The sequence below is a fragment of the Urocitellus parryii genome, chromosome 1, assembly GCF_045843805.1.
Source record: "Urocitellus parryii isolate mUroPar1 chromosome 1, mUroPar1.hap1, whole genome shotgun sequence".
NCBI lineage: Eukaryota > Metazoa > Chordata > Mammalia > Rodentia > Sciuridae > Urocitellus > Urocitellus parryii.
Genome location: NC_135531.1, coordinates 205,570,805 through 205,642,893, shown reverse-complemented (window position 1 = coordinate 205,642,893; position 72,089 = coordinate 205,570,805). Strand labels below are relative to the sequence as shown.

Below are 72,089 nucleotides of genomic sequence, written 5' to 3'. Positions count from 1 at the left end.
TTTTCAAAGGAATTGGCCTATTATTTTCCATTTCCTTATGTCTCTTTTTCATTTTCCATCTTTTCTAGTGACTCTTTTATTCCTGGCATCCTAGTGTTTGGCATTCAAATGTCCTTATTTGAATGTTTTAAATCCATTTTTCTAAAACCCCAGGAGCCTATTTATATAAAAATCTGTTCATTTCCACTCTGGAAAACATTCTCATATCATTTGTTTAACAATTTTCCACTTCTGTTTTGTTCTCCCTTTTAAGAACTAACATTATTTAGAAATTGGACCTTAGTGTGTATCATTCTTAGCTTTTATCTCTTATTTTCTTTCTTTATCTTGTCCTACTTTCTAAGACTTGTCCTCAAGTTTGTTTTTCAAGTTTCCCATGAACTTTTTAAGTCAACATATTTTTAATTACAAAGATCTTTTTCTTTTTTTTTCACATGATTCTCTGTTTCATGGATGTAATGACTTATTTTATATGCCTGAGAGTATTAATTCATTTTTAAAGATTTTCCTAACTCTCTACCAGATTTCTTTCTTTGTTGTTTTGGTCATTGCCTTTGATCCAAGTTTTTCTGAAGATATTTATTGAATCATGATTGTCAATTGATGTGTTAGTTGTAAAGATTTTAAGAGTAAGTTGACAATTATAAACTTTGGTTTTGACCCAGGTAAAGCTTATAGGCTAATGGGCTTTACCAAGTGCAAACAGGTGGGGATGAGACCCTTAAAGGGAGATTCTCAATTGCCAACATCACTAACCATTCTGCATGCCTTAGGATTGTATTTGCAGACTTTAGTCCTCCAATCTTACATTAGAGATTAGGAACCTGGTTGCTAGTATCCTGCTAATTAAATGGGACAAGAGAGCTTCAGTTTCTCCATTTAGAAAGTTAGTTTTTCTCTATTTCCCTGAATCTAATATGACTAACTCTCAGGTTCCCTGATGTACCACAGTTTAACTTGTGTATTTAAATTCTCCTCTCTTCTTTGGGTTATGGAAGAAGTGATCACCTGGTCAGATGTGGTAGCATTCATTTTCTCTAATAGACTTTCAAACTTTCTTCCCACTTTCAGTCCCATCTGTCCTTCTGCTTTCACAGATAGTGGAATTCTCAAATTCATTAAATCTTTGCAGGACTTTTTGCACTGGGAAATCTCTTTTTTTGATGATGGGGCACATCTTCCCCCTCTGAGGTTTCCTTTGTTTTCTTCAGTCCTCTTAAGTATCTGTTTCCTCAACTCTAATTCATATTGTAACTCCTGTCTGCTATTCTTGCCTTCCTGATGTCCCTGCTGGAAGACCTCATGGACTTTTTATTCAGTGACATGATGGTAATTGGCTCTCTGAGGAAAAAAGAAGAAAGGAAAAAATTCTGATCTATAGTTTTTGTCAATGTCAATGGTGTAAACAATCCCATTATGACTATGTTCAAGTTACCAATAGTTCAACAATGGCTTGCAAGAGTCTGGAATATTTAACAACTGTCTTCATAGCAGACAGTGTCGTTGAGTAAGACCTGCTGTCGACCTGAATCAGCTACAGGGTTCTCAGGCACCTGTTCTTGCAATACCACAGGAGGAATCCTAGTTGAGTTGCATATAGTAGTAGGCAGGAGTTTATTAGAAAGACAGTGAATACAGATGTTCAAGACAGACCAAATGAGTCCGTCACCCCAGGGAGGCTGACATTGGCCTTATAGAGTTGAGTTTGTTTTTAAAGACTGAACTTGGAAGCCCCCACTCTCTGAAATTGAAAGATGCAGATGCTGGATTCTAGAAGTCTCACTCCCTTGACATACAACTCCAGGGATGCAGAAGAAGTTAAAAACCCATAAAATTTCATCATTTGTCCCAATGTATCCCTTTACCCTTTAAAAATTTCCCTTTCTCCAAAAGCCTTTGAAAATAGAGCTTTTAAAACAGTGAAGTTTTATTCCAACTTCCCCCCAAGTTAGCTTTGAAAAACCCACTTTCCTACCAACTTGACTTTGGATATCTCTGCAGCAGGGATCTTTATGGCTTAGCTTTCTTGCTTCTTGACTGGTAGTAGAGCTTCCTGGTACCAGTTCATTCTTCCTGCTTCAATAAAGTTCTCTATTACCTCAGGCCTGTGACCTATGGACTCTCTTTGATGCACCTGTCTGATTTCCTTCCAGTAAGTTATCGCCCTTTACTGTCCTTCCCAGCCCAACTCTTGACGGCTGACTAACCTACATTACAATCAGAGCTGGCTCTGGCCAACACCACTGATGCCTTCTCAATGTTATCATCTCTGGCAGTCAGAGTCCATCCCACCATACATAACTGGGAGTCTTAATTTCTTACTTAGCTAGTTTGTATAACATAAACCACATGACTAGAAAAAATAATTGCTTGAGTGGAATAAATTTTTTAAAAATGGAAGTAATCCATTTTTAAAAAATACATATAGGGTTTTGACTCAAATTATGATGAATTTGTTTTTCTTTCTTCAATTTCACTTGATCTTTCTTTAACAGAGCTTCTACGCTTTCATTCTCTCTCTTCCTCGCATACCTAAGCATATTCCATTTAAATGATGATGACATTTAAAAGAAATAAAATAAAGTTCACCTCCTTTAAAAATAAGGCTTAAACTAAGAAGGTATGTTAAGGAGGATGTGTTTTAATGAGGGGATATTTCGGGCTATAATGTCCTAACCCCCACCAATAAGGCTTTGCCCAGTAATCTGTATCTTGGAGGTGTGGTGTAAATAAAGTGAGCTATTAAAATAATATTTGCTTTCAAATTAGGCACTGCTCAGTTATTCAGAGGTGTAAATGACAGAGGACATATATCTTGTAAAAATTATCTTACTCTTTCTAATTGAACTGTGAACTATTTACCATCAGTTTCAGTTCTAAGAAATCATAAGTCTAACTTGAAGGACAGTAAATGCTGCCAAAGTTTCGTGGGTCTGTGGCTGCTTATCAATGGCACTACTTTATGTAACAATTGGAAACACTACTTTATGTAGCAATGCCCTGCATGGCATCACCAAACACACCATTTCCAGGGGGGAATTGGTAAGAACCATGGTACTGAGGTCAATGCATATAGGTAAGCAACATAGTGTGCAAAACAAACTTGCACTTCTTTTAGGGAGAAGGTTGTCACATATACATAAAATTCAAAAGGAAGTCTTGAAAGAATCATATACTCCCCAATTTTAGAGCAAAACAATCTTAGATGTTGCCTTTTGCATAGTACTTAATTTTAGATAAGGAAATTGAACCCCAAAGCAGTGAAGCTAGTGATAAATTGGGGGCTACAAAGGACTCAGTATTCCCACCTCACATCTAGAAATTTCATGTCTAAAGATTCCTGTTACCCTCAAAGTCTTCCCCAGGATCAGGAGAAAATGAAAGTAGAATATTTACATTTCACATACTTCTCATATGGAAAGAATGCTTTTGGTTACAAGTGCTGTTGTACACTAGAGATATGAGCATACACTTTTGCAATGTTTTACTTGTATAAAATAATTACAATCCATGGTTTTGAGGATCATAGACTTATTTTTTGTTTATAGTGTGACTTCTGTTATTGTTCATCACAAGACCTTGTGTGAGTAATGTGAGTGAGGAATGTTGCTGTTAGCTGTCTTATATCCTGCACAGGAAATACAGAAAGTCTGACCAAAAAAAAAAAAAAAAAAAAAAGTGCTAAAAACCCAGCAGGGCCAAATGGGAAACAAAACACTGTGATTTGGTGATGATTACCTGTTTCATGTGAAAATCTCTAGCTTAAAAAAAAAAGATCATTTTAATGTCTTTTCTCCTCTGACTAAATGTTTGAAGCAGAACTATGTTGGACACCAGCCATATCTTGGCATGTGTTGCCATGTGTAGTATGCTCACAAAATCTGCTTTGGTTTATTTTGTGTGATGTCATACTACATAAAAGAGTCTTAAAATGTAGCTTTTCCTGAGGGGTTTTATGAGAGAAGTGACAAAAAGTACACATAGCTAGAGTTAACTTTTGGAACTTAAAAAAAATGTATTTATACATATACATATATATGTGTGTGTGTGTGTGTGTGTGTGTGTGTGTGTATGATAAAGCATTTGCATTAAACTAAAAAATAGCCCAGAGGTATACATAGTCTTGGTGAGTTTTAATGAATAATAATTCAATTTTCTAATTTTTCAGGCAGGTCTGACTTCCTAAACCATCACTGGCAATAAAAGATGTTAATTCCTGGACTGGGGCTGTAGCTCAGTGGTGAAGTGCTTGCCTCGAGTGTGTGAGACACTGGTTCGAACCTCAGCACCACATAAAAATAAATAAAGATATTGTGCCCATCTACAAAAAAATTTTTTTTTTAAAAAACAGATGCTAATTTTCCTTCCTGGGAATGGTCCTTTGAGTGAATGAATGTAGGTTTGACTAGCCAATTAGACTGGACTCCATCCTGGGTATTTTGCCCTAATGGTCATTGTCTATCTGCTTTGAATAGTATTTCTAAGCTACTTTGGATTGTTTCTCTTCTAGGAGTTGAGGGCTCCCATCAACCTGTATACTCACAACTTGACAAGGTAGATGGCCTTATGAAGGTTTACTATCCTCTTAAAATCATGCTAGAGTTTCTTCCAGGTCTTATGTACTTGATGTGTCAACATTTTCTTGGTGTCTTGAGGTTGTCAAGGAAGAGAGGGAGAAGTTTGATGGAGAAGAAAGGCATTTTCATAGGTTCAGAATAAGGAGACATGATTGACAACTGGTCTGGTTAAATATTGGTAAATCGTGATTTACCAGGGGAAAGATTAAAAACCTTTCTTTGCAATATAAGGGTGTCTATATAATAAACAAATGGAGAAATATTTCAGGTTCTAGTCTATTAAAAATAGCACCAGGAGTAAGGGGAGGGAGGCTCAAGGCAAGGTTTATCCATGGGTACTAAATTAAAGTTAGATCAGAGTAAGAAGTTCTGGGGTGCTACAGCATAGTAGGGTGACTACAGATATCAGTAATGTACCAAATATTTCAGAAAGCCAGAAGAAACAATGTTCAAGATACTACAATAAAGCAATGATAAAATTTTGAGCAAGTAGATGTGTTTAATCTTATTTTAAATTTTGTACAATAAATATATCTATCAAAATGCCACATGGTGCCCTATTAACATGTACAATTTTATATTTTTTATTGAAATAAAATGTTTAATTTAAAAATAGTATCAATGTAACTCAAAGGAAATAAAATTAAAGATATGTCCAGAATCTTTTAACTGTTTTTTTTTTTTTTTTTGGTAAAAGGGACTGGACCCAAGGGTGCTCAACCACTGAACCACATCCCCAGCTTTTTAATTTTTTTTTTTAAACAGGGTCTCACTAGGTTGTTAACAGCCTCACTAAGTTGCTGAGGCTGGCTTTGAACCTGCAATACTTCTGCATCAGCCTCCTGAGCCAGTGGTATATAGGTGTGTGCCACCACACCCAGGAGAATCCTTTAACCTTTGATTATTGTCTTTCCAAACAAATCTTCAGGGCAAGTGGAAAAGTCAAGAGAGGAAGGAGGACACGTGCACTCCTGTGCATCAGCACACCACCAATAATATGGAAATTTCTATGCAAATAGCAATTAGACTTTTAGACAAATATTGTCAATGGTGTGCTAGAGGACTGTTTACTTCTTATAATTATTATTGTGTAAACTCATACATTGTTTTATAGCTATGTCTTTTTTAAGACCACTATATCTAGGAATTTACTTGCATCCATGCTGGTCCCACTTTGCTAGGGAGCACTTTGAACATTCTCTTCTGGATGACATTTAACTCCAGTCTGGCAGGGGGGCTTCTCTCTCTCTCTCTCTCTCTGTCTCTCTCTCTGTCTCTCTCTCTCTTTGGGGGGAGGGGTTACTCCTCTGTCATGTTTATCTCTTGGCCTATTTTTCCAGGTCATAACTCACAGATGTTTAAATCTGAATTGGCCTTTATGACTTGGTATTCCAAAAAAAAAAAAAAATCACATGAAAGGTTGAAAGTTCCTGAAAGCCTGTATTTGTAACTTCTTTCCTACTTAATCACAACTAGTTCCCTTTTCCTTTTTTATTTCTCCAAAGAGGCAGAGGAAATGATAAAAAAAAGATTCCTGCAGCTTCCATACTGTGGTTTTGGCCAGCAGATTGTATTAAGGTGGACAACTTCTGGTTTTCTTAATGTCCCATGACTGTCATTGGATATGTTGAGTTCAGCTGTCATTGTAAGGCTCTAATGGATGAAGTTCTACCAACCTAACACTAAAGTGATCATTTAGCTGGGGATACACAGTACCATTGTGCCCTACTGGCTGCTGGTCAGGAAGGCTTATACAATATGGGAAGATTTTGTTTCTGTTTTTGTTTTTATGTGAACTGTAAAGTAAAATAATCCTTCAGTGTAAATAGACAACTGGTGTCTATCCTAGGGAAAACAACACATTTGATAGCATCCGGTATAGCAGAGAGGTCACAATGCCAGAAGCCAATGACATGGCTAGGAACGTCCACAGATGAGCAGATTTCCTCTGTGCTCTCACAGGTCCAAGAGTGTTATACTGGATGGAAGGACAAAAAAAAATTTTTTTTTTAAATCACTGTGATTTGCTCTTGAGCTCCAATAGCACCATGTAGATTAATAAACAGAATAGAAAAGAAAAGGCAGTCAACATCACTCTCTGTACCATTTCCTTTTGAGGAGGGTCAGCATAACTGAGTATCTAGAGACCAGTTGGTCAAATAGCACCAAATCTTTGATGCATTGTTCCATTTTCAACCATTTTATTTACAGTATGTTGAAACAAGGCTGTTGTGGAGGGTGGCGGCAGAAGCTCAGGTCCAGGAATTCCCTGGCCATACACATGCCCACATGCCTCCCCTGGAGAGAAGCTTGGCCCAACTGCCACTCTGCAATTGATATGGTTGCTGTGAAGTTCTGAGATTTTCCTCTGAGGTTCTTCTGCTAGAATTCACACAAGCTTTAGAGACTTGGAGAGCATTGTCTCTTCCCCTGGAGTGGAAGATGTGATTAACATAGATCAAGATTTGTAGGTGGGAAGCAAAGTTGTGGTTTCCTGTTGCTGGTATCTAAAAAACTTGTGCCACTGGCCCGTTTACAGGAATAAAGCAATAATTGTGCCCCTCTGTATTCTCTGGTCAGAACAGAATGAGACAGATGTTTCATAAATTCCAAAACAATGTCATAAGATCAGAAACTTCATAGCGTTCATGGGAAAGAATTATATTCATGGCATGAGCAACATTGATTAATGTCTGGTGTTATCCAAAAAAAGGAAAAAAAAAAGAAGTTATCACTCGAGAAGTTTGTATTATACTTTATTAACCAAAGAAAAATATTCATGCCGGTGGAGAATCTGCACAGAGAAGTTTCTACTGGAGTGTGGCAAGTAATTCATCCTATCCTCACCATTACCAGCCACTCTGAAGATCATGGGCTGCAGATAAGCTGTGGCTCTCAGAGAAGCCACATGCAGGGAGAGGCAGCTGGCTCTGGGGACCAGAGGCAATGACTTGTCTAATTCTGTGTTCCATTCTGCCCCAGGTGCACATGCCCACATGCCTCCCCTGGAGAGAAGTGAGGCCCAACTAAAACCAAAAACGTAATTCCTTGAGGTTTAGGGACAACTCTGAGTACAGTGCTGAAGTGTAAGGCTTTTGGAGGTTATAAGAGACTTAAGCCAGGAGGCTTTATGTATGGAACCATCTTCTGATTACCTGGTCCCTCCTGCTGGCTGTACTCGGGTTACCACTTCAGCTAGAGGACCACCCACCACTATGCTGCTTCCCTACTTTTGGTCTGTTTTCTAAATCATCTCAAGTCACACCCTGGAGCTTCACAGTGTCTTCCTCCTGCCTAGGAGAAGATGCAGAAAAGAAGGATGATACATTTCCATTCCAGGGAAACTCACAGAGCACTGTATCATCACTCTCACCTGAGGCACTTTTGCAGGTATAAAGGAGACTCACTGCTCTTTTAGAAAACTTGGAAATCTCCCACACAGGCTATGTGTGAATGAGAGAAGTGCAAAGATTAGAGAAAACCACAAAAATGCCACTGTCCCTGCACGGGAGGGAGAATGGGCCAAGTCTCTTCCTTTGTACTCTTCTGAAGGCTCAGGTGAGCACACTTCGCTCTCCAGAAGGCTAGTACACGTACTAACCAAGCAAAACTTGGATAACATTGTACAAGCAAATGAAATTAATACAATTATATCATAAAAAGTGATAGAAGAATGTATTATTGAAATGTAAATGCCCTTCCAAAAACATGTTGGTAAAGATATTATACACACAAACACATACACGCCATATGTGCACTCTCTGTATACTCCTCCAGCTACTGGAAAAAAGGTTTTCCAAAATATATATTGGAGATTCCATATTATTCAGGGTAATATGTGTAAAACTGTGCAATGGATGACTTTGGGGATCATTCTGCAAATTTCATGCACAACTACATTTTTAACATGAATCAGTCATCCAGGACTTGCCTGTATATTTCTAGAATAGTCCTAGATATTTATGAATTGGAAAACAATTCAAATTCTAGCAGGGTCAAAATATAAAGCTTTTCTAATACTAACCATTTTTGTGTCTTTTTCAGATTTGTTTCATACTCCAAATCAAGAGGCTTTTTTTCCCATAACTTCTTAAAAAGTCCATATATTTGGAGTTAAAGTAATCCATACGTTCCTGATTTATTCTCACTTTCTTTATCAGAACACTACTTTGTACAAGGCCTTTGATCACCAATAAGCTATATGAGATTTTTAAAGGCCTTTTATTTTCCTAGAAAAAGGAAACCACATTTGATCAATAACATGGTTATTTATAAAATCAAAGTACACAAGGACTTATGAAGATATATTGTCTTACTATTCAACTTTAATAACATAGGCTCAAGATATTCAGAAACTCACCAATCATTGTCAGAAAAGTACATTTTTTTGTTATTGTTTTCTTCACAGGCTAAAATGTCTATTTTTCATTTATAAGATGTGCTTTGGGCTGGGGATGTGGCTCAAGCGGTACCGTGCTCGCCTGGCATGCGTGCGGCCCAGGTTCGATCCTCAGCACCACATACCAACAAAGATGTTGTGTCCGCCGAGAACTAAAAAATAAATATTAAAAAAATTCTCTCTTTAAAAAAAAAAAAAAAAAAAAAAAAAAAAAAAAAAAGATGTGCTTTATCTTCTCATTACAGTAATTTTGAAAAGATTTAGTTCCTAGATATTTAATTAGAATAACTTGCATAGAACTGTGTCATGTAATTATCTTATATTTCAATACATCTGCACATAAAGGCCCTTTGTGGAGAACTACTAAATTGGAACTCAGCATTATATCACATGGTTGTAGAGTAGGAGCCCCAGAAAGACAAGGGTTATGCCTTTCTCATCTTGGCATCGGCATGCAGCAAGCCCTTGAGGCCATACAAAGACATATTCAAAAATAATAGCAATGATATAGCTACAGCAGGGAACCTGCTGTTTTAGACCACAGAGGAAGAACAGTTGAGCAAGGAAGAGTGTGTCAATAAGAGACAGTCATACACCAACCCACGCTGTAATCCAACTTCCCAATGGGATAAAGGCAGAGGACTGAGGGCTGAGGCAGCTGGGGACAAATGCACTCATACCACTGTTCAGGCTGTGCCCTTCCGTAGCACAAGTTTCATTGGAAAGAGGAGTTGGAGGATGCAGCTCATTGCAGGGCTTCAAATAATTCATATTCATACTTCTAATGTAACATAATCATTGTGATTCAGATATAATTATATTCTAATTTATCTACATGACACACATTCATATACAGACATACATCATATTATATAACATGTAAATAAACACAATATTTAGAATATACACACTATACAAATATATAATATGTGTTATATTATTGCTCAGGTATACATATACATATTTAATTCTAAATACAAATTTTTGTATATATAACATAACTACATAAATATACTATGTAATATTTTACACATTTCACACCATTTATAAAAGAGAATAATGTAGGATAATACTATTACAGTTCATATATTCCTTTATGTCACATATTATTAACCCCCAAAAATGTTCCTTTCTTATTTCTTCAGGGAAGCTGGCAATGTGCTCTGATGTCTGAGGCTGGTTCACACTCATAACTTTATGGGAATTACCAAAGAGTAAAACATGAAACTCCCTGGAGACAGTTAGGAAACATAAACCTTACCTAATTGATATAATCAAATTTCTAGAATCACAAAAGAATAAAGAAAACTTGTTTGAAGCCTACATTCCCCACCAAAGATTTTCATCGGATTATTTTTTTAAGCTGCAAAGACTGAAATGGAAACCAAAAGGGGATCCGAGCAGAAAAGTTTTCCCACATACTATGCATTCCTGACTTCTAAACACAGTCACCCATCAGAATGTCCAGCTCACAGAATCCCGTTGCCACAGAACCCACACTCACCTTTATGCAAAAGTGTTGATTCATCACTAAATGTTGTGAAGGGCACTTAGATGTGTCAGATCTTTTTTTCATCTAAACACAGGATGTGGAGTATAAATGTGGGGAAAGGAAGCAATGGAAAGCAGGAATTGGTATAATTTGCCATGGGGCAAAACTTCAAAATGCAAATAACAGAGGAATTAAAAATTCTCTTAGTCATTCACACCATAGTGAATATTATTTTAATCTGGACTGCTGTTATTCTCATTAAAATATGCTTCCTCTTTCAGCCTTGGTCTTCGCCCACCCTGCAGAGATTCTACAGGGAAGGTACAAAACAGCAAAGTCACTGTGGGGTGGAGGGGAGAGGGAGGGAGTGGGTAAGAACAGCACAGCATGACATGGGAGACAATTGCAAATAAATAAGTAAAATCATGGAATAATATCCCAAGTAACCTTTTTCTATTTAGAATCTTGACAAAGCCACAGCAGTGCTATCTTCTTGTCTTCTTCTTCCCTCCAGCATTTTTTCCATGCCACCTGCTCCTAGAAGGTATTCACACAGTCCCTTCACCATACTCATTGGACCCCACCCAACACAGCGCCTTGATGACTCCACCTCACAGATGGTTGATGGGTTTCTGTTTCATACCAAAGCAGAAGTAATTTCTGAAATAGGACCAATTTACAAGTTACACACTTTATATTGTAAACCCACAAAGGTTTCCAAATGATAATAAGAGTTGTGCTTTTTTTTTTTTTTAACTGAGCCAGGCAAAGGAGAGAACATTCTCTTTATTTGTCAGTTATTGGCCATAAATAATATGGTATGCACAGAGTGAGGTATGGGGCTTGACACAATGCTGAAACAGTTGCTGTCTTCTCCTCAGGGGAATCACAATCTTGTAGAGAGAAGGAATGAGCAAATAAATGAAGACAATTGAGTGCTAAAGGGATTCTGACATTGCTGCAGTTTGGTGTGGGTGGTGCAGATAAGCAGGGCTGATTTAAAATCCATTTGGATGGTGAAAACTGTTGTTAGTAGTCAGTGTTCACAGGCAGAGTGGATTCCTGGAATCTAACAGGGTTGAAATGAGTGGACAGTGACAGTGGAAGATAATATGCATGAATCAATAGCAAGATTTGCCTGCGGTCATCTCCTGGCTACATAGGGGGGTCCTAGGATCTGGTCCCAGAGTCAAGTAATCTGAGCCGTTACATGCAAATGTGCTCACTATTCAGGGCAAGAATGGGCAAAAGAGAAAATCCAGAAAGCCATCCAAACTAAGGGTAGACTGGACAGAAGAAGAAATCATCTGTAAGTGAAGAAGTCCAAAGCCAGTGTTAACAATATAGAGAGAGGAGGAACATGGACATGATGGATTAAGATAACTCAATTTCCTGTGACTCTCTGCTTGGGGGGGTGGGGAAAGTGGAGTTAAAGGTGCCCTGTGACATTGAATATGGTTTTAGATGAACATGTATTTGAGCTGTGGCATGTTTAACAGAGCCCTGATGGTAGAAAAGTCAATAAAGAAAAAGTATTATCTCTTGACACATAAAAGGCTTTTAAAGTCAATAATTTTTTTTTGTTTTGTTTTATCTTTTGGAGGCAGAGTTAGTGGGGATTGAACTCAGCGGCACCGAGCCACATCCCCAGCCCTATTTTATATTTTATTTAGAGACAGGGTCTCACTGAGTTGCTTAGCACCTCACCTTTGCTGAAGCTGGCTTTGAATTCAAGATCCTCCTGCCTCAGCCTCCAGAGCTGCCAGGATTTACAGACATGTGCATCACCATGCCCAGCAATACTGTTTGTTTTTTAATGGAGTTGTTGGGGGAATAATTTATGATGAAGTTTTCTTAATCAAAATAAAAGTAAAGGGAGGTGTGATATGGAAGCAATTATCCAAAGAACTACAGACAGCAAATAAAACACAAAATGCTTTCTGATAAAATGTTCAGATAAGCAAATAAAAAAATAGGCTACATGATCAATCCATATATTTTCTCAAATGCTCCTTTTCCTGTTTAATGTATAAAATCCACTGAGGAGATTTAATTTTAAAATTTCTAGAATGTTTTTAGAGGCCTAATTTTAAAATTTCTAGACTATCATAATAAATCTTCACATTTATTCCAGTTTTTAAAGAAAAATGATAATTCAAAACAATCATTTCCACAAAAGAACCAACAGTAAAATAGAAATCATTTGAATTAGATATATACACACACATGTGCACACACACACATATATATAAATACATATATATATACACCCAAATACACATACTTTTGGAGATGCAGATTGAAGATAATATTAATATCAAAATGAACAACAAGGGGCTGGGGATGTGGCTCAAGCGGTAGCACGCTCGCCTGGCATGCGTGCGACCCGGGTTCGATCCTCAGCACCACATACAAACAAAGATGTTGTGTCTGCCGAAAACTAAACAATAAATATTAAAATTTAAAAAAAAATGAACAACAAGAAGTCCGGTACTTCAGTCATATCCACTGCTTAGGTATGTATCATTCAGGTGCTAAAAGAATTTCTTGGAGTAGTTTCTCCTTCTCTAAGTTAAGAATAAAAATTAAGTTGTTCACAATGTTATTTATATAGTTCAGAATGTCAATATGTTCAAAAAATACCTATGATGCAAATAACACTGAAGTGTTCCTGGGCACATGCAACTATTTGGGAATGATTTCAGAATGATTTTTTTTTTTAATTCTGTCACAGTGCCATTTCCCAGCAGTGGTGGCAGCTCCAGTAACCAGACAGATACTGGCTTTTCTGGTTCAGAAGAATGTTGACAGAAAGCACCACCCCATGATTCATGTGTCACAACAAGGTTTAAATCATTCTTCAGTGGAAGAATTTCCAAGGTTATTCCTTCCCACAAGCTTGGTATATAAGTTACTCTGCAATCCCCATGGTTACCAAAAGGGCAGAAAATAACCAATATACTTCAATTTCAACTGCTTTGCTGTTCAGTCCCACACACTTTCATCATTTTCAATGACTTTCATCTGAACACTATCTCCTAGATGGTTTCATTTTTTTTTCCAATTGATTTGGACAAGACTTGCCTTCTTCCCTTCAAAAACAATGCAACAATACCACAGTCAAACAAAATCATGCATTTTCTACACTCCTCATAACAGCTAGACTTTTGCACTTAGCTACATGATTTAAATAATCTGAGGGGACTGAACAGGAAAGAAATTATCCAGAAAAAGTTGTCAGAGAACTTGTAGGGGGGAAGCAAGATGGAAAGGTGGAATGAAAGATTCTTTGAGTTCAGTTGTTTACCTTTCATTGTAATTGATTTCTTCTTTTGTACTTGCACAAAGGGATGAAGTGAGAGTTGAAGGAGGAAGAATTAATGTCTGTTTGGAAATATGAGAAGTTACTTTCTAGAGGCTGATCCTGAAGGTGCAGGAAGAGCGGGATTGAGCAGGTGGCTGGCCATAGAGGAAGCTTATTACAAGAAGAGACTGCAGCCTTAGCAAAGGCATGTGAGTTGACATTTGGGCCATGATGAGTTTAGAGTTAGGGCTACAAAGAGAATGTAGATTGCAGTTTGGAGACCAGTAACACATCAGTAAATGGGCTCATTCTAGGGAAGGCCTAAAATGTGAGTTTAATAAGAATGCACTTCAATCTTCAGACAAGTGAAAGGTACTAAGAGTATTTTTTTTTAAGTAGGTATCACACTTCCTAAAATGCAATCCTGACCACATACTGATATCTTAAAGCACTGTATAGAACAAATGCAAAGAGGGGATTTAAGAGGAGGCATGGTCTGTGGACTCCAGAAAAGCCAAAGGTGTCTATTGTCACAATTTGAGACTATCATCGTTCCCATTCATTAGGGCTGCCTCCAGCATTTCATCCTCACCCCTTCCCACCATCCCAGCCTGCTTTCCTGTGTTGTGCATACAGATAAGCCTCCTCTGTCATCAACTCTTGTTACAGAGAATGTTTTATAAGTAATGCATACACTACGCACCATCCCTCCCTTGGTACTTAGATAAAGAACCAGAAAACAAACTGCCTGAGATCAAGGGGATGCTTTCTGGATACTGCACTGGTTAACTTCACAGGAATGTTCTACACATTGGTTTTGGACGATTTCTGTCTCCTCTGCAGCCCTCCCTCTGACTTCAAACAGCCCTATGGAGACCCCCCTAGCGCTTCCTAATGTGCAGGAGATACAAAATGAAATAAACTACTACTGAAAGGACGCTGTGAGATGGTGTGCACAGAATATCCAAGGTCAGCCGACTGAAGGCTACGGACCTTGATATGCTGAATTCAGTGTTAGCCTTGCCTCAGAGACACAGAGAATCCTTACGACTCATATTTTGTTTGGAGGGGGGTGGGTACTGGGGATTGAACTCAGGGGCACTTGACCACTGAGCCACATCCCAGTTTTATTTTGTATTTTATTTAGAGACAGGGTCTCACTGAGGTGCTTAAGGCCTCACTTTTGCTGAAGCTGGCTTTGAACTTGAGGTAATCCTCCTGCCTTAGCCTTCCGAGACACTGGGATTACAGGCACACAACACTGCGCTTGGTCAGCCCACATTTTAATGGGACCAATATCACCTTCAAGATTGATTGGTTCTTGGAGAGTAAAAACATCTAACTGGTGTTATGCATAAACACCACACACATATACTGTAGTATTAAATTGTCATGGGGAAAATTTTATTAACTTACTAATGTCTTAGGAACAAAATGTCTTGACATTATCTCCTTAGGAGAGCAATGATAAAATTGAGAAATGCTGTTGTAGGAGCATAGGAGCCTCAGCCTTGGTGCAGTGCATTCACAGGGGAAGTGGAGAGAGCGGGAGGGGAAAATTCATGAGAAAACCTCACCTAACTCTGTCCCTGAACCAAGGTGGAACTGTCTAAATACTGTAGCATCTGCAGTGACAAGGCTGAAGGTAGCTATTCAGAGAGCGGAAACAGAGTATGAAATTCCCAGTCTTACAGACTTCAGAGAAAGCCTGCTGGGTGGCAGCTGGGGAAGTGACAGGCTCAGGCAGCTTAGGAGTGGCTTGTTAAGCTTGAGGGTGGGGATTTCTCATAGTCCTCCTTGGAGCTCAGGCTTGTAAGGACAGAGCTGGGCTTCCCCAGCATTGCTCTCCACCTGGGGACAGACAAGCAAGGCTGAGTTAAGTCTTAAGTGCTGGTTCTGCAAAGGTTCATGTCTCTATGGAGATATTCGGGAGGAAGTATTTGACTATGTTGGGTCTTTTGTAAACTAGCAGACTGGTAGTGCAAGACACTTTGGCAATCAATTTCTGCTTAGGGTGATGATATATTCTCCTGTTTGTGGCTGAGGGACAAAGAGATGGAGAGAATCCGAGTGGTCTGGGGCCACCCATAACATCAGACAGAGTCAGCTTTGCTTCTATTAAAGTTTCTGTGTGATTGTTTTGTCCACCCACAAACAGTTGGAGTCTTGCCCAGTATCTGAGACTTGGGAAGGGGTTGGGGAAAATGAACTGGACGGGAGCAGGATGTTCTGTATGGAAAGCATGTGAAGGATGGTGGAGAAGAGGAGGAGGGCAGTGGGTGAGAGTGAAACTGCAGAAAATGAAGGTCAGGTTATCAAGTCCATTTTGGCTAAGGAGGAAGAAAATATGAAGAAAATTGTTCTGAAGACTAATTGGCTAGATATGTAATTTTCTCTAATTATGTTATATGAGAAAATTATGCGTATTTATATATGCCAGAGACTGCATATCTCCATACAAACATGCTAACACATGTATATCTCATCTTCTTGTGTGTGTGTGTGTGTGTGATATTTGAGTATGTAATTTTCTAATTTGATAATTATTTAATGAAGTTCTTCTTTCAAGGTACTTTCCTTTGAATTCCTTTTGGTGTGCCCATATGCAAAGTAGAAAGTGAGAGGATACTTCCAAAAATGGAAATGCATCAAGGTAAGCAATGGAGATGGGATGAGGCTGTCACTCTTTAGATCTTAAAGGGATTTCTTACAAAGGGTGAATAATACTCAATATAATTACTTACTGAAGGATTAGGATGCATTTTTTAATTATAGTTTATTCACATAAATGTTTATGGACTTGCACGGACAAGCCTCAAGAGAGGTAAAGAAGTTCTAAGTCCTGTGGGAGGAGAAACAGGTCCACAAAAGGAAGTAATATTATTATCCCACATCATTTCATGTGAAATCAGCTTTGGAATTCATGTTCATACCTTTTATGGTTAAAACAATGGAGGCTTGATTTGCATTTGAAATATGTGCTCAGGTTCATATCCAGTTACATCCATCTAAGTACACACCCATGTCATTCTGACAAGACTGAGGTGCAGCTGAAATTAAGGATTCTCAAAGTCATTCAAACCAACACCGTACCTAACTATGTCTGCCAAGTGTGATGGAAGGACGGATTTAACCTCAAATCCGAGAAAGGAAACAATCATCCATATGTCTAATGTTTTTGTCTACAATTCTGCACTTATTTAAACAATTACTTACACATACAGATTTTAATAATGTCATATTCACTCCTTGATAAACAGTCCAATCTAAGTTTCAAGGGGAAAACTAATTACATGAGGGAGCTTGTATAGGATAGAGGAAAAATTCTTTGTCATCACTCAAGTATGCGCCCTTGAAACCACGTGCTTTCAGAAACAATGGCTTCCACCTATATAATAAAATCACAGTATCTGAAAATTGTAAGCTATTGTACCTACCTTCTTCTATCTGTTGCACTTAGAGAATAGCCCCTTTCACCAATACCCCAGAAATGCTTTTATACACAAATCCCCATGCCTTTTAAAAGGCACTGGCAGAAGTTAACAGCCCAGGGTTCCAGTTTTAGAGTACTGATTCTTCTCTCAAAGCTGACACATACCTACAAAGGAATTTCCTTGCATGAGCTGTGCCTCACAGCTTGTGTTTCTAAGTATGTTTTTGTTTGTTTGGTTGACTGGTTGTCATGAGTTCACTAATCTTCACTATATACTGTATGTGGAAGAGTCCAATAGCGTCATTACTAAATTCATCCTAAATGAGTATTTAGGCATAATAAAACTGAACAATGCAAGACAAATATGCTTTGTCCAGTCTCAATAAATCTCCTCTTCCATTTTCTTTCAAACATGCCCAAAGAATTTTTTGTCATGAAGACCATTTGTTCCCAACAGTTCTTCCATGTTTTTATTTTATGAAGGAGCAAGAGTTAAAAGAAGTATAAGCAAATGCCAAAATGCATGAGGCTTATTTTTTTCTGTGTTTTCCCCTCTGTTGTCTGAAGAGTTTTTGAGTAGTTTTATTGTACTATTTCAAAATCCAGTTAATACAAACCTTTTTCTAATTGTGGAATCTGGCTTTGATATCATGCAATGAACTATTCCTAAGAAAGTACAAAGCAGGAATAACATGCAGAGTTATATTACAATTATTAAATCATCTTTGCACCACAATAAAACCCAGAATGTGGTGAATTAAAAGTCATCTGTTTTCTAGGCAATGAGAGAAATGAAGATCTTTACCAAAAAAAAAAAAAAAGAAAGAAAGAAAGAAAGAAAAGAAAAAACAAGGATCTCCTACATGAAAAATTGCATTTTGATATTTGTGGAATAAAATAAGTGAGCAGTCATTTCTCAAAAGAAATATGTTGAGGAAAAAGCAAGTTTTCATATAGAAACACATACATTGAGAAAGGATTTCTTTTCTGGGAAACTTTTAGGTTTACACATGAACACTAATACACTAATACGAAGGGCTTTCTTTTATTTAGTCACACATTTGCCTCTTCCTGAGGTGAAACCAACTGTATGCCCAATTGGTTCTCAAAGTATTTCACCTTAATTGGAACAGAAACTAAAAATACAAAGATAAAAGGCAGATTTGAACCGAAATAGAAAGTCCTCTTCTACATCCTAGGTCACTAGGGTCACTGTAAATACAAAGTCAAATGATCCTGAATCCTACATAAATGAATGCAAAAAAATTCTTTCCACCTGAGGTGATATTCGAAAAGGAAATAAGAGCTTGTAAAGTACACCATATGTTCTGTGTAACCCTAGTCATGTGTTAAAATAGCAACTAATGAAAAAAAATCACAAAAAGGTAAGAGTCTAAAATAAAAAAATTAAAAATAAAAAACAAAACCAGAATATTATGAAAGAAAAACAGGTGTCTCATAAGCTCTAAATAAATTAACTGAGCTTATAAAAGTCGAAGAATTTCAATTACTGCAAGTTGCTGGAAACGGTTGCAGTGCTACTGAGAAAAAGAAGTAATGGCGCGCAAAACACAGGTAAAGTTGTCTGCATCCTCTTGTGGCTTGTCCATAACTAATTCAAGAGTTATTCAGAATTGTTTTAGCCTCACTAAAAATCCAAGAAGAGTTTATAGTTTATAGTAACCTATGCAGTAGGAAACCACTCAGCCAAAGCTTGTTAAAGTCTTATTTTTATGAAACTACTGTAATTTTCAGGTTTTAAATTTAGGTAACCATGTAAAATACACTCCAGAGAGATTACCCTACCATATTAGTCCTATTAATAATAACAAACCTTCAGTTAGATGATTCAGCGACCCTTACCATGCTTTCTCTTTTAAATGGGCAACTTCTAAGTACTGGCCCATTCATTAATTTAACCAAATGCTTGTGGGGTAAAAGAAACCTCTTCAAATACTGACTTCAGATAACCTGGGTCCTTCTCCAAGTCTCCTCCTCACTTCATATCTTTTAGGTAGATTATGCTTAAAAACATCTTTCCTAAATACCAAGTCAGTCTGTAGAGCCAGTGGGATTAAACTTCTCAAAACATATAGCCACTTAATAGTAACAACCATTTTTTTTCCATCTGTAAAATTAGAAGACTGAATTGATTGATCTTGAAAATCCTTTCCAGATTTACAGTTCTTATTCTAACAGCAAAAGAAATACAGAAAAGCTTCAAACAAAGTTGGACAGGAAGCTCATATTTGTAATGTCACACAGAGAGATTAGCTCAGCAATTTTCATTAATAGGAGTCATATGGTGAAATCCCCCGGAGCTATTTAGAAACAAGTCTCTGATTGCTTGGAACTGCAGGTAGAGCCAATTTACTTAGACTTTTTTTTTTTTTTTTTTTTTTTTTTTTTAGAAAATTCAAGGCATTCGGAGGTTATGCTCTGTCTTTGTCGGAATGGAGAAACACAGAGGCATTTAGAGAACAAAGTTGTGCTTTTCAGGTGAATTTGAGAAAAGACTGAACTGAGTATAAGATAGGGCCGAGAAGAAAGGTGCTATGAAGGTCATAGCAACATAAGAGGGAGGCTGTAGATTGGCATGTGACCAGTCTTTCATTCAGGACCCAGGGCTTGTTGACAGTAGGTCAGCCTACCCACTGTACTTACCACCCTAAACAGTACAAGAGGTGTGCAGAGATTCCGGGCAGTGTGCTCATCACTTTAAGTTGGTTGTGGGATAGTTAATGTAAGGCTCGACAAATACCAAAGTCAAAAGAGGGGAGAGGGCAATCAAAGGACATTCTCAAAGATTAAGAGAAACACTCTGACATGTTTTCCTCCAAGTGCTGTGTTTGGATGAGTGGCTGTAAGGGGTGTTGGGAGGAAGTGTTACTTCTCATAATCACAAGTATTTATAAATTGTTCTCAGAAAACTGAGTAAAATGGTTCCCAGTTGTTAGACGGTTCACATTTCTGTAAATAAAAAGTTTCAAGTTATTAAAAATGAGGATAGAATATTAGGAGGAGTAATCTAAAAAAAAAAATAGAAACAAAAGAGAATACACTTTTCATATTCCTAAGGCTCACTCTTCAATTTTTTTTAAAACTATCAAGATTTAATAGCAATAAGATACCTAGATTTTGAGGTTTTATATTAAAATTTTTAAAATTCAATTTTTTTAAAGTCAAGTCTACTTCAGACTTGCAAATTATTCTTGATTCTTACAATATTAATGTATCCTAAAAATTCAACAGCCTAGTTAAATTAAAATGTTACCAAAAAAGTTAACGACATAGAAACAACAAACAAATTTTTCCTCCTCTGGGTTCTTCAGTGATAATCCATAGGTCCGGTCGTTTTAGATGTTCCTTCTCATTCATCCCCACTGTATTTTTATGTTAAAAACTTGTCTTACTGGTTTCTTTATAGGTGTTTCTGCTCAATGTACTGTAGGCTATTTTCAAACATGGATTGTTTTCATCTTAGAATTTTCTCTGATTAATGAACAGTGAGCATTCAGTAAGAATTTGCTCAATAGCTTGGTACTATCTTGATTGATTGATTTTTGGGCCAGGGATTGAACTCAGAAGCACTCAACCTCTGAGCCACATCCCCAGTCCCATTTTGTATTTTATTTTGAGACAGGGTTTCACTGAGTTGCTTGGCACCTTGCTTTTGTGGAGGCTAGATTGAACTTGCTGTCCTCCTGCCTCAGCCTCTAGAGTAGTTGGGATCACAGATGTGCAATACCATGCCTGGCTTGATTTATTTTTAAATGCACATAAAGAGAAAGGTCAAATAAATGCAAATATTAGCCAATTCTGAAAAATCCTTGATGATAATACTGGGATACTTATAAATAAAAAACTTAGAATAACTATATGGAAGAAAATATTTGCATCATATTTGATAAAAGGATTATTTCTAAAAGACAAAGAATAACACTATAACAAGAAAAATACAAATAGTCAAATGGGAAAATAATAATCATTAAAAGATTTGAATAAAAGTACAAAGGACTAATGAACATTTGAAAAGTTATCAGAGAACAAAATATTTTAAAGAATCAGAGAACTTCTAGGTTTGCACAGTTCATGGAGCCAAATTTTAAGTAGTTGATAAGGTCAGTGGTTGAAGGAAGTAGTCACTCTATTTATTGTTAGTAGGTATGTAAAATGGTGCTGCTCACTTAAGGAAAGGACTTTTCAGTTTCTAACCTATTAAAACTTATAACACATGTGCTTTGGAACAGCATTTTAGCACTTATTTTAGAAAAATACTCACATAAGAAGTGTGTATCAGTTTATGACAACATTTCTATTGCTGTTATATTAGTGAAGAATTAGAGACAATCTAAATATTTATTAATAGGGCTCAGGTTAAATAAATTATGGGCTGTCCATGTGTGGAAATCTGTGCAGTCACAAAAAGAATTCCTTTATAAGGAATTCATTGGGGCTGAGGCTGTGGCTCAGTGGTAGAGCGCTCACCTAGCATGTGCAAGGCGCTGGGTTCGATCCTCAGCACCACATAAAAATAAGTAAATAAAATAAAAGTATATAAAAAATCATATCAATCTTTAAAAAAATTATTGACAAGGAAATATATCCAGGAAATAATGTGTATGAAAAAGAAAGTTGTAGGAAAGTTTATATAGTATGATCCCATGTTTTGGTAACATATAATATAATCACAACAAAAACTATGCATGATAGTATCTGAAAAGATGCCCAATGTTAAGGTTGACAACCAGAGTGTTTCATGTTATTTTTATATACTTTTGCATTGACTTATATTGCTACTTGATAATTTTTGTTTTAAAACTGAAATTCAAGCCAGGCACGGTGGTACATGCCTGTAATCCCAGCAGCTCAGGAGGTAGAGACAGGAGGATCACAAGTTCAAAGCCAGCCTCAGTAAAACGGAGGTGCTAAGCAAGTCAGTGAGACCCTGTCTCTAAATAAACCACAAAATAGGGCTGGGGATGTGGCTCAGTGGTCGAGTGTCATTGATTTCAATCCCCGATACCCACCCTCCAAAAAAAATACAAAAAGCAAAAAACAAAAAACAAAACCTGTGAAATGCAGAGTGAGAACTTTGTATGCTTGAAGTAAAATTTGTAATATTAATCATGTTGTTTAGTTGTAATAGTAAATATATTAAATATGGATTTTTTTTTCTCAAAAATATCCGGTTTGCCTACCTGAGACTCTTCCTTTGTCATTCATCTAGCCAGATTAGCATCACAGACAAAGGAAATGAGATTGTCCTTGGAATTTTAAGTAGGACTGCCCCAGCCCCCAACTCCAGCTCCCTGCATACCAACAAAATCTGGGTTGTTTTTGGAAGGAGGAAGATGCTGGATAGTCAACCAACAATGGAAATTACTGGTTATCGTAAGAAGAAATAAGTCTATTTTTGCCCCCATCACTTCCTTTCTCAGTTGAGGTATTTATTACCCATCCCCATCTCCTCCTACAGATTTTTTCCCTCTGACTACCAACCCCCAGTTTCCATCATCTATTATTTTTTATAATGACATGTTCACAGCATTTTATAATGATGGGTAAATTTACCTTCAATAAGCAAAGTTTTGACTATAGGTTACTACTGGAAGATGGAAAATCAGTAATAGGGTCTCTATTACAAAATGATGTCATTATTTGTCATTTTGTGGAAGTTTCTTTTGACATTTTCACTTTTTTGTTCTTGATCCATTTGTCTTCATCCTATTCTCAATTGCTATCAGACTCCTTCTTATCATTTATTCTCTCTAGTTTCTTTTCTCCCCTGTCGGAGTGATCCTTCCACGAGCACTTTCCTCCCTCTGTCAGTCCGGTTGCCCTGTGAACCTCCTGGGAGCTGACCTTCTGGGAGCCCCCTTCAACAATTCTCCTGGTTTGGAAATATTATTTACTAGAGTTCTTGTTTCTTTCTTTTTTTTTTTTTCTTAGTTTATTTCACCATTTTGTTGAAAATAAAAATATCTTCAAAAACTTCTGAGAATGATTTTTTGGAATGCTGAATATGTTAAAAGAATTTTATTCTAAACCATGTGTCATGATTTGGATCTTAAATGTCCTCCAAAGGCCCAGCTTCATCATCCACTGGTTCATCATCCATGCTTCTGCCAAAAATCTATTAGCATCCTTATCTGTTGGTGTCTATCTCCCATACTTCCTCACTCTTGTGGAATTTTATCTTCATTATTCTCCACTACTGTTTTTAGTGGCATTTCATGTGGGTGTGGGGGGGGGTGATGGTGGTAGGAAGGGAATAAACACAGGTTTTCCATTCGCTGTGTCAAATCAAAAGTTGCAGAGAAGCTTCTAAAGAAAAATTTTCAACACCAGTTGAGCATATTTTACAGGAAGATTTATCATTTTCAAAGTATCTTGTCATGCAATGATTTAACTCTCCACCACAACTTCATAGACAAAATTATCTCTAATTTACAAATAGCAGAAATCAGATACAGTAAGATAGTCATGCTCCCAGTTAAGACACTAGTTAGAACTCAGCTCTAAGTGCTGCAATTCCCTGATCAGTGCAAGATCACCCAGCAACACAACTACATTAAGAGGTCATAGCCTTAGAGATGCATCTACTTCAGCCACTGGCATTGTTGAAGATGTACTGTACCATGGTATCAGGTAAAGAGCCCTTGGCTGAAAGAGTCTGGAGACTTAAAATCTAATCTTATTTCTCCTATTAACCACACCTCCATAGGCTTTCATTTACTCATCTGTCAAGTGTTAGATTCAATGACATTTCCAAAGTTCTTTTTACCTTTCATGATTTATGTTCCTATAAGCCTAGAGCACATGTCTCTAAATGATATTTGTTTGAGACTTAATGAACTTTATTGTGTGTTCTGAGCATGTCTGATTTGTATTTAAGTATACAATGCCCTGCCCTTTAGTGGGATGGGCTTCATCAAGAATTTTCCCAAGGCACCAAATTAAATCTAATGATATTTAATAGGGAGGACTCTTGCCTAATCGGGACAGTCACGCTCATTTAATTGAGATGCCTCTAGGTAACTGTGTAGTATATCTACAACTTGGGGTGACCAGAGAGATGTTTTGGACTTCTTCAAATAAGATTTGCTGCTAGTGCCAATTCAACAGAACAAGCACAGAGTAAGCAATGCTTTCTTCAGAAACATAATCTCCTCTAGGTAAGAAGAATCAATTTTCCCAGGAAGAAGATTACTCTCCAGTTCCTTAGTAAAGATCAATTAGTAAATGGCACTCTTAATTCCAGAGGGATGGCTTTTCATTGAGGAGTTGGTTCAGGGTATTGCACATTCAGCCTAGAATAGCAGACAGACATGGTTGTATGCTGTCTGCCTTAGAAAACTGTTTAATCTATAGTAAGAGATAATGAGAAAAGAGGCAGGTGATGAATGTGAAGCTCAAAATAAGACTTTAAACATGCATATACACACACACACACACACACACACACACACAATTTTATTACCTAATTAAGACACAAACTCAGGCTCATAGATTCTTCTTAACAAAGTTCATATCCTCAACAGAAGATATATAATTTAACAACTGGAAGCTATTAATCCATTAATCTTTCCCCATTTAGATTGGATGAGGTCTCTTGTTTCTTTAATTTCTTAAACTGCCCCTATATTGAGGTTTGTTGCTATTATATTATGAACATTTTGACTTTTGAATTTAGTTCACTCTGTCTCCTCCATTTTGCTTATATGACAATATTTTCCTTATCACAATCATACAGGAAATTTTTATATACAGAAATTCATTATTTTAAGAACTAAAAGCGTATTTACATTTTTCTCATTTTTCAAAAACACATAGACCTACCAAATGCAGTGAATTGATTCCCCCTTCAGGAGATTTTGGCTTTACCTGGTATATTTTGTAGCATATACAAGTAAACATGTCTTAAAAGAATCACAGTGTTTCCTGTAGGCATAGAGTTGAGCACTCCATACATGCAAATAGTTCTTAATCCAAATACTCCTAAGCTACAAGTTGCATATAATCAGTGCAGTTGCTAAGAAAAGGCTCACACTGCTTAATTTATTTTTTTTTCCCCAAAGGGTGGAGCTTCTTAGATAATTCATTTAACAAAGTCAAAGGTATATGTTTAATTATTGCTTTTCAGCAGTTTGCATGACATTTGGGCTCAGTGATACCACGAGATTTCTTCCACCCAAAGAAGGAATGTTTCATGCCCTTGATTTAACCCCCTCCGAACCAGGTGAACCTGCACTGTTATTAACAAAGGTATTTTACAACCCTCCTGAATGCAGAGAGTTATTTTTCTCTACTCATCTCACTTAGGCCCTCAAGCTGACTCCAGAGACCTGTGGAAGTTTAACGAGTTAATATGCTGAAGTTGTGTGTAGGGGGGGATTTCAGCACCCCAAAGAGAGACTTTAAAGATTAGCATTTATTTAGGATCCTTTTCCCTTCCTTTTTTGTTCTTTCTCAAACTCTATGACCTGTACTGATGAGTAAAGTAGCAGCTTTTACTACAATGTGACTGTAATATTTTAGACATAATAAAACATTTACTATCTTTATAATACCTATGATTTTTATTTTCAAATTTTAAATACTGAATATTTTTCAGATTAGTTTAAGAGACTTTAAGTACCGCTGAAAAGCTCCTGACAATTTGAAAAACAGAATCATTGTGCCATTTTTTTAGTCAGTACTGTCCTCCCAGTAGGTACTGATAAATGACAATTGCTGATTAGTTAACTGCCATAAATAAATTTCATAAAATACCATACAATATTTTACCAATATTCTAGTCTATCTGATGATTGCTAAATATGCCAACAATATTTATTACATTATTTATTTTTCTAAGTAAGGTCACTTTATGACCTATTGAATTCCTACAAATCTCTATTTACTTTGAAATTTTGATTTATTGGATCAATTTTTAAGGTCAAAGGTGAGCTACCACTTACAGTCACCAGATCTCAGCTACAGATTCAGGTTACATCTTGAATGCATTTTGCAGGAGATTTTTTATTTTTTATTCTGAATTTTAAAATAATGTGGGTAGGAGGAAGAAAGATTTTTGAATGAAATAATGAGGAAAGCAAAATGAAGTGAGAATAGGAAGGCTGGTGGGTTTGCAGAAGCTCCTCAGCTGCTAATTAGCCTGTGGCTTTCTTTGGATGTCCACTTTGTGATTTCACAGTGCAGGCCCTGAACTCAGTGTCTCTGACCTCATAATATGATGCTAATGCTATCCCACCTCATATAGTTCCTCTGGAGGCATCTTAAAGCTATGGTGACTTTCTGGCCTCAGCAGCTGGTGAAGAAACAAAGGCTGTTTTCTAGTTTATGAAATGTATAAATGTATTTTATGTAAAATGTAAAAGTCTAGAAAGTTGAACCAAGTATTTTGCCTTAAAAAAAAAAAAAAATCTAGCAAAGCCCAGGCGCTCTGGTACACACCTGTAATCCCAATAGTTTGGGAGGCCTAGGCAAGAGGAACCTGAGTTCAAAGCCAGACTCAGAAAAAGCAAGGCACTCAACAACTCAGTGAGACCTGTCTCTACACAAAATACAAAATAGGGGTGGGGATATGGCTCAGTGATTGAGTGCCCCTGAGTTCAATCCCTAGTACCCGCCACCAGAAAAATCTAGCAAAGATATAAAATCACATTTAGTTATTCATTTAAACAGTTGTATTTTTCAGAAAAAAAAAAGATTTAAGTAATTGAAACAATGGCATTAAGAATTCATATTTATTCTTTACTCTGGACTGACTGTGTCCTCTTCTCTAAATTCATATGTTGAAATCCTCAATAAGACGATATTTGGAGATGGTGTTTTCAGGAAGTGATTAAGATTAAATGAGCTTTAAAAAACAAAAACAATAAAACAAGAACAAAAGCAAAAAAAGCAGGACCTTATTCAGATAGGCCTGATGGCCTTATAAAGTGCGGGGAGGGAGAGATGTGTGTGCTCAGAGGAAAGATAGTCTTTGGACACCATGACAAGGTGGCCATCTACAATCCAGGAAAACAATTCTCTCAGAAATTAAATCCTCTTAGGCCTTAATCTTTTACTTTGCAGTCTCCAGAACTGTAAGAAATTATTTTTTATTGTTTAAACCAGACAGTCTGAGGTATTTTGTTATGATCATCTGTGCTAAGATATTCTCCATATGCATTAAAAGTTCCAGAAATGAAAAAAATAATATTATGAGTGGAAATCCATGGGAGTCCTCAGAATAGCTCTAGTGCAATGCTGTCTGAAATACTCTATAAATACTTTATAAATTTTTATAAATTATGCAGTCTAACTCTAAAAATAAAAATTCACTCTACTGTTTTGCAGGAGGGCAGGCCTGACTCTGGCACATTTCTATTATCATAAGCCTTTGTGAGATGAATGGCCAGGTAATGTATCCTCCATATGCAATTTTGAGCATAATAATGGCAAAGTCTATCTACATATAAGCACTGAAAAGGATCTCTTAAGATCTGTTGCAGGGTGTGGCGGCACATACCTGTAATGCCAGTGGCTCCAGAGGCTGAGGCAGGAGGATCTTCAGTTCAAAGCCAGCCTCAGCAACTTAATGAGGCCCTAAGAAACTCAGTAAGACCCCATCTCTAAATAAAATACAAAAAAGGGATAGTTAAGTGCCCCTGAGTTCAATCCTTGATACCAAAACAAAAAAACAAATAAACACAAAAAAATTTGCTTTGTCCAAGATCAAGAGGGTCGCGGATGTTCCCTTCTGAGGTGGAAGAATACTGAGAGTATGGCACAGGGCTACAATATTATTACACCAAACTCCCCTGGACTTGCAGAGGTTGTTCTGCCCTCTGACAGTGAGTTAGTGCAAGGGCAAGCAAAAATATTAGCACAATCAGTCTTGAAAGCTATCTACCAAGTTACTCAATCAACAGGATGCAATCAAGCCATCATCCACAAGCAGAAAGAAGCTAATGGTTAAGGGACTCGCCCACAGTGCTCATGCACAGGAAGCAAAGAGACAGTCCAAATTCAAAACCAGGTCTCTCAAATTCCATTGTTCAAGCTTTTATCCAGACCAGGATGCATAGATCCTCTTTCTGTGCATGGAGAATACAGCTGAGCATAAGAAAACTGCCACAGAGCCAAGGCTTCGGGAAATATTTTTTAACATCCTCTAACATGTACATACTATTCAGTAGGAAAACACCTAAAATATTAGATATTTTTAAAAACACTAAAGCTATTCTAAACAACCAGCTGTTACAGTGTTATTGTTTTTCTTCCTTTATAAATTAGGTTGGATGTGGACAAGTCACAGGGTCCCCACATACGTTCGAGAGAAGTAAACAAACTTATTTACTTCCTTGGTTGGTTCTAATTTTGTTATCTCGTACAGAGCTGCATTCTCAAAAGAAAAATAATGACTTGGTTGTGTGCCCTTTGTCAGACTCATTTGTAAATACTCTTCTATAATGGAAAAGAATCAACCTTGAAATAAACTAAAACACAGTTATTTTTCTTGACTGAAAGTACTTGCCTAAAAAAAGAAATTCAATTCACTTTCAACTTTCAAAGATGCTAAATTGTCTTGTTCATAATATAGAATATTTTGGAGAGAAGATAAATAACAACAAAAGGCAATCTCTGAATTTCTGAAGTCTTTAAGGTTTTCCCCGGTTTATGTTTTTGAAATTATGTAATTCAGGTTGTATTGTTATTTACTCTGTCATATAAGCAAAATCTACCACAGGTAATTATTTTAATTATAGTTTTTAATGTAGTTTCTAGTTTCCAGGATTTTATTTTCCCAATAAACTGGAGAAAGATTATTCTATAGAGCAATTCACAGCTTGACAGTTTAAAATTTTGCTAGTGTTTATCAAGAATTCCATTTGCTATTGATGCACCGCTTAATACTCTCCAGTATATCTTGTGAGCACACTTTGGTCAGCCAAGATGAAGGCATAAGTAAATTGTCCCACTAACATCACAAACCCTGTATTTCATAGTAAAAGATAGAAGCAGTGCTCCCACAGTGAGTGAGGAAATCGGCTCACTCCAAGTATGGATTTGGATGGTGCTCAGACAAAGAATATTAAATGGGCTTCAAGTTTTGCCTCTTTCTTGGAGTACGTGGTAAGAAAAGTAAGAGGCGTACATGCACACACACACACACACACACACACACACACACACACACAGAAGGCAAATAAAAATATTTAGTAGAGAATTTTAAGGATCTTTAACAAATACTTTACTTTCTTCTTCCAGCTCGAAATATCACCATCATAGACAGGAGAAACTATAAAAGACCTAGTATATGAGGAGTGTTAACACTAGTATATTGAATTCAGGATGCTAAATAAATAGAATATGGCTGCTCTTGACAAATACAAAAAAGGGGATAACTTATGTGAGATAATGGATATGCTAATTTGTTCCACTAGAGTAACCACTTTACTATATATGTATCCTATAAAATCATGTTGTAACAGGGCACAGTGTCCCACACGGGTAGTCCCAGTGACTCTGGGAGTGGAGGCAGGAGAATAAGTTCAAAATCAACCTTGGCAACCTAGTAAAGCTCTAAGCAATTTAGTGACCCCCTAAGCAATTTAGCAACACATTGTCTCAAAAAATAAAAAGGGCTGAGGTTGTGGTTAAGCACCCCCTGTATTTTTTATTTATTTTAAAAATAAATAAAAACACAATGTATACCTTACATTTACACCCTAATTTATTTTAAAAAGCCAAACCTCTGAGAGAGCAGATATTATAAACTGTGAAGCTAATATGTAATAATTGCTATTGGAATAGTGCCTTCCTGGGTTTCCTAAATTCTGCCTGTTACATTTAAGTATGTACTTCGTCTTGTGGGAATGAAGTCGCTTATCAGAGAAGCTGGAGAGTAACTAGTGACCATCTTTTTAATTAAAGATTTGCATAGGCTTGATGATGGATATTGTATCTAACCTAGAGTTTGCTTCCTACAGTGAATAATCTCACTTTCCTGCCTCTTTCCTCATCTCCTTTAATTTCAAAATTCCTAGTCTACACTGAGAACTGGAAGCAGCAAAAGACGAGGATTAAAAGTCAAGGTTGTACCCACAATTCAGCCACAAATTAACTGTATTTTTTAATAATTTCAACTTCTCTTGAGTTTTATCATCAGTAAACTGTGGAGTTTGGACTGAATTATCTCTAATTATTCTTATATCTTAAAGTCAAGCTCTGAGTCTACCATGATGTCCATCTAATTCACCCACATTAACCAGTACTCTAGAGCTAGGTGCAGTGCACTGGAGCTGTACAGAGAGGTCATATTGTCAACTGACCTGCATTGCTACTGGGTCTGAATCCTAGTCTCACAATAGTCTTTTAAAATTATTGGACTTCCAGGATGAAAGGATTACTTTATTATCTTTGTTGACCCCAAGATTTTTGTTTGTTTGTTTTTTGCTAATCTTGATCATCCTATTAGCTTTGAGTTTTGTTCTGCAGCCTATCAGCTGAAGATATAATTAAATGCCTTACCTTTAGGTTGTGACTGATTACTCCTCCAACATATCATTTTATAATATGATCCAGACAACCCAAACTGGCCAATCTTTCCATTTAGTAATACGTTATTTACTCCCTTAATTATTATTCTCACAAATCACCCAAGAAAATATTTATCATTGCCACGGTGGCTGGTACTGGCCCCAAGTAGCACCAGTGTTGACACTGATCTTCTTTGATAAATCCTGCATACTGAATGACCTGGAGTTCTGTGATCCACCCTAGAACTTGTGTTCTCTGCTTGCATATTTTCCATTTCCCTATGGGTTGATTATAGTTGGTGCACTATGTCTTCTATTGAACTACTTCCCTTGAGAGACAGAAAGCAGCCCGCGCAGAGAGAATGTCACCTAGGAACCAATTCAGATAAGATATGACAAAAGAAACCAGCATGGAAGGAAAAAAAAGAAACAATTAAAAAATCAGAGCAAACTGAACTGTATCAATTGCTATATTAAATCCAAATGGGTTAAAAACTCCTGTTAAAAACAGATTATCAGAGCTGGGTGTGGTGATCCACACCTATGATACCAGCAGTTTGGGAGGCTGAGGCAGGAGGATCTCGAGGTCAAAGCCAGCCTCAGCAATTTAGTGAGGCCCTAGGCAGATCACTGAGACCCTGTCTCAAAATAAAAGATTTTTTTAAAAAAAGGGCTAGGGTTGTGGCTCAGTGGTTAAGTGCCCCTGAGTTCAGTCTTTGGAAGCCCCCCCCCCCAAAAAAAAAAGAGAGAGAGAGAGATTATCAGATGGACAACAATATAATACCTAACTACATGCTATCAAAAAGAAACAAGCTTCAAATATTAGACAAAAATAATTTGAAAGTAAAAAAAATGTATCATCTAAACACTAATTACAGAAAAGTTAGTATCACTGTATCTATATCAGACATAGTAGACTTTTATTAGGAAGTATTAAAGACAGGAGAAATATTTTATAATAATAAAAGTCTGAATTCATCCCCAAATGGCATTTTGGAATGAGCTATATCTAATAGCTGCTTCAAAATACATGAAACAAAAATAGATAAAATGAAATAGAAAAATAGACAAATGAACAATCATCTTTAAACACAGTCTATTCTCAGTAATTGATAGAAAAAGTAGATAAAAGCCTCAGTAGGAATACATTATATTTGAACAGCACTATCATGTCTCAATAGACTGTAATAGAGCATGAAAATCAACTGATGCAGAATATACATTCCTTTCAAAAACACATGGAATGTTAAGCAACACCAAAACAAAGACAAAAAAATATTAAAAATACTCAATAACTTCAAAGGACTGAAACCACAGAGTATATAATCCAACCCTAGTAGAATTAGATTAGAAACTAATAACAAAAAAGTTAATAAATTCCTCACATACTTGGAAATTAAGCAACCTCCTTTTAAATGACTCACTGGTCAAAGAAGAAGTTGCAAAAGAAATTAGAAAAAATATTTTGACCTGAACTATAAGGAATTAAAACACTGAACTTTGTAAGATGGACCTAAATCCATGCCTAAAGGGACATCTATAGTTTTTAAATTTATAGTAGAAATCCATAAAACCTAAAATCAATAATTTTCCCTTTCATCTTAAAAACCTAGAAAAAAGAAATGCAAATTAAGCTTTAAGGAAGTGAAAGGAAGAAAATAAAAAAAAAAAAACAGAACAGAAATCAAATAAATCTCAAATATTAAGAAATTAAGACAATTCAAAAGTTGGCTCCTTCAGAGATTAATAAAATTAATAAATCTCCAGCAAGATTGATCATGAAAAAAGAAAGAAATCACAAAACACCAAAATCAAGAATTAAACAGGGGTTATCATCAAAGATCCTATGGACATTAGAAGACTAATGAAAAAAAATATGCACAACTGTATTTCAACAATTTTGACAACAAAGATGAGAAAATATGCCTCAAAAACTTAATATCCAAAAATGATAATAATCTCTATATAAATGCATATATTTTAAAATTTGGAATATTTCACACCAAAAAACTCTACACATTTATCCATGAGAATAAATTCTGTCCAATATTTAAGAGAAAAAAGAAAGAAACAAACAAACAATTGTGCCCAGTGTTTTTTGGAAAATGTGGAGGGGAGGTAAGATCCCAGTAACAATATATGACCCTACTACCAAAATCTGAAAAGAACAATGGAAGAAAATTTATAGGTCAACATCCTTCCTTAATATAGTTAGTATCTATAACAAAATATCACTAACTGTAACCCAACAATATAGAAAAGGATGCTGCATCATGATCAAATAGTATTTATCTTAAAAATGCAGTATTACTTTGAATGCAAATATTAGTTGATGCAGCCGGTCACAGTGGCACTCATGCCTTAATTTCAGTAGTTCTTAAGGCTGAGGCAGGAGAATCTCAAGTTAAAAGCCAACCTAAGCAACCAGCAAGACCCTAAGCAACTTAGAAGACCCTGCCTCAAAATTAAAAAAAAAAAAATTAACAGGGCTGGGGATGTGGCTCAGTGGTAAAGTGCCCCTAGGTTCAATTTCTGGTAATCAATCAATCAATCAAACAATCAGTAAATGTGTGTGTGCCCATGTGTATATATAAACTGATGGAAATCACTGTATTTTTGTGATAAAGGAGAAAATCACATGGACATTTCAATATGGAAAATTGAACAAGTTCCCAAGAAACTGGGAATAGAAAGGAACTTCCTCGATGTAAGAGGAATATATGAATAATCTACAACTCACATCCTGAACACTTTTCCACTAAGACAAGAAACAGATTAAGTAATGCTTATTTTTGCCAATTTTGTTCAACATTCTATGTGTCTTAACCATTGTGGTAAGATGTAAATATTTATTTTAGACAATAGGTCTGTTTGTGAATCCCAAAGAATCTACACAAAAAAGCAAAAATCAAAAAACCTACTAGACCTACAAGATAAAATAAGCATGATCTGAGGAATTCAGGATCAATATATGAATACCAATTATCTTTCTAAGTACTATCAATGACCAACTGCAAACTAAGTTGCAGTAGCCCCAAATTTAAGATATTTAGAGATACATTTAACTGAATACATGTAAGATTCATACATCAAAAATTACAAAATATTTCTGAAGAAATTGACTCAAATAAGGGATAAATGGCTATTTTACATAAATTAGGAGACTCAGAATTGTTAATGTTATAATTCTGCCCAAATTCTTCTTTATGTATGATCACATACCCAGCAGAATTTTTTTAAACTAAAATTTATATGGAAAGATAAAGGGCCTAAAATAGCTCAAACAGTCCTGTGAAAGAATTGAAGTTGGAAAACTCTTTACAAGATTTAATGCAAAGCTCTTGCAATAAAAATAGTGTGGTATTTGCATAAGGCTAGGTAATAAATAAGTGGTTCAATGAATAAAGTCAAGACATAGTCTCCTTCATTTTTACTGAAAAAAAAATTTTAGAAGATGGCAAAAATTTACTGATAAAATAAATTTTGAACAAAAGATGCTAGGGAAGCTGAATATTCTTACCAAGAAAAATGAGAGATGACTTACTTTTTGGTTGTTGTTGTTACCAGAAATTGAACCCAGAGGGGCTTAACCTCAGAGCCATATTCCTGTTTAGCTCTTTTTATATTTTATTTTGAGACAGGGTCTCACTAAGTTGCTTAGGGCCTTGCTAAGTTGCTGAGGCTGTATTTAAACTCAATATCCTCCTGCCTCAGCCTCCAAAGCCACTGGCATTACAGGTGTGCACCATTGCACCTGGCTAAATTTACTTATTTTTTAATATTATACAAAATATTAACCACATAAGTTTTACAGATGAAGGTAAAAGCTAGAATAAACCTATTCAGTAAAGAACTGGAGATGATCTTTGAGACTTTATGGTAGGCAAATATTTATAGACAGAATGTAAAGAACACTAATTATAAAAAGAAAATAGATAAACAGGACTTATCAAAATTCAAAAGACACTAAACTAATTCAAATCATAGAATGAGATAACATATTCACAATGAATATACGTGACAAATAACAGATTCTGAACACTTTTTTAAAAATTACAAATCAATAGAAAGAAAAATACCTACTAAAAATGGCAAACATTTTGGATGGAGACCTCATAAAGGAGAATATAGGAGAGGCAAATAGACACCTGAAAATATGGTAAACACATTAGGTAAATGAAAATTGAAAATACAAAGAGAAACCATTATATACTCACTAGATTGGCTAACATGAAAATTACCAAATGCCCGAGAGAATGTAGAGCAACGGAATTGTTCACACATGGCTGGTAGGAAGTATAATAATGTAATCACCTTGACAACTGTTTAACAATTTCTTCTCAAATTTAACATATGCCTAAACTTTGGCCCTGCAATTCCACTCCTAAGAGTTTACCCCATCGAAAGGAAAACATGCCCAAGAACAGTCACATACAGAAATGCTCAAAGAAAATTAATTTATGATCATAAAAAATTTGGAATCAATCCAAGAGTCTTTCAGTAGAAACATAGATAAGCAAATTGTGGTAATGTTCATACAATGAAATACTACTCGAAATAAAAAGGAGAAACTATGAATATATGCAATCACATGGGTAAATCTAAACACCATTATATTGATGTTATGCAATTCTTAAAGTTTGAGAATAAGTAAAATTAATCCACAGAGATAAAATCAGAATAATAGTTGCTCCTAGAGGAAGATAAATTGACTGGAAAGGGAAATGAGAAAATAGTGCAGTGTTCTGTGTTTTGCTTGGGATATTGATGATGGGAGCATACATATTTGTCAAAACGCATTCATCCATATACTCAAGATCTATGCTTTTTGCTGTATATAATTATACCTTAATAACACAAATCTGGCATGTACAATATGACATATTTATGCAGTTATAGTTGTGTGTTCACATAAAGAAACCACTTTGCTTGACCATATTTCAATCTACTCTTCTGTATTAGATTCGAATGGATTTTTCTCAATGCCATTTAAATGATATTAGAGTAGGTAGAAATCCTATGCCTATTGGCCAGTGACCTTAGCATGTCACATGGCTGGATTTATAAGTCCATACATAAAATTGCCTGCAGAGGATCTAAGGCCTAGAAAAATGGGACAAATATCCAAAGTCCTCTACTTAGGAGCCTAAAATCTGTGGTTTCTGGGAGGCAGGCAATAGAGGACACAGTTCTTTCTGTTGATCTAAAAACATAATCTGGGTCATGGGCCATAGTGTGCTAGAACCATGCAATACCTTAGTGGTCATCCAGGACAACTCTAACTATACAAATGGAAAACTTGACATCCAGAGAGGTTAAATATTTGCCTAAGAACACACAGCTAGTAAGTGCTAATCTGAGGCTAAACTCAAAATACCCTTATTCCCAACACTTTGAGAGGTCACTATATCTGACTGCTTCTCTCAGCTATAATTATTCCTCATTTTCAAAACAAAAGTGAGTGGACCATTAGGGCATTCAGTCTAAACATTGACTTTTGAGTGTCTCGGACCCCTTTAAGGCTCCCTTTGATCTGTATTCAAACCAGATTTAGATTTGAAAGGGAAGAGTGTCTAACTGTGCTTGCCTATGCCCAAAACCCTCCAGGGCTGGCTGGCTGAGAAAGAACTTTATTTCAAGTTAAGTGTATTTCAGTTTCTTAGGGCAACTGCACTACAGTGGTTTTAAGATCTTCGGTGAATTTAAACTGCATTTATTCTGCAAGAGGAACACAAACATTTCATTTGCATGTTAGTTTCAAAGTAGTAAAATAATGGATTTTTACTCTTTGATACTTAAGGATCGTTTATATATTTAAGATACAAACAAAACTTTGCTTTCCAAATTTTAACTTCATTATTTGTTGTCACTGTGTAATTTTAAAACACCTGGAGACCTTGCTTGTGTCCTAGATTTCCTTTGGAGGCTGGGTTTGTAGTCTAACAATGTTTACATTTTACTGCCAACTGATGTTCCTTATAGTAGTGAAAGCCTTTGGCAGGCTTCTGTTTAGAAACTGGATATCAGGGATCTGGAATTACCCAAATAATTTGCCCTCCAAAGGGCTTCTGTGCTTGCCCCAAGCCTATGCCTGGTTCTGTGTCCAAGACATTTGGTACTGTCATAGAAACAGATTTACAGGGTTTGAACTGCAGAGCTCAGAGTCTCTATCCTTTCCCCTGAGAATGGTGGGAGCCCTTTGATAAATTCGGTCCATATCAGTCTGTTTGGGAAGACTTGAGAAACCTTGTAGTCCATGAGCTGCCTCGGTGAGGTGAGCTCCACAGAACTGCAAAATTTTCCGATTCTTTTTTTCCAGCTTTTTCCACCTGACTTTTCAGGTTCTGTGTGCTAATTTTCTGCTAGCAGGAGATGTGAAGAAGCTGCATGAAAAAGAAGAACCTTGGCAGAGAATAGCTGGGAGGGAAGAAGAATGAGAAGCACAGGCTGAGGAGCACTCCAAGAGGATTGGCAGCCATACTGAGAAGTCAGGGGGGAGATAAAACCAAGAGTTCAATATATACATATGTACATTATATATTTATATATAATAAAATAATATATATTTAAAATATAAATAAAATAATTTAAGATGTATTTTTTCCCCAGAAAAAGCATTACTTAAACTTTTGAAAAATTTAAAGTATTGTTTTGGAAAATTTCCAAGACCTGTTCATTAGAAAGCCACTTGTTAGCTTTTATGGAAAAGAATGAAAGTTAAATGGTTTTCATTATACTTTTTAATAAACCCATCTTTAATGATGCTAGTATTTGACTTTCTAATTCTTATGTTTTTATAAAGAAAATACATTCACCTTTTCCCTGCTTTTCTTTCCTCACCATGCTATGATTGCCGGTGCACCACAAAATTTGGTTTCACATATCTGTTCACATACCTGTTTTACATATGTGAACCACTTTAAGTGCCCTCATGCCACCTTAAGAAGCTTTATTGACCTCACATGATATTAGAATTCTACATGTGGAACTCAGTGATACACAGGACACTTCTGAAAGCAGTGTCACCATTGCTGTGACAATGTGGAACCAGAACGGTGCATCTTCAGAGGTGGCGTGGACACTATAAGAAAGAGCAACGGACACTACCATAAATCCTCAGTAAATATTTATTAAGATCAATGGTTACATACTATGTGCTGATGGGAGCTTTTATTTCTGAGTGGGAATTAAGATGAATGATATCATGGATTGTATTAGAACCTCCTCTTTGCTTTTAAAACACAGGACAGTTCCTCCCCCCAGCCCCCATACAATTGACCAATCTTTCTAGTCACAAGACATTGCATCATAATGCTTCATATTCATTTAACCTATGGTCAGTCTGCCCTACTTTGGTGACAATGACGTTACCTACAGGAGAGTCTTGCATGAAGGCCAGAATCAGATTGTGATGAGTCATTTGTCCTTGACTTACATGGCCACTTCTAAGGCACTAGCTGTTCATAATCACATTCCACAGTGCTCAGTGAATGAGTAATACTTCAGCTCGAATTAGAGAAAACAGTGACTTTCAGGGTGGCCTTCTAGAAGCTGTGGTGGAAAAGGGCAGAGAGGATCCTCAGGACTAGAAGATACTTACAGAAGGCAAAATTCTTGTTGGTTACATAAAAGGATACTTTTCTTCTCGCTTTCAAATCTTTTTTTAAAATAGTGTTTTCCAGACTTTATCTGAACCTACGCTACCTTAGATATTTTTGAGTGCTATTTTAAGCAATTGGGCCTATTCTCTATGATGCCTTCTTTTCTGAAACCGGTACCCTTCAATGGAATGAATAATATTTGGGGTTTCAATTGACAACCTGGACATAAGAAAAATTTAACTGAATGGATCTTTTAGGATAAGAACAAAAAGTCTTTTGAATAATTAAGTGAAAGTAAAATGAAATAATTATGCTCCTATTTCTATGACAAAAATTTAGAAAGCAATAATGTTGTCATAGTTTTTACCATTGTTATCAGATAAGCTATAGATTTGTTAAGTACAATCATGCCTCTTCAGCTGAAAATTCAATCTGAGGTACAGTCAGCTCTGCTGATGTCAAATTGGTTGAGTTAAAGGGAAACATTCCCCGCACATTCCGCCCTCTCTCTAGTACAAGCACCCCCCCCCCACACACAAAAAAAGTCCAGAGGAGTGGTTCTGAAATACTGGGTCAGGAAAGACTAGTGAGTCATTATAACCTTTGTTCATGGGTCACTAACATTTCAAGCTTTAACATAACCTCATTAAAGTCACTCAATTTTCAACAAATATCATAGAGTAAAAGGCATCTCTTTTCAATCTCAAGTGTGTCATCAAAGTTATCACAACCTCCCCTCTCAATCTGAATGCCATATTCCAGAGAGCATCTATGTATTTTTCCCCCTTGATTGGTGGGTTGATTTTTTAAAAAAAATTTTACTTTTCAATTTCTTCTAATTAGTTCTACATGACAGTAGAATGTATTTTGACATATTGTACACAAATGGAGCACAATTTCTCCTTCCTCTGACTGAACATGGTGAAGAGTCATATGGGTAGTGTATTCATACATGTATATAGGGTAATAATGTCCTTCTCATTTCCACCATCCTACCCATCCCCCCACACCTACCCCTCCCCTCACCCCTCTGCACAATCCAAAGTTCCTTCATTCTTCCCCCTGCCCCCACCCCATTATGGATTAGCATCCACTTATCAGCGAAAACATTCAGCTTTTGCTTTTGGGGGGTTTGGCTTATTTCAATCTGATATTCTCCAGCTTCATCCATTTGCCTGCATTCTTTATATGGCCGAATAATACGTCATTGTGTATATATACTACATTTTCTATATCCATTCATCTGTTGAAGGGCATCTAGGTTGGTTCCATAGTTTAGCTATTGTGAATCAAGCTGCTCTAAACATTAATCTGGCTATGTCACTGTAATATGCTGATTTTAAGTCTTAGTGTTTAAACCAAAGAGTGGGATAACTGGGTCAAATGGTAGTACCATTCCAAGTTTTCTGAGGAATCCCCATGCTGCTTTCCATAGTGGATGCACCAATTTGCAGTCTGGTGGTTTGATTTTGTTTGTCAAAATAATAGCCAAAGCCCAAACATATTCTAGAGCTATTTATCTGAAGAGTAAGTTGGGATTCAATGTCTTAAGCTCTCCTCTGTCTTTGCCTAAGATAATGATTCTTTACCAGTTATCCAAGCCAATTGTTTTCTGTTTCTTTACTTTGAGTTCAGAAATGATAAAATAGTGCTTAGTGTGTGTGTGTTATTGTTTATAAATCTGATCTAACAATTATTGCCTTTTCATTAAGTATGCATGGACTTCAACTAAGTTTTTATATACTCTTTTGTTGAATATTTCAACATTAGGATAAGAATTTCCAAAAAGGACTTTTCATAAACTTAATAGGACATCTCTGATTCCATCTTTTAAGTCTTAAGATTAAAATATTAATAATTACATACCTATAATTCCAATGTCACTTGACAATGCACATAGCCATAAATAAATCAGCTCAGTATATCTCATCAGATTGGCATTGAAGCTCAGACAATCTCCAAAAGATAGCTTGCCTTGTGCTCAGTAACAATCATGCTTTCCTTGGAATACTCCTAAAACACTAGAAAAGCTGTATCTCTGGAATATACTATATGTTTTTCAAAGAGAACAATCTATTTTAAAAATAAACATTCTTTGAACTTTTTCTTAGAAAAGTTCCTAAAGTATTTTTCATATTATGTCAATTAGTTGATATAAAATATATTTGGATATTTAATATATTAAGATAATTTGGTATTAATCTGGTTTTTATGCAATTTTATCAAGAATTGAAGACATTGAAATTTGGGAAAGGTGGTTGGAAAGGTTGCTGCATGCCCTGTTATATACACAACTAAAATTGTATGGTCCAGGACTTTAAAGAATGCAACAAAGGCTTGGGCAGTGACACATCCCTGGAACTCCAACAACTTGGGAGGCCAAGGCAGGAGGATTGCAAGTTCAAGGCCAGCCTCAACAAGTTAGTAAGATCCTATCCATAGAAATGAATAAATAAATAAATGCAACAAATTCTTTGTCAAATTTGTTCTAAACTGAGAAAGGGATAGATGATTGGGTAATGACTTACTATTCAACATTCACACAGCTGTGTTATTTCCTGTTGGCTAAAATGTAAAGGCTATGTCCACACCACAGCATAAATCACTCTAGCAGTCACCATTAATGAGAAAAACAAGACCAAATACTTCAGCTGGAAGACTCTTACATATAGGCTAGACAACTGATCAATGCCCTCAGCAGGAGACACAGACCTAATTTTAAGAGAAAATAAAAGATTCCCTTCCAAGAGAACAAATTCTTCCCAAATAGCGAGTTCAAGCTATTGAATTTTATGAACCTCCTTTTTTCATTTCTTCTTTCTTAGGTGCAGAGGGGAGAAGTACCCTCTTGGTTTATAGGTGTTGTATAAGGCTAGTTAATGTATCACCCTCTTCTGATCATGCCCCCAAAAAAGACAACTATGAAAATGCCACCATTAAGTACAGAGTTTGTTTTATACCCTTGTTCTTAATCTTCATGCTTTTAAAACTATCCGATATCAATCATCTTACTAAATTCTCAGAGAAAGCCCATGACTCACATCCACATTTTCTGACATAATGTCTACGAAGGCATCCAGATTTCTTGTTTTTGCATCAGTTTTCTCTCTGCTGATGTTGTCGGTAAGTGACCTGTGCCTTCTACTCATTGTGTAATTGCTTCTTTAAACACTTGTGCTAGAATATGAGGAGAGGCAGGCAACCAAGAACAAACAGTCAGATTATGCCTTACAGTAGTCCACTGTGAGCTGAGATCTCTGTGAAGACACTGACTTTGAAAAAGAAAGGTGTCTGTAGCGCCCATCTAAAGAGGAATATTCGAAAGGATGGGGCATGGATTTCTAAGCTGCCTTATTGTGCAATTTAAGGAGGCAGATAGAATCCCCCCACCCAAAGGATGAAACAAAGGAAGAGAATTCTGGGCTTGCCCAAGGTCAGGCAGTGTGTTGGTTCAACCTGTACTAACCCACATCCTGACTTGTAGTCCAGTGCTCAAAGAGAGAACACAGAGCTCCTGTTTATGAGTCCTCTGTGTGTGGGATCTCTCAGTTAGCCTTTCCTCCAGGCCTGGGATCAGCCTTCTTTGTGTCAGAGAGAATGAATTTTCCATAAGAGGATGATTTCCCCTAATAATTAAAGGGTTCATTGCAAAGAATAATTTTTAAGCTCATGTCTTTTGGGAAAACTGATTATGCAATATTAACAACACCATATAGAAATGTTTGCTGTTGGTTTTCTCTTCGGTTGGTCTTAGGGGTAAATCAAAGAAAGGAGAGAGTAATAAGAAGACAAAAACAAATAGGAGGACTAACAAAAGGAAGACCATTAGGCAACACATGATCCCCCAGATGGGGCTTTATATCTTACAAATAAATGAATTTCTTAGGGGAAATTTTTCAATGCAGTCTGAAATTTCAGTCTTCTCTAGGACTTTTGGCATATTTGGATCTCGTAGTCTCATTGAAGATGAGCAGTTTCATTAAGATGGCTCAGCTAGTAAGTGACCGATGCAGACCTAGAACTTTAGCCATTCATTCATTCACTCATTTGTTCATGGGATCATGCTGCTACCCTGCTCCAGGCCTTCCAGCGTCTGGCTTCCCATTGCCCTGAGAATCAAGTCCAAATCCTATGATCAGTCATTCAGCCACTGCTCATCCTTCTGTCCCCACCTCTGCTCCCCTCCTTCAGTGGACCTCAGCCATTCTGGCCTTCCTTCTGTTCCTCAATGCTGCCAACTCTTCCTTCCACATAACCTTTCCACGGTCTGTTTCCTGCCTGAGTATCCTCCTGCTGGGCCTTCTCATGGCTGATTTGTCCCCATCATTAAAAGACTCAACTTCATATAGAGGCACTGCCAGGCCTTAGGATCCAACTGCCACACTAGTGTACTTTATCATTCCACCCTGTTTTTTTTTTTTTTTTTTTTTTTCTTCACGGAGCTTAGTACATTCCTTCTTATTTATGTGCTTGCTTCCTCATATATTGTTTATCTTCTGTCTGGAATGTATGTTCTCTGAGAGCAGAAAACAGGTCTGGCATGTTTACTGCTATATCTGTAGTTCCTGGAACAGTACCTAGTATGTAGCAGATACTTGGTAAATAACTGATAAACTGAATGTTTTTTTGTTGTTGTTTTTTTTTTTTTAAAGAGAGAGAGAGAGAGGGGGACAGAGAGAGAGAGAGAGAGAGAGAGAGAGAGAGAGAGAATTTTAACATTTTATTTTATTTTTTCTTAGTTCTCGGCGGACACAACATCTTTGTTGGTATGTGGTGCTGCTGAGGATCCAACCCGGGCCGCACACATGCTAGGCGAGCGCGCTACCGCTTGAGCCACATCCTCAGCCCCAAATAAACTGAATGTTAAATGCTTCAAAAATAGGTATTAAATGTACATCACACTTTGAGTGCTAGAGAATAAAACAAAAACAAAACAAAACAAAAACAAAGAAACAAAGAATTCCTACCCTAGAAAGACTCAAAGCTGGGGACTTTAGGCCATTGGTTTTCTACTCTATAATGCATTCATCAGATTTCACTCAGCAACTGGCAGATTCCTAGAGATTCAGGTCACCTGATTGCCAAGTGCAGTCATCCACTATAATTTGGGATTATATTCACCAGTGAGGCGGTTATGCTTCTGGTCTTGCCTGGGACAGACCCTTTTACATCTGTGTTCCTGCTGTAACCATTGGTAGTGCCCCATTTGCTTGCCAAAGTAAGCCAGCTTAGATAATAAATTATGTGGTTACCCTATTCACCTATCATTCAATTCAAAACAAATAACTATTAATGCTAGTCAGAGTGGTTTAACCACACAGGCCACAACAGTAAAGGAATATGAAAGGTCAAGTCCTATCTCTGGAAAGAAGCAACTTCACAAGTCAAAAATGTGAAAGAAGATGAGGTGGGGCCAATTCCAATGACTAAATCCACGAATGAAAATAGGATTCCCCAAGATGTGTTCAGCGGTTCTGGGAAAAGCAAGTAAGAGTGACAGGGAAATATAAGTGCAGAGCTCTTTATTGTGCCAGAAACTGTTATGCAAGCCTCATTTGCATTTCCTCATAAATACTATTATAACTCCTATTTTCAAGATGATGAAATAGAGGCTTCCAGAAGTTAAATAATTCACCCAATGTCACATAACCAGAATATGTGAATCTCAAGATCCAACTATACTTCCTTGTGATCGCCTACCCCTATCTTTATGCCCACTACTTCTCAAATGAACATGTAAATAACTTGATAAAAGTTTCCTGTGCTTAAGTAGGTTTGGGAAGTGCTAGTTCTGAAACTATGTTCACTGGCCACTTTTAAAAAAAATATTCTAATTTGTTATATATGATAGAAGAATGTATTACAATTCATAATACACATACAGAGCACAATTTTTTATATCTCTGATTGTATACAAAGTATATTCACACCATTCGTGTCTTCATACATGTACTTAGGGTAATGATGTCCATCTCATTCCACCATCATTTTTATCCCCTGGCCCCCACTCCACCTCTCCTTCCCCTTTGCCCTATCTAGAGTTCATCTAAACTTTGCATGCTCCCCCTCCCAACCCCACTGTGTATCAGCCTCCTTATATCAGAGAAAACATTCGGCATTTGGTCTTTTGGGATTTGCTAACTTCATTCATTTAGCATTATATTCTCCAACTCCATCCATTTACCTGCAAATGCCATAATTTTATTATCTTCTATTGCTGAGTAATATTCCATTTGTATATATATATATATATATATATATATACACATATGTATGTGTGTGTGTATATATATATATCTCACATTTTCTTTATCCATTCATCTACTGAAGGGCATCTAGGTTGGTTCCACAGTTTAGCTATTGTGAATTTTGCTGCAATAAACATTGATGTGGCTGTGTCCCTGTAGTATGCTGTTTTTAAGTCCTTTGGGTATAGACCGAGGAGTGGGATATCTAGGTCAAAAGGTGGTTACATTCTCACTGGGCCACTTTTCTATAGGACTTTTTCATGACCCTAATGAATCTAAGTGCCTGTAAGTCTTCATGGGAAATATGGGCCGTTTTTCCTCACAAACTGCCTAGGGGACCATTTGTGTGAGGAGAGGGCTAAAGCTCTTCAAAGCAACTCCAGCAAATGATGCTCTAGAAAACCCCAGAAGCGCCAGCAACTTCCTTCTCTGTGGGTCTACACCTGTGTAAAACAAACCCATCAATCCAGTTAAAGTCAGGACTGTCCTTTCAGGGGAGACTCCAATGTTCTCAGCTCTGAATGGAAGGGAGAGACCATTCCAGGATGCCCTACACTTCTTGGTCCTAGATGTTCCTATTTACATCAAGGTTTTAACTACCCTTCATTGTGTCTTTCCACTACCCACACTGAACATTTTTTTTTCCACCTTACCTTCTCATTTAGAAGCCCAGAAATTTCCATAGGAGGATCTATAAATTAGTTTGGGCCAATATCCTTATTACAATTTAATAACTGAAACCTCCTGACCATGTGGGATACAAGAGATGAAGATGAGTTTTCACAGAGAGGAAAAAAAAGATAACAAAATCTGTGGGCTATTTTGGTCCTTCTGAGGCTCTTGCTGGGAGGAAGAGTTTGGAAGACTAGAGGTATGGATGTGGAGGAGAGGTGGAGAGGGCTGGAGAGTTGAACTTGAGTTTTTCATCTAAGGGTATGTGGGTCTTCTGAATCCATCTGAGAGTGCTTTGATTCCAAGGCAGATGGTGGCTACAGATGAAGGAATGAAAGGCAGAGAGGTCCAAGGGCAGGGGTGGGCAGAAGACTGACACTGTGTATTTGGTCCCTAGTGCAGTAAGGCTGCTTCCAGTGGCCTCAGTTATAAGCATCTTCTGCCTCTCTTTCTTCTCTCCTCCCACTCCCTCTTCCCACTCCTGCAAACCTTTCTGCTTTCTCTTGAATGACTGAAATTGCCAGGTTTCAGAAGCTAGCCTGTTACTGTGACCCAGCAAACCAATTCTTGCATCTGAAACAGCTTGGCTTAGCTATTGTTCCATGGCCTACGTACCTGACACTGACCTTTTAATTTTCTTTGTAATACAACCATTTAACCCTTTGGCACCCAAAATTTGCTTCCTATGTTTTGTAACTATGCCTTGACTTTAATGGGAAATACTTATGTTCTCACAAAAAAAAGTTCATGAGGCTTCTGGAGAAGATCACTTATGAAAACATCTTTAAAGGAATTCTAGTACAAATTGATGTGCACAGATATCCATTTTCTGCCTCCTTCTGTACTTGTTCAGTTCCATCCATCAGAAAATCCTACTTGGGGTCTTCTAGTTGTCCCAGAGCTTCGCTCTGAAATCCATTCTGTACAGCCACCCTAGAGGGCGCGCTGCTTACATTTTCCGCAAGCAACGCTACAGCGCTCGCTCCCAGGCTCCATAAAAGGGGAGGAGGCGGATCAGTTTCCTTCTCTCATTGAGAAAGAAGAGGATTGGAAGGCTGGGCGTATAAAGCCGCGCAGAGAGCGTGAAACAAAGCAGTCAGATCGGAATTGGACTTGGGAGGCGCGGTGTGGAGTCAGGCATAAAACTTGTTGGAGGGGAGTAACGAGCCGGCTCTTCTCGTTCTCCTCCTCGTCCGCGTTGCGCTTCAGGGGTTCCCACCAGCCTTGCGATTTATTTTTATATATGCTTTTTATATAGAGAGAAATATATATTTTTTCTTCTTAAGAGAAAATTCCTGTTCCAAGAGAAAATAAGGCAACATCAATGAAGGAGAGAAGAGCCAGCCAGAAACTATCCAGTAAATCTATCATGGATCCTAACCAGAACGTGAAATGCAAGATAGTAGTGGTGGGAGACAGTCAGTGTGGGAAAACTGCGCTGCTGCACGTCTTCGCCAAGGACTGCTTCCCCGAGGTGAGTGAGGCAAGCCTCGGCTTTTAGGGAGGAAACCCTTGAGATACCCCTTCTCGAGGTTCTTCCCCCTGCTTCTCACCCTTTCCCACTTTCCCCACTGCTCGGAATGGGAACGTGCACTGGAAGCGTTTCAGGGGTTGGGACGCGCCTGCACATGGGGTTATTTAGCTCCTGAAACTTGTTCATTTCTGTGTGCAGAGCCCGAGGTAGGAAGATTTGGGTCAGCTTGTCTCCGAGAGCCGATGGGGCCGACAGGGTTTCGGACAGAGTCCACGTGTTTAGTGTGTAGTCTGATGTGTGTGTGTGTTTTTTTTTTTCGTGTGTGTGCGTGTGTGTGTGTGTGTGTGTGTGTGTGTGTGTGCGTGCGCGCTGCGTGTTTCCTTTTTTCCATTGGGAACTAGGGGAGGAGATATTTTCAGTGTTCGATGGTGTGGAGTATTTTAAAAATAACCTCTTTGCCCCCTTTCCTTCCTCTTCTGTCCATTTTGTTTGTCCAGAATTACGTCCCTACAGTGTTTGAGAATTATACGGCCAGTTTTGAAATCGACACACAAAGAATAGAGTTGAGCCTTTGGGACACTTCGGGTAAGAGTCATCGGACCGCGTGGCGCTTGGGGCGGGTTTCTAGTCGCTGCGGGGTGCGCGGCGGGCTCGTTCCACCAGCTCTCTGCGCCCTTCCATTAATTTTGCCCCTGTGAGGGATTCTCACGGCCCCTGCTGGGTGAAAATTTTATCCTTTCTGCGTGGGGGCGGGGTACAATATGGGGAGAGGGGTGGCAGTAGGGAATGGAGAGCGCTGTGTGCCCTCAGGGTGACCCCGAGGTTGGAGTCGCCCCTGGCTGGGTGGCCCGGCATGGTCGGTTCTTGCGGCCTTGCCCGAGTGGTCTCCGGGCTGCCAAGGTGGCTCGGTGCAGGGGGAGTGCGCGCGCCCCTGTGGAACCACTAGTACTAGGCGGGTGCCCCTACTGAATGTGACCTGATGTTTGGCTAGGAGGCGGAAAGCTCTGGCGGTGGGGTGGGGTGGAGTGAGGGGGAGGTGGAAGAAAATCCCCGGAGCGATGCGGTTACAAGCTGATTCCGCGCTTGGGGCAGAGTAACGTGCAAAACGGCTGCCGGCGCCCATGACGCCTACTGCCAGGAATGCGCTGGCGGCTAGGGCAGCGCGGGAGCCCGGGGGTAGACTGGCCTCTTGGAAGCGCCGCGGGCCCTTTTCTTAGCGCCCACTGGCACGCAATCTCCTCCTAGCCCTCCCAGTGATCACGCAGCTCACCTCTACCACGCCAGTCCCTCGCTACCCCTATTGCATCACCTTCCATTTGCCAGCCGAGCTGCAGCTAGCACTGTTCCCCTTTGACCTTCCTGTCTACTTGAATTATTGGCTTCGTGGTGGGTTATTTTCAAAGGTCTGGGGTTCAAGATCGGGTTATTGCCTTCCCCTGTGCCCATCCACCTACCTGTCTCGTGGTGGCAGAAAGGGTCAAATACCCGCCAGTGGGAAGGCTTCCAGCCCTCTACCTTAGGGGTTTGCACCGGGTCAAGGTCGGTGGGGGCTGGGGCACCACCTGAGTATCTGGGACTAGGATCCTCTACCCCTGGTCAGCAGTGCTCCGCTGTGAGGGATTGCTGTTTGCTGAAAGGGTGTCTTTAGGGGAGCAAAGCCACCAGGCAAGGCAAGGGAAAGGCCTCTGCGCATAGGGAACTGATCTGCTGGTGGACTGATCTGCCAAATCCTACTCGAAACTAGCAAGGAGGAGCGCACAAGTGCCAACAAGCAGGTTTTGCCAGCAGGTTTTGCCGTCTGGCGGGGAGGCTCTGAGGTGGAGCCGGGCTCAGCTGGGAGTGGCTTCGTGGAGGTGCTTCTGTGAGCTTCCCACAACTCTGGGCTTGAATCTCTGTAGCTCCCAAAAGACGTGGGGCATTAGAGAGCAAGAGGAAAAGGCCAGATTGAAAGGGTCGCCAGAGGCAGTCCTTGCACAAAGGCAAAAGTCTCGCACGAGCGCCTCTCACGGTGGGTGCCAGAGGCTCCGACTGCTGCAGTGAGGAGGGCCGGTTTACTTTCCCCCTGGAGAGTCAGGCTCTTCCTTGAACTGCGCCAAGGGCAGCAGAACAAGGACCTTGTCATATTTAGTGTTGTGTATTGGGGGTTGCCCACACAGACTCGATACTATCGAAAAGGTGTTGATGGACGAAATTCCAGTGGTTTTTTATTTCAATATTACTATCATCAGAATTATTCACAACCTAGCACTAATGGGCTCCAATTCCAAGACATATCATGGAAATCGTTTGCCTAGTGGGCAGGACAGCTGGTATGGTACCAGTAATTAACCCCAGTACTCTTTCCCCCACCCAATCCTGTTTGGACCTAATGCTTGATAAGAATTATTTAGGCATGGGGTGGGGCAGTGGATCTGATCCAGTCCTTGATACAAAGCTGTGTTTAGATTTAGCTCCTGGTTACCAGGATTTCTGTGTGCAAATCCTCTACCTCCCTGGGTCTCATTTTCATCTTTTGTAAAAAGAGGACACTGAGCTAGATAATGTGCAGAGTCTGTCCCAGCTATGCGCTTCTTGGCTTTAGTACACTGGACAGGCAAGGCTTTTTGTTTCCCAGGATGTTGGTTGGCTTCAGCTCTTAGTCCCAGTGGATCTGGGGTCCTATGATGGAGTTCTCACAGCCTACAAAGCAAGCCAGGTTTTGCGCAGAGCCAGGCTTCCTGGTGAATTTAGGAATGAGACTTATTTGGATAGGGAGGAGGAATGGGTGGGCTTATAGGAATGCTAGGTTATGCATCCCTGTCTCAAGCTTCAGGAGTCACAAGACCACCAACAGAGATTTTAGATTAGGTGCCCAAAGGGGGGAAAAAGGACTTTATTTTAGGAGAGAAGAGGCCCTTTTTTTAAAGGCTAGAAAATAAACAGAATAGGCACAGTTTATAGTTGGAGCTGTTCTTCATGCATGCAGATAAATATCACTTTAGATATTTTCAGGCATAAACAAAACTTTACAGTTCATAGTCTACACACATAACAGAATGCCTTGTACAAACAGTAGTCACCCATTAAAATCTGATGAATGAGCAGATGAATAATGATATGCATGGTTTCCAAGGAGATGAGGTTTTCTGACATTTCTGACACTGAATTACCTGTGCTTTAAGAACGGTAACTTATAAATATTGCCTTTCATCAAGTTAAAGATAATCACCTGAAATAAAGTCAGTAGTGGAATAATTACTTGTATTTTTATTTAGTGAAACAAAAAACCTATGCATGCTTAACAAAATGTAAAGATTTTACAACTGTGGTTACAAAATAATTAAAATGCAAAATTTTCCAGTATGAAATCTTAATTAGAACTTAGACATATACACTTGGAAACAGAGGCAAAAGAGAATTATTTAGAAGTATATTGCAGTATTTTGTGAGCTGTTAGTTAATTGAACAGTCACCAAGCACTGCTTGTATTCTAAGAACAGCCTGTTTACACTAAAAGTGGTTTGTCGTCCATGAATAAAATACATCTAGCAGGAACCATTGCATTAACAACTAACCATTTCAACTTTCAGAATTTGTCCACTTTATCCCAAGCTTTACATCACAATTTTCTGAACAGGATTATTATTATTATTATTATTATTATTATTTTTGTCAAAAGTTTGGCATTTTCTTTGCCCTTGAAGACATTTGTATAGTTCAAGTTGTGAAAATATTTGCATATACCTTATGTCTCTTGATATATTTATTTTTTTTACAACTGCTATCAACTCTGGAGAAAAGACCCAAGACTAATCTGTAAAGTCCTAAATGTTAATTTTTTATTCTCAGAACTTTGTGAGAAGGGCTTTATATTGGAAAAATTGAGTGCACTTTATTTCTCTTACTTATACAGATACCACAAACTTTGTCCTTTGCATGGTATTTTATTTTGTTCAGCCTCCTACCAGAGGGGCAATCATTTAGGAGACAGAAGCAGTTTTTATTTTCTTATCTGGTCTTTATAATTGCTCAGCATCTCATAACTCATGACAACTATGTGATCATTTATAAACAAAACTCTGCCAATATAAATACGGGAAAGATCAAATGAAAGTAGGATAATGTGGGATGTCTTTGCATCAAGAAAAAAAGGAAAATTTTTAAGACCTAATATTTCCTTCCTTTCTCCCTCTCTTCTTTTTTTTTTTTCCCCCTGCATCTGCTATCAGCAGGCCCTCTGTCAGGCTGTAGGATGCATTGTTAATTAAAACATGGTCCTGCCCTACTGCCTGTTCAGCCCAGTGGGGCATTGGGGAGAAAGAGACTCCCCACTTGGCATAGCTCATGGTCAGCCTATAAGGAGCCCAATATTGTTGAGATTTTGAGCTTTAGTGCCCTATTCCACCTGCTTGCCAATGTATTTCTCTTATCAGCTTCCCAGGGCTTTATAGATCCTCTAGATCATCTTTGGGTAGGAAACCCCCCCCACCCCCGCCCCCAGGCACATGCCAGTTAAAGCAACCACAAATGGCACTTTGCCAGTTGGATTCACTCCAGCCTTCCCAAAAGTAAACAAAAAGGTGCCACAGGAATTATCTAAAACAGGAGATTCATAAAGATAGTCTTTGATCCATATTTTCTCATTTTGCTAACAAATGTTATTATAAACATTTTTATTAATCATTGCAGAAGTGCTCTGCATGATTTTCAGATTCATCCAATGAGTGTCTACAAAACAGTGGGCAATGATTTCAACATTTTAAAGTGATAAGTGAGACCAAAGTAATTCTAGTATCTTGTGCTTCAAAATCTGCCACATTTGCCAAGCATAGAAGCAATTTGTAGTATGAAGCCAGATCCCTACTAATAATAGAAACTTAGTCATTTAAGGATCACCATATCTTTTTCTAGGAGGTTTGATTGCAGTGTAATTTCAGCACATATGATTTAAGGAGTAATAACCATTCGAGCCAGCTTTTAACCAAGGCAAGTTAGTGCACATATTATTTAAGGCATACTATTAGTTTTAAAATATTCAATTCAGCTACTAGAACTATGCCTCATGAATACTCTTTTGAATCTTGTCATGTTATGAGCTTCTTTTAGGCCCTGAGGGCTAAAGTTAGCACTTCCTGTAATATTTTTTAGCATCATTAACAGAGAATGTGGTATTCCTTAAAATTTTATACTTATAGAAACAGGGAGGATAGAAAAATCGTAATAGCTTAATGACTTCACTTTGAAGACAAACCTCTCTATAAACATAAATCTATCTCTATTATTTGTAGCTTATCAAGTTTGAAGAAGGGAAGTGGTGACAGGTGTTCTAGTGAAATATTTCTTAACAGGAATGGAAGTGTATCAGCAACTTTGGAGATAAGTATATAAATAATCCAGAAAAGTGGCTAGCAAGAAGATCACTGGTCGCACCCCCCCCCCATATACTTTTTGTGATTTAACATACAAATGAACACATCTTGGCACCAATTACAGACTTGTACAAAGCCAGTCAACCTGGTTGTTTGACTGTGCACATATACTGCTGCTGTTGTTGGGACCAGGAGTTGTTACTCACCTGAGAAAGGGTGGCTTCTGCCCACAAGATGCTTACAGTCTGGTTAGAGTGAGAAGATAAATTAGAGAGGTAGAAGAATGGGTGACTATAAAATAACAAATACTCAGTTCTTCCAAGGAAATATAAGAAACCAGGTAAGGAGTCCAGATTAGGTGTAAGGAGTTTGGATGGAAAGAAATGTTAGTGAACTGGAGCTTAACAGGGTAAGGAATTCTTGGCTTGGCATCCTTCTGAGAATATGCACAGGACAAATGGAGGTCATGGGAAAACATTAAGAGTGAGCCTAAAGTTTTGAGAGCTGGATTCACCAAGTAGCAACAAGAACCAAAGGATTGCTGAAGGCCAGGGAACCAGCCCAGGCCCCCTGACTCAGGTTTCGAGTCTTTACACCCCTCCCACTTGAAAACATGCTTACAATAATGGCTACCAAGGAAAACAAGATTTGTAAGTTTGGAATTCCAACTGAAGTTAACCTTTGTAGAGAAAGGGAGAGAGTAAGATTTGCAGAGAAACCATAGAAGCATGGGTGTTGGTGATGTGAATATCCAGGATAAAATTGCAGAAAATCAGGTTTTTCTTTAAGTGGTAATGATCACTGGGAGCTTAGGGTTTCAAAACCAGGTTCAGTTTTTAAATTGGGTGTTCACGTTCTGAAGAGACGTAGGATAAGGCAAAACAGCTTGGCTGGTGGTTTCCAATAAGCAATACAGAATGCTGCATTTTGGAGATTTGTTTGCCATGTAATAATTTCCATTAGACCATGGACCCTCCCCAAAAGAGAGGAGGAGGTGTGAATTCCTAAGTCTTAGTCTGTCATTAGATTTTTTTTTTTTTTAAACCCCAGTTTGTACTAGTTTTTCCAATCTGTTTTCTTGCTAACTTGAACAATTCAGTGAGCTGTCCAGATTGGTCATTCTGATGCCATATGAAATAACCATGTTTCCTTATTAGTCTAGTTCTTTTGCATGTAAATATGACACTAAGGACCAGTACTGTCTCCGTTAGTTCATGTTGTCTGGTGGGCTATGATACCAAATGAATTAACTGTACCTCAGTCCTTTTCTGGTGTCCTTGAAGTATCTTTTCAATTACTCCATATTGGCAAATTTCTCAGAGGTCCCCTTTGGCAAAAACAGAAATTTTTACTGACATGGAATGTGAGTTGCCTCCAGAGTTTGACCAGGTGTTGTGCACATTGGATTTGAAAAATGAGCCTGATGACATAGTATGTGGAAAGGGGAATTCACTCATGGGACTTCACTCTGAGGAATCTGACTCTCATATATCACATGAAACATAAAAGCTTCAATCTGTTACTGATTGATAATGTAATTTTCAAAAAATTATGCCTACATACTTTTATCCATAAAGTTCTATGACTCACCATGCATGGTTCCACCACTAGTAAAATATTTTGATTCTTCTATATTTTTAAGTATCTTGATTAGGAGTTTAAAGCTAATGTTTTATTTAAAGCCCCCAAATAGCAATTTTATTTCAACCTTTCTATTCAACTGTGTGTATTCATTCTCGCCAGGAGTAGAACATATTGTGTCAATTTTTATAGCATTACATAAATGCCCACAAGTTTTCAGAACATAAGTCTGATTCTATAGAAGAAACAAATAAAATATCCTTCCTGGGAATGTTTGTGGCATACTTTAGGCATGGAATTTGAAGTGTCAACAGTTGGCAAAAGAGGAAAAAAGAGTCTTCTACTGGGCCAGATATAAAAGTTCTGTCCAGACTTGATTCACATTCTTGAACTGCTGCTCATTTGAAGTTTTCACTGTGAATAGAGATGGCATGAGGAAGCAAGTCTTGTAATAATTGGGCAGATCATGCAGTGTCACGCTAGCTGCTATTTGGTACAGATGTGCTCTTTGGTAGTCACTAAAAATAACAAAAGTTAATATATATTCTCTGCCCAAAACTTTCAGTATCCCTAACTTGCTGTTCCTGTTAGGAATTTCTAATGGAGAAAAGGGATGCTTTTCAAATTAAGGTTCAAGCCTTAGAAGCTAGACTTATGAAATATTCAACAAGAAGAGTCCTCTGTTCTTAGATTCATCTAAAGCCTCCCAGTGTTTGAACCTGTTTGCAAAGGTCCATAAAGCCTCCCTTTTGGGCATGAATCTTCTGACATATACATTTAATTATGTACATATATGGTGTGTTCTATCTCTGTAAAAGGATGACTTCAACAGGTAGGTATGTGTCTGAAGAATTAGTTTCTGGGCGAGGCACTTTGTGACTATTCTTGGTCTGGAAATTTTGCTCTCACCTGAAATTAATGATCTTGAAGACAAAGATGGGTAGAACTGCAATTTCAAAAGCCTTTTAGGACTTTGCTGATGTTTGCAAACTTGAGCAACTAAGAATCCCCAAAGCAGACATACTCTAGTCTGTACCAGAACAAAACCCTTCAACTATATGTTTTTGCTGGAGGAGGGGGAGATACAATTTGAATATGCAATGTGGTTTTTCTTTTAATAATAATGAATTTTCCTGTAGTTTTCCCTTTGATGGTCTGGTAGGTTACTTAGAAAGGACCATGAAACAGTGCTGTGGGCTTAAAAGTTTCACAGAGTACAAGAGAGATGCTGGCATCTCAGAATTTCCATATGTATGAAGCCTGTTCCAAATGCTGAGAAAAAGTTTTATTTGACGAGCAAAGCTCAGTGCCCAGATTTATTAGACCTTAACTGTAGTGCATTCTTTGGTCCTTGAGTACAGACTGCATGCACACAGTACCTACTATGTAGTGCAGTTAAAGTTTAATACTTGGCTACATAGTAAAATATGTTCAGCTGTCTTTCACGTGTTGTGATTATACAGTTAGCAGCTTGAAAGCTTTTCATGTGTATCTTTAAAAAAATAGTCTATAGAAGCTTTGTTACTTGGCTTCATGTGGTGTTGGACTACTTTTCCTGGAGGAATGCAGGAGTCAGGGCAGGTGTGGTTCCTGCTTTCTTGGCTTACTTTTGCCCCCCTTCCTTGGATGTCATTTCTCCTTCGTTGTGGTGCTTCTCACTTACATGGGCATTCCTGGGATTCTTCTTCCTCTTCTCTTGGCTTAGGAGGGAGCTTGCACAGGCCTGGGACTACCAGGCCCTCTCCAGCTTTGCTTTGCATTCTTTGTGCAATAGCTTGGGCTTCATAGGAGAGAATTCAAAGTGGTTAAGCTCAGAGTAAACACTGTAAAGTTACACAAGACTTTTTTTCCCCTGAAGTTCCTCTTTAGCTGATGAATTGTTAAATCTTTCCTGGTAGGATGATTCTTTTATAATTCTGTATCCATTTTGTTGCTGTGAAAAAAAAAAATAGAGGCAATAGTTTCCTCTACCCCCCCAAAACAAAACCTTAACTTATCAAAAACTAAAATGAAAAGTTTTTTATTTTATTATTTGTAATGTCAAGTGAGTCTTATTGTCCGTGGTCAGACAAATTATACTTAAACTAATAAATGCAGGGATCAGTTTTATTAGTACCCTTGGACACTCTTGATGATCCAAAAGCAGCACATTTATTAACAGAAGTAATAGTACCAGATCAAAGTGTCATTGCTAATTAGATCTTGTGAAAGCCTTTAAAATTACCTGTTCAGGCCCACAAGCCCCGAGGTTTATTTCTCATGAACCTTTCCACTACATATGTATTGTCATTCAGACTGTTAAACCAAATAAAAACAAAAGCAAAAACCAATTTCCATGAGAATTTGGCTTAGCTTAAGAAATCTGTTTCACTTAAAAATCATGCTGGAGTCTAAATTTTGCAGATATTTGCACACGCTCACTAAGCCCAGAAGCTGGCTCAGTTGATTTCTGCAAGCAGAGTCTCCAGCCTGTGACAGAGGGCTGAACACAAAGCCAGATCTCCTTTGTGGCTATAAAATGGGTGGGGGAGGGGAATCAGCCTATAGAGGGTGGGCTGTTCCCTGCAGCCAGCCATGTGGTGACCTGGATGTTCAAATCATTTCACTGGGTTTTTCTGGTAGTCCCAATTTTAATTAAATGACTTTTGTCCCCTTTGGATTTTTTTCCACCACCTTTCCTAATTTTTGCATTTGGAAAAGGTGGTCTACAATATCATAGAGTCTTAAGATGCCAGACTAAGAGGGCGTATGCTCGTATCTTACAACATCCTGTCTTGAAGAAGTGAGGCACCCGTAGAGAGTTGTCCTCAAGTTCAGGTCCCCTTGAGACTGGAAAGTATCCAGAGAGTTATCTTTCCTTATGTGAATAACTTCCAAGAAAAGGAGATTCCTGAAGTCTGGTTAGGTTTTGGACAGCCCTGTCCACAGTTTCGACTATGGGTCTAGGGTCAGGTCATCTTTTGCTAACTCTCAAAAGCAGTAGAAACCCTCCTAAGACATGGCCTGTGTTTACATTTCCACTCTGTGATCTAGAATTTTCTGACTATTTGGAAAGAGATGCCCTGATGCTTTCAGCAGGAGCTGTGTTAAAGTCATAAAGACCGTCTGCATGTCAGCATTACTATAGAGATACCAATATATCCATGAATACTGTTAAGCTAGCTCATTTCTGCTGTCTCTCAAAAATGGGTGAACTGTTTGTGAATTATTCTTGTAACCTCACATTTCTTTAAGTGGCAGCCACAGGTTGTCATTTTCAGGAATGGCCTCATTTTGATTATTTTAATATTTAAATGCTTCTACATTTTAAACTTTAAAACTTATACTCTGTAAGTTTTGAGGAAATATCTTCCAGTTGTCAGGCTCTGGCTTATTCTCACTTTTCTTCCTGATTCCTGGGACACTCTTCCTTGGTGGCAGACACATCTAGTTCAAGTTACTACTCTGTACCCCTAAAAGCAGCTGGTGAGAAAGCCAGTTTTCCCTGGGTTTCCATAGTCAATGTCTGGGACCCACATACTGTGGACATGGAATGGGGTGTCCTAACACGGTGACTTCTAGGTAACAAGAACAAGCTTCTGAAATTTTTAATTTTAATAGAACTATAAAAGATGATTTTAAAGCTTTTTTCCCTTCTCCTGTCTTTGACTATTGAGGTTTTGATTCATCAGGGGACAACATGTCATGTTTTTCTTCTAGAAATGGGAAATAATGTCAAAATGAAAGAGAGTTTCAAAAAGACTTTGGATGCTTTCAGTTTTCTTTCTTTGCTCTGGAGTGAAATATGTATGTGCATACGTGTTTGCTTGGTGAGCTGGTTTTCATGTGAGGTTTGTGAAATGTCAGTATACTGAAAGCAATTTCTTTAAAAAGTAGCAATCGGCAAGCTGTATTTAATTTTATAGCCACACCGCTTTGTAATTACTGGCCTCGTTTAATTACCCATCCTTCAGAATTCTTAAAGGAGTAAAAGAAACTTCTTAAACGACCAGAGAGTTCTGTGGTTAAATTAAACTGTCTGGTGCCATGAATTTTTCGTGTACCCTGGATTTTACTCAAGCCAGGATCCTTGTATTGTGCCTCAGCATCACTCTTGGAGGTGGATCTGTGTGGGAAAATGATGTGATCCAGCATGGAATTTATTGCATTCCTTGTTATAACAGGAAGAAAGCCTGTATAGGGTCTGGGAATAAGTTTAAGTCAGTAATCTCAAAGGTCAAAGACCTAACCAAACTTGTAACTTAGAGATAAGAGGCCACTGGATTAGTGTGGTCCTCTTTGCACGGTTGAACCTAGCCCCCTCCTCCCCCTCTTGCCCCTGTCTGAATATCAGGCAAATCTTGAGTTTTGGACTCCTTTCCAGGAAGCGCGCTCTATTTAAGATGCTTGCTAGCACTCAGATTTTAACAAAATTGACACCACCACCACAGTAATCCCAGTCAGTATTTCCTGATCTTTTATTAAATGCCAGGCATTACCTGGGTGTTTTTTTAAATCCCAGATAGACATATTGTCGTCATCTTCATTTTATGAGTGACGAATCAGAGCACAGACACCTGAGGCTACCTGACTCCCTCCCACTTTCATGGTGGAGGTGGATTTGCACATAAGGACACCTGGCCCCGGGTGCCACCCCACTTCATCCAGGTGCCTTCAGCCTCTAGTCTTTGAACTGTGTAGATTTCACTTTAAGATCGTGGTCCTACTCTCTGATTCAGGTCAGATACATGTGAATTGCCATTCATCTTCTGATAGAAATGAATGCGTTACTTACAGGGCTTTTGTATATTTGTTTGCCTTTCTTTCCCAAGAATTAGGAGTGGTGCCTCAAAATGACAGTTGAGGGATTTAGGTCAAAAGCTGAGAGTTAATGTATGACAAACACAGGGGACTTTAACCTGAAACTTTTGTTTGTCTTTTGTTTCTTCTCAGGTTCTCCTTACTACGACAACGTCCGCCCCCTCTCTTACCCAGATTCGGATGCCGTGCTGATTTGCTTTGATATCAGTAGACCAGAGACCCTGGACAGTGTCCTTAAAAAGGCAAGTGCTGGGAGTGGGTGACACAGTTCTGTGCTAAGCAATCCTAAGGCAGAAACCTGTGCTTGGCTGGGGAGCTCCAAGACTCTAATTAGTTCCTTACCTTATATTTTGTAATTAAAACACCAGAAAAGATACACCAAAACAGGCTTCCCACATGGATGTGTCACTATTTTTGATAATACATCTGCTTGAATTTTTTTCTCATAAAGTTCTGAGACAAAATATCCTTTAAAACTTTTCCATCTTTCCTCTTTCTTTCAATGGTGCATCTCAAAATAGTTATATTTGAGTACTCTCATTTATCTTCCTTTCTTCTCCTTTTTTCATTTACCAGACAGATTAAGCCTTAGTTTATAGATTTATATTTGACCTCAGTTTAGGTATTGAACTGAATGCAATAGTAGATAACTTTAATAAAGAAGCCATGTTTCAGTCATGATTTTATTTATTAGAAACAAAAAAGGGACTGGTATAGGAGAAATAGGGGTATGTCTCCAGACATGGGACAATGTGAGTTATGATTAGGTGTGTCAGATCCTAATCAAGACAATAGTTGTAAACACATTGTACATTATCACATTTCCCAGTTTCTTGAGGCAAAGATAAGGCAGATTCTGTAGTGGAGGAGGAACCTGAGGCAGCTTCATACCAAAGGGACCAGGGGGAGGTCAAAAGGAAAGCAACCAGTTGAGGATGCACCAGAGGTCATAGGGAGGCCAGCAGAAGGAAGAGGTGTTCCTTGGCCTCTACCAGCCTGGGACTCAGCCCTCAGGTGGGTGTTAGAGGGGTGTGAGCATTCATGGGGCAGCATTAACTAGCCACAACCTCTTTTCTCAACTTTGGATTAAGTGCTATGGGGATTCAGGGTTAGAACCTTGGTAGAGCACCCCGCCTCTGTGCACTGTGGCTTAGACACAGGATGTTGAGAGCCAGGTGGTGTCAGCCAAGCGGTCACCACGTGTCCCAATCAGAGTGAGCATGGAAAGGGGTTGAGGAAGATAGACACCGGAGTTTATTTATTTATTTTGTTTTGTTTGGGTTGGATTCTTTTGGGTTTTTTTACCTTTAGGGGGATTTGAAATTTTTGTGCTTTTATGAATTTATACTTTTCTGTGGTATTTCATGGCTTGGCTTCTGTGCCATTAAAAAATGAGGGTTTGAAGTTCTCATCCCTCTATCTTTACTAAACATTGCAAACATAGCTCAAGGAAATGTGGAAATGTGACTTTCTGAATAGATCAAAGGTTTTTTTTTTTTTTTTTTTTTTAAACTTAACTCCTCTCAATTTTAAGTAATGTATATCAAACACAAATAGGACTGATGTTTTGTCAGATTCAGGCAGGAATACACCTTTCCTGTCTTTAATGCTTGTAAACAATTGCTAGACATGCAGAGGGAGGCCAGAGTCATTACGCAGCTGAAGATCAACATCACGGCATGTCTGGGTCTGTCTGTAGATAAAAGAGGTTGCTTATTTACTGGGTTTTTTACTTGATGTAGTATCAGGTTATGCATAATTTATAATGAAAAGCCTTTCTCTCCTGGCTTTTTTTTTTTTTTTTTTTTGCTTTTGTCTTCTAAGACCAAATGAACAGTGGCTTTGGCCTTAGTGATATTACTGAGTGCATTTTAGGTTTGTGTTAAGAGTTGAGACTTAGGATACCTCTTGCTGTGGTTCATCTTGATTAATTGAGTCCTTGAAGTCTATGAATATCACAGAGATTAGTGTGAACTAAAGCAAGATAGATTTCTTATTCTTATTTTCAATTCATCATTATGAATTTATACTTCTCTGTGGTATTTGATGGCTTGGCTTCTTTCTGTACCATTATAAAATGAGGGTTTGAAGTTTTAAGTTTTACTACTTTTAAAAGTGGATCCATTAGGGAATGTCTAAGTCTATTATCATCCATTCCCTCTCTGTTTCTAATGCCAGTGCTACCTAGCCATGGTAGATTCTCCTAAACAATTTCTGGAAAGAAATCATGGGGAAAAAAATCACCAGAGCATAAACTGGTTGTTGAACTAGAGTCCACTGCCCAAAGCACATCTTTAAACCTGGGGTTGCCTCGTGGTGGTCCCTCGAGTTACTCTTGCAGGACGTTCCTCTTATCATGCATTCCTTCATCAGCCCAGCTATTCTGTGAATTCCTTTCTGGGAGAAACAACTATGTCTTAGGCATCTTTGTCATCTCCACAATCGTTCTTAGAGTGCTTAGGGTAGATATGTGAATGTGATTTGGAAGAGCCTAAGCCCCTTTTAACTCCTCATCTCTGAGAGCCAGTGATATCTTGTGGATACACTTGGAATCCCTGACTTCTGTCCTGATGGCAGAGAGAAAAAGCCCCAGGAAATGAAACCACAGCTTGCTTTTAAAAGAGTACAGTTAACATTCCCTGCCAGACATTTCTGGAGGTCCTAATAATTGGTTGGGTCATGAACCAACCAGTCGAACTGAACTATATTAAAATATAAACTAACTCAAAGGCAAATGAGCTATAGGACCAGCCTTGTCGATAGCCCAAGAAATGGCCACGCTGTCATCTGTTCTTTCAGCCACATGAATAGAAGCTCCTTGAAGGCAGGAGGTTATTTTACTAATTCCAGCTCAGGATCCTGACACTTGTGGCATGTGTCAATCTTCCCTGACCAACCCGTGAGTGCATGCTGGTGTTTGATTTCCAGCCTTCTACCTAAAAGTTTCCCACTCAATACATCTAAGGACATGGTCACTCATTGTAATTATTCTTAAGGTCCTTTTATCTTTTAAGAGATACCCCCAAATTAAGAAATTGTTGAGGCTACCTTTAGACAACACCCAATAAGCCTCTTATTGTAGGAGCACATGAGTCACAGAGAGGGAATGGATGATAATAGACTTAGACATTCCCTAATGGATCCACTTTTAAAAGTAGTAAAACTTAATATCTACTTAGGAAATAAATGCAAGTTTGCTTCTTTATCTGAGGTGTCATTCATTTTAATGTCCTTTTGAAAGTCCCGTTTCCAATGTCTGCCAGTAGAAAAATTGTTCTCACTCTGTGAATAGAGGTGCTCTGTTAATTTTCTGTCTTTTTCTGTTTTTCCCCCTCACAGTGGAAAGGTGAAATCCAAGAATTTTGTCCCAATACTAAAATGCTCTTGGTCGGCTGCAAGTCTGATCTGCGGACGGATGTTAGTACACTGGTAGAGCTCTCAAATCACAGGCAAACACCAGTGTCATATGACCAGGTATGTATGTTGTCAGTGTGTAAAAGTAGATTTCAGAAAGAGTGAAAGAAATGGAATATCACTCATAATAAATAAAATAAAAAGACTGTTTTTCTAAAGACTCAGCCAGTGGTCTAACTGTCATTCAGTAGACTAATTACATGATATCTGAGAATAAATGGTTGATCATATGCTACCCTTGTGTATCTCTGCAATCCCCTTGGTTTTTAAGTTTAGTAGTTTTAGAGAGAATGTAGTCAAAATCAATAGTTCTCTTTAAGAGAGGTACTCGTTTTTACACGTAGCAGCCCAATAGAATACTAAAACTGGCAGTTGCAGGTAAAGTAGACCAACTCCATAAAACAGTCTTTTAGAGATGCGTCATTTCTACAGGAGTTTCCCATAAGTATTTAGAAAGGAAAACCAGTTCCAGAAGTTCATTCTCTAAAGCCCACAGTCAGATTCTAAAGAGAATTTGTGTTGAAATAGCTAGAATGACATTTAGTACTCATCACTTAAAATACTGCAATCTAGGACTGTGGGTGTAGCTCACTGGAAGAGCACTTGCCCAGTATACCCAAGGCCCTGGGTTTGATCTTCAGCACCACAAGAGAGTGGAAAAAAAAAAAAATACTCTCATCTTCTTCATCTATCATTTTGATTATGCATACATGCTTATTACTGTGTATATTGCTAGAATCAACCACATTTAGAAACTAGCTATTTTACGTTTCATAAAGTAACTGATGTCAAAGTACTACGAATGCTTTTCTCAACTTATTTTGGCCCGAAAACCCAAACACAAACTTACTCTACTTGAAATTGATTTTAAATTCCTTCATTGTCCTTGTGTTTTGTACAACCTGTTGACTAGCTTCAGCTGCCACTCATAGTCAGGAAGAGTTTTAGAAAGCAAGTCCCCATGAGGGCTTTAGAGGCTATGTTGCCCCTGCCAGAGCTGTATGGAAAGTGCAAAGTTTGGGTTCGTGATCTTGGGCTGACTTGTTCTAGTAGTAAGCTTCTATGCTTTTCTGTAAACCCTGGAAGAACCTATGAACCAGTGACTCTTAACTACATTAGCTCCTCTCCTGCTTCACCATTAAGTATTTGCTGATCAGGGCCTTCATCTCTTAGTGACCCAGTGATGTTGGATTGGCCTTTAGCACCATGGGGAGCTACAGCAGTATCTAATGACAATTGAGTATCTCAGAATTGGATCTTGACTGCAAATATTCATGAAGTAATACAGTCGTTCAGTTTTTAAAAAGCATTTTTATTTTTTTGTAATGACAGTTGGAAAATTCCATTGACGTTAGAAAACGTTTGACAATGCAGGATTGTTGTGTGTTCTCAGAAGATACTTTGTAAGTTTCCTCCAAAGTCTTATTGCTGATTAAAATCCCTTCTTTTGCTTCTCAGGGGGCAAATATGGCCAAACAGATTGGAGCGGCTACTTACATTGAATGCTCAGCTTTACAGTCAGAAAATAGCGTCAGAGACATTTTTCACGTTGCCACCTTGGCCTGTGTAAATAAGACAAATAAAAACGTTAAGCGGAACAAATCACAGAGGGCCACAAAGCGGATTTCACACATGCCTAGCAGACCAGAACTCTCGGCAGTTGCTACGGACTTACGAAAGGACAAAGCAAAGAGCTGCAGTGTGATGTGAAACTTGCGTTATCTTTAAGGAGGACAAAGGAATCTAGTGTAAAAAAAAACAACGTGAGCAAAACAAAAAAGCTGAAGTCGAGTGAAGTGCACAGCCAAAGTCACGTGTCCCACAGGCTAGAGGCCCCTGCAAGGGTGTGCCCCTCTTTTGGAATCCTGTCCTTAGGTTCGGCATGTAGACCGAGTGGTGAGAAGTGAATACTTTGAAGAGTTTTGAAGTGTGACTTGAAAAATATGCCAAAAAAGTGAGATTCAAATGCTCTGGAGGTAGAGGAGGAGGAAGGCGAGTACCACCCAGAAGAAAAATCACACTCTGAATGGTGCTTGCGGTTTTTTTGTTTTGTTTTTTGGCTTTTTTTTTTTTTTTTGGTTGTTGTTGTTGTTCCAATCTATTCATGGATCTCTACTTTGATTTAATTTTTAAACGTTTTAATCTCCTTTACAAAAGTATATCTTAATATACCGTCCTCGTTGGGGAACTGGCACTGTGACCTTAGCGTTTAGTTTTCTAGAGGATGTGATCTAATTTCCTCTTAGCTCATCATTAAAATGGAAATTGTATCGGGACCCGTGGGATTCCAGAGGAAAACTTCATGAGGCTTTGAAATCTTGCCTTCCTGAAGATGGCTGATGAGCGAGATGGTTCTAAAGAAAGGCTTTCGCAGCCTTGCAAGATGTGTAGACCGGCACTGCACAGATCGCATAGATCAAATAGAAAAAAGTGTTGATTTTTTTATTCAGTCGGATGGTTCTGTTCATCATTGTGATTGTCATTAACAAGTGGTAAATTGCTCAATGTAATATTTTTGTGTGCTGTTTAGAAAAGAGGGTGTGTGATTTTTTTGGTTTTGTTTTGTTTTTTGCCAACTTTGATAAAAATGCAAAGTCAAATAAAAGTTGTCTTGGTTTGATGTCATAGAATGATCCAAGGGGGAAGTATAGGTACTATTTTCACCAGGAGAGATAATGAAGGAATAGTAACAGAAAGCACAGTTTGTGAGTAAAGCTGTCTGGAACAAGTTACCAAATATACAAAGCAAAAGGACAATTTGGGGATGAAGCTCCAAAATTGGGCAGCCTCTAATGATCTGCATTTTCTTTCACTTTCTTTGAATGAACCTCAGTTTGAGAAGGACCCAAAATGAACCTCAGTTTGAGAAGGACCCACTTACCCAAGCTTTAGAGAATCCCTGTAGAAAATTATATAATGTCAGTCCTGACGTAACACTATGTTGTTTCTAGACTGTGATGGCTAAACCTCACTTAACCAGATTCAGCCAGGGTCCATATTCAAAACTTGATTGTTGATACATAAAATAATAAGCATTTAAACCAGTTTACAGATTTTCTTGACCAGTTCCTTTTAGAGATTCTTTCAGAGAGTAAACCTGATTGAACCTGTTTTTTGTTGGCGCTTGTTGAAAACAAGCTTTCCTTCCAATGATATAATGCTTCATTTTTGAAGTGTTGAAGCTGTGCTCCCATTAAGTTGTGGCAGGAGAGGAGATTAAGGTAATTACAACACTCAGTTCTATGTCTTACAAGCACTTTGTTTTGTCTCTGCAAGAAAATACCATTCCAGTCATTTCCCACGAAATACAGACATTTTACCAACATAATATATGCTTTGATTGGTGCAGCATTATGCTTTGGGCAGTATTACAAAATAGCTGGCAAGTGCTTTCTGTATTTAAATATTGTAAAAAGAGAATAAGTTATAACTGCTATAAAGCAGAACTTGCGTTGCATTTTTTTTTTTTAATGTTGAAGTCACTTTGTACGTTTGTTTGGTCAATGTTTCCGCAGTATTTATTAAACATACTTTTTTTTTCCTTCAAATAAAAAAGTAACCATGTCTTTGTCTAAATGTGTTCTGTCTTTTCTTAATCCACTTCCTGATTTTGTAGTTTAGCTTTGTTCTTTAGTCTAGAGATGATTACAGAATCTGTCCTAACTTTTCCTGAATTAGTTGGATTTGGGGACAGTAGTCCTTTCTCAGAGAACAATAAATCTTCATGTATATAAGAGATTTTCATTATAATTTCAAATGACAAGAAGTAAACAGGGCTAATGCTTAGACTGAGCAATTTGATCAACAGAACAAGCCATGATACTGCCTAGAATTATCTTGAAGAAAGTACAGAAATTCAATGAAGTTCAGAATAAAACAGTATGACATGGTCTCAGGTCACAGGTTGAATTCTAAGGTGTGAGCCTGATTGCTACTCTCTCCTCTGGGGTCCAAAGTCTTGGTCCTTCACCCAGCCATCTGCCTTGCAAGGTATTCTCTTATTCACAACAGCCAGATGCACACATGACCCAAGACCCTGCTATTGTGTCAAATAGTTGAAGGGAAGAAAAAAGCAAAACAAAAACTATCCTGTTTAAGGTGGTAGCATTTTTTAAAAGCACAGAACAACATACAGTCTTTCCCACTGACCCAAAAAGTGGAAAGTAAGCATGGAAAAGCTTGGGATAGAGGGAAGCCAGGGTCCCCACAAGCCCAGTTGATGCTCAGTCTTCAGCTAAAATTCTTGCCTATAAATTTTACATAAATGTACAAAGATAGTCCATGTGGGACTTTAAAACTTTGATTCTACACATCGAAGACACTTCATATAAAAACTGCATCTTTGTGGGTTTTTTTTTTTTTTTTTTTAGTGGCTTTAGAAATCTTTGAGATATAGTTACTTGCTTGGAAATAATTCCCAGAAGCACAAAACAAAGGGAAAATCAGAGCATCCAGGATGAATGAACAATTAAAAGAGGACTGGCATTAAGGAATAGCCATGTTAAGAAATTTTTTTTAAAGCAAGGGTTTACTGGATATATTTTTAACTCATTCCCATCATCAACTAGTAAAGGAAATAAAAGTACTTTCCAAATCCTTGGTGTTGGGTAACTTCTAAACATGACATCTAAGTTTCTTAACAATCGTTACCACAAAAAAAAAAAAAAAAAGAAGGAAAAAAAATAAGCTGAGGTTCTGCTGACCTTGGCAGTATTTTATAGATTGTGCAGTAATGTTTCTCTCTGGTCAATTGTTTCTCAGCAGCTTTAATTTGTTAAAGAGAAAAAAGAAAAGAAAGAAAAAGCCTTCAGCCCTGGGCATGTATGCCTTCCTTTGCTCTGACTTTTTGCCTTTGCAAACATTTCTTCTATGTATTCTGTGAACATTCCTTTCTGTTGATAAATGATCATGATTAATGCCTTTTTAAATACTAAAAGGTGGTTTTCATACTCTTGAGTAAGACTTCAGCTGTATCTCTTTCACCTCTATTAATCTTTTCCAGGAATAGTTGCTTGAGAAGATTCTAGTCTTAGAGGGAATGTGTCTTAAGTGTAAACTTAGAAATAACCAGGGAATTTTATTTTATCAAAAGGAATTTTTTTTTTAATGACCTCATTCTCTAAGGCTCCTGAAACTAAATGCTGCTTACCCTCCTTCTGACCGATGGACATCAGCATTCAGTTCTAAACCATTCAATTCTTATTATTTTTCCATTCACCAAATATTTATTAATTGCCTATTACCTGTCTAGCACTGTTCTAGATTTGGCATTTAATCTTGATTTAAGCATAATCTCTGAGCCAGGGACATTTCATAATCTAGGACAGTCACAAACCACAGTGCATCCTGTCAGGTTTTGATTTCCATTGGCATTAAGTGAGTCATGGATATTGAGTTGGTAGCAAATATTTCAATATGGAAGGAACAAAAGCAATAGCCATATTAAACATATTTATAATTCAAAAACAGTATTGTATATTTTAGTAAATCCTAAAGCCTAGAGTCCAGTGTTGCCAGTCATCATTGCAGTATTTGCACAATAATCACAGGTTTCCAAGGCCAGTTTGGTAGGAGAAAAAGTGTGTCACAACTGAGTACAAGCAGCCCTTTCAAATGGGTGTTTGTTACATGTGCTATACTTGCTATATTGATCTGTACTTTCTCAACTACTGAGTAAACTAGAAAAGAGAAATTGAAATAAAGTTTGGCATAAGTAAAATAAAATTCTATTATAAAGTTGAAATTCTAATTCTCAGAAGATGACAAAATCAAAGAAATTATAAATATTTTAGTCAAAGATAGAGAAACCATTGTTTATATAACACTGGAAATATTTATTTTGTAGCAGTAAAACATCTTTTAAAAACAATCCATTCACAGTGAAGTCTAAGGCTGTTACATGTCTCTTCAACGTGGGAATACAGGATACAAGATCTAATGAATCCCCAAATGAAAATTTACAGGACTTTCAAGCCAAATCCTCTTTGAGACTTTTACTTCCAAATTTTGTTTCTTTGAAGGAAACTGTTAGTACCTGTCTTCTGTGGTCACCCAGTGGGCGTCTGTTTTAAAAAAGCTAAATTTAAAAAAAAAATAGTCCACAATGAGAAATTTAAACTAGATGGATATATGGTCAATCCTACTGCCAAAGTAAGAGCTAACATTTAAATTGCACAAATAGGTTCTAAGCACTATTCTAAATGGTTCACATGACTCCCTGGTCTCCCACCACAAACATGCAGCAAGTTAAAGTACCAACAAGCTCCCGGTATTGCACATGGGAATTCAGACTTCTTCAGATCATGTTGGGGGACCCAGGATCAGAACACAGGCATGCCATTTGGGTTGGTAATTCCATGCTCTACCACACCATCTTGTCACGGACAAACCCTTCCTGAGTTTGTTGTGGTATCCTCCGCACAGTCAGCTGAACACCAGGCCCAATGTTGCTTTCTGAGCTGCAATTTGGCCAAATCCATCCTGACCTCCCAAAGTCTTCACCAGCATGAGTCCTCCTGATTCCGACTAGGTTCTGACTCCTGGCCCCTGTGCCCACTCTTCCTTCACCTTTTGTTTTCCCTGATTATGGGGCAGTGAAAGCATTATGAGGTGACAATGAAAGGACACAAGAATGGTGGACACATGTGTCCGTCCATAATCCAGGGCTTCTTGAACTCTACTAGAACCAAAGTTTCCACAGCAATAGCCTAGAATCCTTCAACCCCAAAATAAATGCTGTGGAGGCCAGGATTAAGATGAATAATAGAAAAGAAAAAGATTTGACAGATAGCTGGGCAACTGCTAAGCTGGGTCTAATTTTTTATGAGTAAGATGAATAAATTGAAGTATAAATGAAGGTGATGGGCAATCAGCTGCATTAACCAACCACCTTCTCCTGTTGCAGGTCCCTTATTTGAGGAATCCAGTTGGAGAGAGATCTACCTTGCTCACTTTTGGTTTCCCAAAGGTTCATTCTCAGTCCATAGTTATTTACATGATGAAAAGTAGCTAAAAGTGAGTTACTTTTGGCTGGGGCTGACATAGTCCCTTAAAACAGAAAAGGACAGAAAATACAACTCAATTCAAACAATGCAGTCGTTCTCACTTGACATAGTCATCAGGGTGATCTGTCGACAGAACTCACAGAGGTGCCACATGCCACCTGTCATCCAAATGGTGTGGTGTTTTCTCTTCCTAAGGTGCCATTATATACTTCTGGAAAATACATTTGTTTCATTGCTCTCGCTTATCCAGAACCCAACCTGTTCAGCTCTCGCCCTGCATCCACTCTCTGTCCTACCGAACCAAAAAATCATTGTAATTCTTTATCCAAATTTCTTCAGTCATATTCCATGAAAATAAGACCAAAAGCCATCAGCCAACATGACCTTCATGTGCTTTTTAACATCATCCAAACAACAACAAAAGACCTAGACTTTCTTGGTGATGCTGTGACTATATTTCCCCAATCAAGAGTGTGGACAGCTAGGTCTCTTCCTCCTAAGTAGCAGGATCTCTGAAACATCTTGAAATGTTCCAATTCTTAGATTCATAAGAAAGGGACCATAATGTGCCCATGTGGTCATTTGGTATATATTTGCTCCACCACCACCCTCCCTCCACCCTTTGCAGACTTCTGCACAGCACACCTCTCTGTATCCAGAGAAATATCATTTTTTTATTGTTGGAGTACATTCTTGGGAATTCATACATTGGAAACTTGATCCCTGTGTTGCAGTGTTAAGTGGTGAGCCTTTGGGAGATGTTGAAGTCATGAGGTAGAGCTGTCATGAATGGATCATCATTGTTTTAACAAAAAAAAGGGGGGGGGGCTTGAAGGGAGGGTTCACTTTCTTCTGCTTTTCTGCCATGTAAGGACATAGAATTTCTCTTTCCATTGCCCTTTCTGCCTTCTGCCATGTAAGAATGCAGTAAAAAGACCCTCACCAGAGGCTGACACTTTGATTTTGAACTACCCAGCCTCTACAACAAAAAGAAATAAAGCTCTGTTCTTAATAAACTATCCAGTTTCAGGTATCCTGTTCTAACAGAACAATCAGACTCATAAACCAGAAATGAAAATGTTACAGAATACTCTCATTTCATTGAGCACTAATTCACATCTATTGGATCATTATATGATTATAGCACATAATTATATTATAATGTTATTATTTTTAGAACCTTCCCAATTTCTCAGTCTTCCACATGAATACTACTTTAGAAATGGAAGATGTGCTAAATTGTTAGTGAGAAGAGACTCTTCTGTTCTTTACATTCCCCAGAGATAAATGGTGACTTGTTAAAAACTCTGAATTCCCTTCAGCTTCAGGCACAGTCTGTCCTCTTTTCTGACCACTTATTCATATACTTAGCCAAATACATTCTCTTCGTGCTTTTTCCTTTTCTGCACATAATGTCTATGAACACAACTGTTCCCGCAAAACTATGACATAATAAAAAAATACAAGTAAGTAAACATAAGGTATTGTGGTGGGCTGAATCATGACCCACCCCCAAAAGATGTCCACCTCCTAACTGCATTAACTGAAGGTTGCCTTCTATTATAGAAGAGACTGCAGAACTGATCCACTAAAGACCAGGAGATAGGGAGATCATTGTGGCTTCTCCAATGGGGTCCTGTGTAGTCACAAATCCTCATGAAAGCTACAGAGGTACAACAGAGTCAAGACAGTAGTAATGTGATGACAGAGGCTAAGGAGAAGGACAGGCAGGAGATTCAAGGCTTCCATGCTGCTGGCTCTGAAGAGGGAACCGGAGGGATCCTAAGCCAAAGGATATAGTTGGCTTCTGGAACCTGGGAAGGTTGAGGGAAGGGATTCTCCCCCGAGGCTCCAGAAAGACTGCAAACACACATAATCTAAAACCTATGTCAAACTTCTGACCTCAAAAACTGTAAGATAATAAATTTGCGATATTTTTATTGGTAATTTGTAATAGGCAACTAACATACGTATGCTAAATAAACTCTTCCTTCTTTACTCTTTAAGTTTGACTTCCTCAGAGCATGAGGTGATAGCCTTTGCTCATGGAATTTCTACACAGACCCAGGCCATGCCTTTTAAGAATGACCTACCCCTCATTCCTGAGTGTCACAAATCTTCAAAATCTTGTCAATCTGTATCCCCAAATTTCCTGAACTCTCATCCTATCCTGTTGCCCCCTTTTGTGGACATTTTTAGCAAACCTTCCCTCTACTTTCCACCCTCTGAGCTTCATTTGAATAGGTGGTATGAATGGCCCTGCTCCTGAGAGGCATAGAGTATTCAAGGCAATACAACGAATGTTCTAGGTAAGGTAAATCTACAAAATAACATTTCCACATTTACTATGGGAATAACTCATAATTCATGTATGGAATTTGGAGAAGTGAAAGGTCTAGGTCTGGGTTTGGGATATATGGATGAAGTTTAACGTAGACAAACCTATTTAAAGTGTCAAAGGGGGATTCCACCTCCTGGGTCCCCTTCTTCCTCCGGGAGAAGTCTTTTATTCTGTCCTTTAATAAATTTCTAATCTCTACTCTGAAAAAAAAAATAAAGTGTCAAAGGATCGCACAGAAAGCCAATTATCAGAGTAAAAAGAAAATATTGTGGGCTGATGCAGTTTTAGAAAATTTTTATAGAGATGTAGAAATTTTATAAGCAAAAGGATATGAAAATGTAGCTATTCAAGATTTACTCTACTTTTTGTAAAGATAGTTTTATTAAAAAAACACAGAAAGCTATAATCTCCTTTTCTTAAAAAATTATAAAAACATACTCATACAGCTGTAATGTACACACTTCAGGAAGCTGATAGACTTTTCCTGATCTTCATTCATGAATCTATGGTTTCCAGGTTAGGAATCCCCTGTCCATCTCCTCTACTTTATACAGAAGAAAATGGAAACCAGTTATATTCTGGGTCTTGTCCAAGGTCACTAAGGTAATAAGAGAGACCAAATCTCAGCCTTTGAATTCATGTATAGCTATTCTCCCAGACCTGAGCCAAAGAGTCACCTATTGTATGAAAGACCCAGTCACCATGTGTCTGCCATTTGATGGAATCAGAATGCATAGTTTCTTTCAAGCCAGATGTAGCTCCACTGGCAGTGGAATTTTTCTGAATGGAAAACATCACGATGGAAATAGTTGTTTGGAGGTTGCCTTTGCTTTTATAGACCCAGTCCTTGACGTAGTCAACAAATGCTT

At 38.0% G+C, this 72,089-nt stretch overlaps 1 protein-coding gene across 1 annotated transcript; it reads left to right on the top strand.

The window, feature by feature from the left end:
• The first annotated feature begins 46,366 nt into the window (after nucleotides 1-46,366).
• Rnd3 (Rho family GTPase 3) lies at nucleotides 46,367-65,422 on the top strand. Its single transcript, XM_026389294.2, has 5 exons — nucleotides 46,367-46,732; nucleotides 47,230-47,317; nucleotides 58,594-58,703; nucleotides 61,801-61,935; nucleotides 63,334-65,422. The coding sequence occupies exons 1-5, from the start codon at nucleotides 46,583-46,585 to the stop codon at nucleotides 63,583-63,585; spliced, it is 735 nt and encodes a 244-aa protein (XP_026245079.1). The 5' UTR covers nucleotides 46,367-46,582; the 3' UTR covers nucleotides 63,586-65,422.
• Nucleotides 65,423-72,089: the final 6,667 nt, after the last annotated feature.

What these genes read in the sequence shown, in the direction of transcription:
- Rnd3 (XM_026389294.2), top strand. Translation starts at nt 46,583, where the DNA reads ATGAAGGAGAGAAGAGCCAGCCAGAAACTATCCAGTAAATCTATCATG. An exon ending in TGGACAGTGTCCTTAAAAAG is followed by an intron (nt 58,704 to 61,800) that starts GCAAGTGCTGGG and finishes TCCCCCTCACAG; the next exon opens with TGGAAAGGTGAAATCCAAGA. An exon ending in CACCAGTGTCATATGACCAG is followed by an intron (nt 61,936 to 63,333) that starts GTATGTATGTTG and finishes TTTGCTTCTCAG; the next exon opens with GGGGCAAATATGGCCAAACA.